General features: G+C 36.4%; 1 long non-coding RNA gene across 1 annotated transcript; it reads left to right on the top strand.

Annotated features, from left to right (window-relative positions):
• Positions 1-42,949: 42,949 nt before the first annotated feature.
• LOC146994386 (uncharacterized) lies at positions 42,950-55,070 on the top strand. The gene is made up of 2 exons (XR_015043869.1): positions 42,950-43,089; positions 54,574-55,070. It is a non-coding gene; the product is annotated as an uncharacterized LOC146994386 (long non-coding RNA).
• The last annotated feature ends 17,019 nt before the right edge of the window (positions 55,071-72,089 follow it).

Raw genomic sequence — 72,089 nt, 5'->3', positions numbered from 1 at the left:
TTTACACTGCGGGGTATGTCTTAGTGAGAACTAAATCCACTTTAGTTAAAGTGGAAAGTTTCTGGTGAAAACATCGTCGCATGGGTGTCGCCATCTATTGGAACATCAGGAAGTAACAAGAAGTAAAATTTTGAACTTAGTTTTCCTCTTCTGCGAAATCAAGAGCAATCTTCACTGCTGAGAAAGCGATAGAAAGTTTTTCTGTACTGGATTTAGCGGATTTAATATTAACTGCAACAACATTCATATCTTGAATGAATTTGGAACTTTAGGATTGATTTGAAAAAACTTGGGATATTGGATTATCATTATCTGCTGGGATCTTCTGCTGTTTAAAGATGGCGCTGAATGGGATGTGTCTTTGAATTTCTTTAATTTCAGTTTCTGATTTAGATGCGAGTGCTGGGAAATCTTTAAGATTTGGAATCTCTTGGGTTTTCCCTGCAGGTTTAGGAGTTTGAAAACGCTTTTTATAAATCGGGCAACCACGGTAGGACGATACATGCTCCCCATGGCAAAAATAGCAGATGGGTTTTTCTTCACGTTTTAAAGAGCAAGTATTAGATCTGTGATTCTGGGAACATTTACAACATATTTCTTTTTTATAGCAATTCGCCTGTGAATGTCCATAGCTCTGACACTTGAAGCATTGAATTGGTCTTTTAGTTTTAGGTGCATATTTCTCAATAATGATATTGAAGTTAAAAATATTATTTAAGTTGTAAATTGCTTCTCCTAATTTATTCCTTTCAAGTTCAATGAAGTATATGGGTAATTTTATGATATCACTTTCTATTCTCTTTGTGAACTGTTTAACTTTTAGTACTGGGAATTTTCTACGTTTTAGGTCTTCAAATATTGCTGTTTCTGAGATGCTTCTGGGCATATTTTTTAGAATGACTTTAATGTTAGTTTTGGAATAATGTTGATATGTATGGAATTCTATGCCTGATTTCTTTAGAAATTCGATGGCGCTGTTGTAATCCTCTTCAGTGGAAGTATTTAAATAAACTTTTTTGGCATCTGGGTTTCATATTCGTTTTTTAGGATTTTAGTACTTAAGATTTTCTGTAGATCAATCCAATCTAATTCGACTTCCGTGAGGACTATTGGTGGGATTTTTATTTCAGATTTATGTTATATTTATTTTAACTTCAGTAGTTTCATTATTTTCTTCATCATTTAAAGGTTCGAATCTGTTGTTTTGTTCTATTTCTTCTTTTTCGCTAGGTTTTAGATTAGGTTTGCATGTTTTTGAGGGAATTGACCAATTTTGTTCTGAATTATTACCTGCTTCTGGAACTGTTAAATTGTTATAAACTTCTTTGATGGAGTCCACTAATTCTTCGTGTTCTTTCACATTTTCTGCATAATCTTTCTCGTCCATCGATCCGGTGTCCATTAAGTTCGATTGTTCAATCATGCGCTCTTGGGATTTATTTAAGATTTCAGTTAGGGCTCCGTTTCTGAGTATTTGATATCTGGGATCTTTATCTAATTCAGTTCCGAGTCCTTGAAATAAGTTAGGGAAAATATATTTATACTTTTCCATGGTGTCGCGAAAATCTTGGGTTTTTGGAGTCGCAGTGCTGGGGAAGCTACTTTTCTTTATTCTTTTAGGCTGCTGCAATTTAGTTTTTAAGCTGGAGGGTTTTAGAAAATCTTTAAATTTTAATTTTCCGCTATTCTTAGAAGAGTTGGAATAATCTGAGCCGTGATCCATGTCGCTGTCGCTTTCATGCCTATTCCAAAAACGATCTGGTGGTTTTTTGGCTGCCATCAGGAGAGAAAGCAAAAATACTTACAGAGCAAATCAGGATGAATCAAATTTCTGAGTTGTGCCTCTCTTTTACATAGTATATCTGGTCTGCTATTTCATTTTTCATAATTTGCACTAAAAATAGTGGCCTTGGCGTATTTCTTTTCCTAAGTTGAACGACTTTACAGATGCTAAATCCTTTCGCAGTTAATGTATTGGTGATATTCTGTATATCAGTGGTGGAGGATAGTCCTCGAAAAACCACCTTGATGGGTCGGGATTGATTTGTGTTAATTTCATAATGTTCAGTTTTTAATTCTTGAAAAAGTGCACTCAGTTGCCGATGGTCATCTTCTCTGTGGGGTGAAATTTTTATTAGCTCTGCGCTAACATCAATATAATCATCTTCCGTCGTAGAGAAATCTTAAGTATAAGCAGTCACGTTGGTAGAAGCAGAAGCAACACCACACTCCATATCAGTTTCATCAGAATCGTTCGGTAGCGGCAGAAAGCTATCCGCGGTAGGGATGTGTGCACAATTCGGCTCACACGACATCATCACAGACGCTAAGTATCGTCCGACATTTTGCTCAAGTATTTGTACAGAAAATCTGTCTCCAACGCTTCTTTAGTTTTAACCACGTGAATATCTCGAAGTACGTCCCTTGCTTCGTGCATTTTCACTATGCCTAATGAACATCGTTCAGTCCTTGTGGACCAGTCGTATGCTGTTTTAAAGAAATTTGGTCATGCTTTGGATGATCCTGTAAATAAAGAGATATACGAAGCTCTTAACAATATTGATGTTTTACAAGAACAATTACGAAACGGCAGGCCTATGAAGTCAGCGCTTAGGAAAGCAGAGAAGATTTTCCTTGCCCTTATGGAGAAGGAAAGCTATTCATTAGATCAATTCTGTGATAAAGATTTCATGAAAGACTTTCCCAAAAAGAATCCGATTGTGATTGAATTTCACCAAAGGCAAGCTGAAAGGAAGAGAAAGCAGTTTCTCATATCAGATAAATCTACAGATGATGAATGGCAAACACCTACGAAGACTGCTAAGATTTTAGATGCCCCTGTTAAGGAACCGTTGAAACCCCCTACGAAGAAGACTTCCGCTGCTACTGAGGTTTCCAAAGTAGTAACGTTGAATAGTTTTGAAGCTCTCGCTACAGTTCCTGATCTAGTGGCTATGGACTGTGCTGACAATTCCGAAAAAGCTGATAAAGATCTTATGTTCGTTTCTAACGCTAAGACTGATCATAAAAGTGAACGACTTCCTCCGATTTTCTGCCCAAGACTGGACGTGAAATGGAGCGAATTGCGAGGACAATTTAACAAATTTGGTGTCAAGGATTACGTTGGTGTTTTGACTAACGATAAAATCACTCTGATTTTTAATACAACTGATCAAAGAGATAGAGCACTAGCTGTGCTAATGAAAGATGAAGGGCAATTTAGCACCTTTCGCCCAAAGAAAGATACACCGCTTAAAGTGGTTATTCGTGGACTGCCTGACGACTCGTCTGTGGAGGAAATCAAGGCTGAGTTGGTTAAAGATGGATTCCCTGTGTTAAACATAACGCAGTTTACCAAGAAAATTGATGGAAAAGAAATGAAGCTACCTGTTTTCTTTGCATCATTCAAGAGGAATGATGTGAGCAGAATTATCTACAGAAAGAAAACGCTGCTGGACCTTAGTGTCAAGTTTAGAAGATACAGATGTAATCTAAGCAACATGATTTCCTTTAGCTGTCAGCGTTACGGACACGGACAACTCGCCAAGATGTCTCAAGTATGGGCAGGGGCACCTGTCCTACACCTACAAGTTAACCAAAGAAGTGAAGCCTACTTGCGCGAACTGTAAAAAGTTCAGTAGTGATTGCTACTTCGAAGTTATGCAAATTTCGACCAAAAGTTCGCGTTGCCTCTGACAAGAAGAAAAGGAATTCAGCGCGGAAACCGCAGTCTGAGAATTTGTCTCCGCTGTCTGAAAAACCAATCCAGAAAGAAAGTAGTATGTCATCAGAATCCCACCCCGCTAAATTGGATTTCGCGATGGATAAAAACGTACAGATGATTGCACTCAAGTTCCTAGAACATGTGGAAAAATGTAAGAAAATAGAATTGTCACAGGATAATGTTTTACTTGCCGTGGGAACGGTTGAGCAGATGATAAAAATGAACTTGTAATTTTCTCCTACTTTTGCTGCATGATGAACTTGATATTAACTTAGCTTAATTTCTTGTATGCTCGGGCCTCAGGAGATAGCACCGCCCTCCGAACTCTGCCTTCCTGCTCTGGTTGGTAGTCACGCCTACTTCTCATGACTGACCTCTCTCTACGCCTGCCATGCATTAGGCTCCTCCCTCTGTAGTTCAGGATTCTTTCCTCTGGAAGTTAATCCTCCGGCATTATAACGTCATGTGCAGTCAGTCAGTCAGTCATACCGGACGTGTCCTGCTCAATGATGGAATTAGCCGTATGGGCACATGATGGTAAAAATAGGACAGGCCAAGGAGGCATCGGAGGTAGGTGAGAGGAGGTGACCATGCGTCACAAGGTGAGAAATACCAATGAGAGGCTGGTGTCGCGCAATTTGACAAGTGTCTGTTCGTGACATATACATGTATAAAACAATACACAGAAAATAAAAATAAAATAAAATTATTTACAGGGTACATAAATACACAAATAAGGTACAAAATAAAATACAAATACAATTAAAATAAATATTTACATATGTACAAAGTGTTCGTGAACAATCATAATTAAGTAGGGAAATTTGCATTCCTCCTGATATGTGCAGCGTACGGTCTTATTTTGTAGTCCTCTTGCAGAGGTATATAATCAAACGTGTTGAATTGAGCAAGGTACGGGCAATTGACAGCTCTATCAAAGAAACTGCTGTTGGTGCGGTCAAGAAATTTGTCAACAATCTCAATTTTTAGGTCTTTGTGAAGCGTGTCATTAGAGACAAAGTAGTGTGCGTTTGTCATTAAACGCAGGGCTTTGTTTTGAAGAATTTGCAATTTATTTCTATCTCTATGTGTGGCCGCCGCCCACGCCAGGGACACGTACGAGAAAATGGGACGGATAACTGCCGTATATAAATGTCTCTTTTTAGAGAGGTTTAACTTATCTCATCACATTCCGGTCTGAGCAGTCGCACGTGAATGTTCTCTTAGCACGGCTCTCGGTTTTACCAAGTCGATTTGATTTTTTCTGCCACTATCAGTCATTAGCAATTAAAGTTTGCTTACAGGTCTTAAGTGACCAAAGAGTGGTAAAAAGGCCTTAGTGCGATATTACTGATTCTCTTTTTTCAGACGCAGTTACGTAGGCCGTCTGATCGTTACGCTGAAATTATTTGTGCATTTATTTATCTTGGTAAATTATCCTCATTGTGATACCTACTTGTAAGATGGCTACCTTCATCCAGCAACTGGTCACTGAGTACGGCAGATTATCTGATCTCGTAAAAAGAAACGAGACTTACCCCTGCCGATGAATTTGCCTACCGTATCCTAATCAAAATGATGAATTTCATCTCCACGGAAACATCCACCCTGAACCCAAGAGATTTTTCTCCACTTACGGAGGAAACATCAAAAACTGAGGCGATGGATTCTACTGACTTCACCCAAACGAGATTTAAGAGACCATGCAGTCCCAACAATGAAAATCTGGAACCTACTGAAAACCTGCATCATAACAAATTCTCCGCATTAGAGGATGATGTGGAAGACTCCCACTGCCCCACGACAACCGACCTCTCTGCCAAACAGGGTAAAAAGAAAAACAACAAATCCAAGCCTAAAGCACCAAAATTATCTGAAAGTGCTACTAAAGTTCTTTCCATCGGAGCCATGCAACCACCTAAATCTCAGGAAACCATCTCTGGAACGTCTAAACCACAGGAAGCCATCCACACACCAAACCCCCAGGCAGCAGCCAATGAAACTGCTACCCCAACCAACAGCGTACTTCCGACCAATGAGGAATCACAGGAAGAAGTGCTCAGCGGTTCCGCAGACACGGAGGGTTTCCAATATCCCAGGAGAAACACGAAAATTCCTCCGATTATGGTTCAGGACACTAACATCACCTGGAAAAAGCTGAATGATCTCCTTGAAAAGGAAAAAATGGACTTTAAAGCAAAAATGAAAAGTGACTATGACTTTGAAATCAAAGTTTTCAGTAGTGATATGCATAGGCAGATCACCGCCTTACTGGATAAAAAAGAAATTCCGTATTACACACATATGCTGCCGGATGAGAAAATGCTAAAGCTTGTTATCCGTAGCGTTCCTTCATATACTCCTCCGACAGAGGTTGGTGAAGCCCTTGTGAACCTAGGGTACACAATTAATAAGGTTGTTCAACTTACGAGAAAGCGTGGCACAGAAATTCAAAAGATGCCTCTATATCTCGTCATCCTGCCTAAAAGCGACAAAGCCAGAACCATTCATGAACTAATACCTGATGAGACTTCGTGTCACAGTCGAGACCTATAGGGGCAGACGAGGCCCCACTCAATGTTACCGCTGCCAAAACTTTCACCATGCTCAAGCGCAGTGTCACCTCCCTCCGCGGTGTGTAAAGTGCGGACAGGGGCACGAATCCAAAACTTGCACCAAACCATCAGATGAGCCAGCCACCTGCGCGAACTGTGGTTTAAATCACACTGCATCATTTCGTGGATGTAGCTACTTCCCCAAGCCCCGGCAATATTCACAAGGGAAAATGTTGTACTCGGACAGAGTCGTCATGAATAGTGCTCAGCCACCCCAAAACAGGCAAGCACCTGAAATTGCCGAGCTCTCAGCAAAGCTTGAAGAGGCCAAATCATTGATAGCAACCCTTACGGCTGCTATCTCTATCCTGAAGGACACAACTACACAGCTCAACGCTGCTGCAGCGCAAAACTCAGTCATGCCTCCCCAGAAAAGTCATGACTAATTCTCATCAAAGTTTTTCTCCGATTACGATTACTCTGTGGAATGCGCAGGACATCACACAAAAAATACCTGAATTCCAGGATTTTTAATTCGACATGAAGTGGATATCTGCCTTGTCACTGAAACGCATGCAAACTCGAAGCACAACATCAATATTGCAAATTACAACACCTATCGATGCGACAGAATTAGACACCGTGGTGGAGGTGTCGCCATCTATGTGAAAAGAACTCTTTGCTCAGGTTTATTATCTGCGGATAATACAAAAGCATTTGAAATCGTCAGTGTTAATGTGGTACTACCCAAAATAGGACATACTAAAATTTGTGCACTCTATAACCCACCGGATAACAGAATCTCAGCGCATGATTTACATTTTTACCTACAAGACTCAGCTTCCACAATCATTGGAGGAGACTTTAATTCAAAACATGTGGACTGGGGCTGCAATCATAGCAACGCAAATGGTCATACCATCAGAGACTATGTAGAAAATTATCCCATCTTCCTATACACACCCGAAGAGTCTACGTACCGCCCAAATACTCCTCGCAAAAGACCTGATATTCTCGATTTTTATCTCACAAATTTTAACATACCCCAAGAGCAGTCCAAGAGCTGTCCTCAGATCATGTCCCCGTAATGGCAAGATTGGGATACAACCCAATACTAAGAAGAAGATACTAAGAAAAAGAAAATTGTGGATTGGAAATTAATTCACAACCTCGCAATTACATCTTCCATAAAATGGCAAGATTGGGATTGGTTGGGTAATCAGCTGTAATCCGATGTTGGATGGTTGTTTATGTGCTCCCGCTTAAAGTTGCTATTTTCCTGTGTAAAAGTTGATTGTGGATTGTGAAAGTGTATAATTATTTTTAATTAAGTGTTCCGCTTTCGAAAAAGGTGTTGTGCAAGTTCTGAAATTGGTTTTCTTTCAAGATATGAGGAATTTAAATTTCGTCTACACCGGAACGCCCATCTCGCATGGACGAGTATGTTTTACATTGATTATATGATGAATTATTTATGCAATTTTAATTTGTCGGCTGTTTTAGACTCTTACATGTTCTATCTACGAGTAGTTGTATATTTAAAAGCACAGTTCTATCTTTCATGGTTTTGAATATATTTGAATTTGAAATTGTAGAGTGAGCTAGGCCTAACGAGGCTGACATTTGTTTATATTAGAAGATTTATGTTATGGGAAAGGAATGATCATGTGGTGCACCATATAATCAAGTCTTTTTGCCCGGTGGAGGAACAGCTCTGACATATTTTGGTGTACCATATTCGACGTCTTTGAGCCCGTTGGTCGATTTGCTTAGTTTTTATGCTAGAACTCTCGTTTTTATTGTAAAAATTATTTCACGCATTGCAGATACTGATTTTAGCATTTTATGGATACTTTATTGAATTTTAGAACTTTTATGAATTTTTAAAGAGAACTTGCTGTATTGGAAATTGATTTCTATCTTTTTTAAGAAGTTTTAACACTATAGATGTATTAATTTGAACTTTTAGGGTTTTTAGAGTTTTATTATATTAGGATTTATTTATATGCATTGATTTTTATGAGGTAATTTGAATTGTTTGTCCCCAAGCCGACATAATATAATTTCTGATCCAAAGATGAGTCAAAACGAGCTTTCGGTTACTGATACCATCTTAGATTTTGCAAGTAATGAATATGTTATTCTGACGATTATGTGTAATATGAATAAGATCGTTGACACATTGAGGGAAAAGAGAGTCCCGAAGATTCTTATTGCGAATTTAAGTAATGGTCTAAATTTTATAACTGACTGGATTGCTAAAAGAGAGACAAATAATGCAAATGATAATGAAAGATTGATAGTGAGTAAATTGGATGCGATTGAAAAAGAGGTCTATGAAATTAAGGAGAAGATGACCAATGAAACTACTCGAGAAGAACCATGGATTGAAATTAGATCAAAAAGAAATGGGAGGAAGAGAGAAGATAATTTAAGAGAAAATGAGGTCATCTTACCGCCCGATGAAGGATGGAGTTGATGTTTATGAAAACGTTAAATCCAATGTAGACCCACAAAAGATAGGAATTGGAATAGTTAGTTCCTTTTGCCGTAAGAACGGTGATATGGTGGTAAAACTTGAATATCGGAATGAATGCAAGAGATTAGAGGAAGTAATTAAGAATAATGAGAAAATATGTTCTTTAGTAAGACGAAGAAGAAGGAAATTTATTAGACCAAAGATTGTTATTTATAACGTTTCAGAAGAAGTGTCAGACGATAAGATTACGCAAGCACTGAAAAGAAATTGCTGTTGGGAGGGGAATTGTGTCAAGCCGTTATTTAGAATGAGGGCCTCAGAGCAGTTCGTGTCACATCGTGTGTATCAGGTTACTAGAGAATGCCAGGGTAACACTATTGAAGATCAACGATTAAGGATTGATTGGAAGGCCTATAGTACTAAGATCTTTTTAAGACCTAAACGTTGTACTAACATTCAAAAAGATTTTGTGAGAATGTCAAAATATGTGCCGCCTGCTCTAAGGAGGAGCATGGAAAGGAAGATTGTCAAAGTGAAGAGTTTATTTGCATTAACTGTGTGGAATTCAATAAGAAATTTCACACAGATTTTGATGTACACCATCATGCTTTTTCTAAGGATTGTTCCGTATACTTAGAGGAAAGGAAATTTATAAAGGATCAATTGGACATCTAGATTTTATTGAGAGACAGGTGTCGGCGGGGACTTTTTGTTTGTTTATTTTTTAATTCAATACTAAAAAGGAGTGTGATATTGTTTTTTTATTTTACTTTTTTCTGTTATTATTGATTGGCCTTTGGGTAAGTATTTTATTTTGGAAGCCAGTAAAGAAGAAGAAGATTTTGCCATCACCCCTGGTAAGTTGCTCTGGTTTTAATAAAGACTTTGAACCTTCTGGTGTTGATTTTATTTATTTATGTCAATTGAACTTTTGCCAAGACTTTTACTGGATTTTAATTGATTGATTTTAATACTGTTTTTATTTGTACATATTGATTTTAAAATATTGCTTTTAATGTGGATTGGTTTTATTTTGTTATACATGAATATTTTAAATATTAATTTAAATCATTGTGTGGCCGCTTCTTGCCAGCTGTCTGCAATTAATGATATCATTAAAGAGCCTTTGAATGTGATTACGCTGCAAGAGCCCTATACTATTAAGGGTAAGATTGCCTTGCCCATCTACTTGGAAATTGGAGAGTTGTAGGAATTGATAATGGCACGACTGGTATTATTGTTGCGAATAGCAATTTAGAGTTTACAGTAGATGTACTTCAGGATTGTATTGTCGCAATCACTGTTTTCCTGGATCAAGTTAAATTAGCTCTTGTTTCAGTTTATTTTTCACCAGCAGAGGATTTGGAGATGCATTTATTTCAACTTGAAAATGTTTTTACACTCTATACTTATGATTTTATAGTTGTTGGTGATTTTAATTCCACGAATTTTAATTGGGGAGCTAGGGAAATGGATCAAAGAGGAGTTTTATTTTATGATTTTATTTTACAATATAATTTGAAGCTTTTAAATATTCAAGATTTTACTCCAACCTTTTCTTCCTCTGTGGGGAGTGGCTGTACTGTTCTTGCACTTTGTTCATCTGGTATGGATATCAGTAATGTTAAATATGAAGTTCTAGATTTGGATACCCTTAGCGACCACAGATATATTTTGATTAATTTGAATGATATTAAAGTCAATAGTGACATTAGAAAGAAGTACTCTAGAAACATTAAAAGAATTGAAATAATGGTGAAGAAGAGTCGCAGGGATATTTTTGATATTGAAGACAAAGTTAGTTGTTCCTCCAACGCTTTACAGTTGAATAATTGTATTAGTGAAATGGAGAGACTGTTGATTAGTAATATGAATAGATATCTATTGATTAAGAAGACTTTGCAACATAAGAACTATACCGTATGGTGGACTAATGAATTGGACAGTCTTAAAAGGAAATTAAGAGCCTCTAGGGAAAGCTACCAAGTTAAAAACATTCCTGATGAGTTGCGTATTAAAAGGTAAGTGGATTATAAAAGAAACGTTGCATTTTATAAGAAAAAGATTAAGTTTACTAAAAGACAACATAGAGAAGAAATATTTTTGAATAGTAAATATTATTATGATAAGTATTGCAGGATTGCTACAAATAAAAGAAGACAACATATTATTTTGGATAGGGAAGATAAGAATAATGATTCAGTCGAACAGTACTATGACTGTATTATCCGCAGTACTTTGAAATTGGATGAGGGCCATTCCGGTGGAGTGGAGGACTCTGTGATGAGAGACTCTTATGAAGAAGATATAGGACATGAAGAAAATAGTCAGGATTATAGAGAAGTTTATGATTCCCCTTTTACGTACGAAGAAATTTATTGTGTGATTTCAAGATTAAGAAAAAGATCTGCTCCTGGTTTGGATGAGATAGGTGCTACTATTATTAAAAAATTGTTTTGTGAATATCCTTTCTTTTTTTATAATTTTATATAATCGATGTTTAATTTTATCTGTTTTCCCTGACTGTTGGAAAATTGGAAAAATTGTTCTTGTTCCAAAGAGTGAAGGTCGTTATCGTCCAATCTGTCTTCTGAAAGTTTTTGGTAAGGTTTTAGATAAACCTTTCACAAATCGTCTTAATTTTATTCTATACAAGAAAGATTTTATTAGCCCTAGACAATATGGATTTAGAAGAGGGCGTTCTACTGAACTTGCACTTTATCACACTATACAGTTGATTAGGGAAAAGAAGAAGGACTTTCATGTTGCACTTGTCTCATTTGACATACATGGTGCCTTTGACTCTATTGCCTGGCCTTTACTCCTTTCTGCCCTTAGGAAATTAGGTGTTATTGGAAGATTATACTACTTAATTGAAGATTATCTAAGAAATAGACAAGTGTTCTTTCAAGGTAATAGTGATGGTGTTAACCTGAAATATGAGATCACGAAAGGATGCCCGCTGGGCTCTTGCAGCGCTCCTCTGTTCTGGAGCCTTATAATTAATGAAATACTTATCGATTTACCAAATATTGAAATTAACTGCTTTGCCGATGATATTCTGATTCTTCTGGTCTTTCTTCTTTGGAAAAGTTGGAACAGAGGTTTTCCCAGATAAATCATTTATTTAATAGATGGAGCCATAAACAATTTATTCGCTTTAATGTGGATAAAACAAATGCTATTTTCTTTCCAAAGGGTGGCTTCCATACTAGACCACCTAAGTTGAAATTTAACGGAAAAAATCTACGCTTTAAGGATGAGATAAAATATTTGGGTGTTATTTTAGACCAGAAATTGAATTTTATTTCCCATTTTAAAGATATACAACGAGAGATAGAGAAGGTTTTAACTTTTTATGTTTATAATTTTAATCCAAGTACTCTGGCTCGGAAAGGTGCCACCCTGAGAGAAATTTATATCAGCGTTATTCTTCCCAAGATCATATATGGCATTGGCGCATGGGGTGACCGGGCAGGGGAGCTTCTCCGTTTAAGAACTAAATTAGACTCTTTGCAGAGAGGCTGTCTCTTGGCTGTTACCAGAGCTTTTAGGACGGTCTCGACGGAGGTTCTGTGCATACTTGCCGGTGTGCCCCCTCTCTCGATTTTTTACCAGTTTTATTTTGAAAAATTTTTACTAAGTAATGGATTGAGAAACTTTTAATTATAATGATTTTAAAGTTTGTGCCAATTTTATTAAATATTTTAATCCAGAGAGTGTTTCTCCTATGAACTATTGTAGCATTAGTTTTGATAGCAATAAATTGGACCTACAGGAAATTGAAATTCATACGGATGGCTCTGGCTTCGAGGGGGGAGTCGGTTAAACCTTTGTTGTCTATTTTTATGGACTTGAGATACATGTAGAGAAATTTAAAATGTCTGAACATAATTCAGTTTATCAGGCTGAGATGGCTGCTTTGAGGGAAACTCTTAACTGGATATTAAGAAAACTTACTAAGAGACACTGTATACATATATACTCAGATGCCCTATCTGTGCTAACGGCTCTCTCCCGGCCAGAGCCTAAAACTGAAATTTTGGAAGACATTAAAGATCTGTTTAAAAGAGCATTAGGATATCATGTTATCCATGTTCCTTGGATTAAGGCACATATTGGACATCCTGGCAATGAGAGGGCGGACGCACTGGCAAAGGTGGCTGCCCTGGGGGATGGTATGGATTATTTTGATGTAAGACCGGCTAGAAAAAAGATGATCTCAATTATGAAGAATTTTTACTATGATAAATGGAAGCAGGTTTGGTCTACTTCTATTAAAAGAAATAGGTTCTTGAATTATATTGAAGTTTCAAACAGAATGAAATGTTATATGAATATTGATGCCAACCAGATTATAACCAATCATGGAAGATTTCCCTTCTATTTACATAGATTCCATCTCCAGGGCAACGATAAATGCCTCATTTGTGATAAGATCGGTGACGCAAATCACTTCGTCGAGTCGTGTATTCTTACCCGGGGTGTGAGGCTTAAGTATGGAGACAAGAAGATTGAAGAAATGATCGTAAATAGTAACAAATTTAAAGATTTTGCTCAAGAAATAATGAAAATTATTAATTGCAATAAAGAAAAGATCGGAATTGAGAGTTAAGATCTTCTGACCTATTCAATAATTTTGTGCTCATTCGAAGGCTGATCAAGATTTTACAAGACGTTCTTTTTATGTTTTGTATGAATGGTTCTGTGTTGTTTTGTCTTGGTTTCATGTTATTACTAACTTTGTGGATTTTATTATTTTCCTCAGTTTCATTTTTGTGTGAATGATGGATTTTTGTTTTAACTTAGGCTTGCAACCATTTGCTCTCGTAATTTTGTGTTTGTTATGTTTCCTTTTTTGACCTTTTTTGTTACTCGGGTCTCGGGCTTTGGTTTCTCGGTTGTTTAAATATTAAGTCTTTTCAGGTAAATTTTGAATTGTGGTTTTCCTTATGTAAATTTTGAGGACGGCAGGCTCGGTGGCTTCTCGTTTTTGTGTTGGACGGGCCTGTCCCATTTGGGCCATGTGGCCGATTTAAATCGGCTGGGGGGGCCGGGGCTGCGCCCATACAAAATACAAAATACATCTTCCATAATCCTGGGTCCTCTAAAAACCGCTACTGATATCGAGAAGGCTGCAAAAATCTTTACGAACTCTCTTCAGGATTTCCTTCCACTAGCAACTACAGAAAAGATGCATTCCTATCATTACGGGGCCCTCCCCATGCATATCCGTGAATTAATCAAGCAACGGAACAGAATCCGCAAACTTTACAATCATACCTGGGATCCTACCTTAAAACCACTAATTAATAGACTCACCAGAAAAATTAAATCTAGTATCCAGCAGCATCGAAATGAATCTTGGAATTTAAAAATAGAAAACTTAAATATTGAAGACGGCTCATTCTGGAAGCACATCCGTAAACGAAAAAAACCCAGCGATCAACACTCCTCCTATCAGAACTCAATCTGACATTGCCTACACCAATGAGGAAAAAGCAGCAGCTTTTGCTGACCACCTGACTCAGCAATTCACACCCAACGACTTCCCTACGGATCAAACCAGCATTGGCGTTATTACTGACCACGTCAAAAACTGGCTTAGCGCGCCTTTGGAACATACCGCTATTAAACTCACTACCCCAGGTGAAGTTAAAAATATTATCAAGAATTCAAGTAATAGAAAAGCTCCTGGACCTGATCAAATTTCAAATAAACTCCTAAAGCAGCTCCCGCACAGTGTCATCTGCAAATTAACATCCATCTACAACGCCTGCCTCACGAACTCTTATTTTCCGAATGTTTGGAAACACGCCTCGATCTTCCTAATTCCAAAACCCCCAAAACCACCTGATAAACTTACTAGCTACCGGCCTATAAGTCTCCTGTCTACGCTGGGAAAGATTTTTGAGCGAATTATTTACAACCGACTGCAAAATCACCTTGACTTCATCCCAAAAGAACAACATGGGTTCAGGAAAGGACTCTCTACCACCCATCAACTGGTTCGTATCTCAGAATTCATAGGATCGGCACTCAGAAATAAACAAAGTATTGCTTTCCTCATGCTAGACGTGGCCAAAGCTTTTGACCGCGTCTGGCATGAAGGCCTCATCTATAAGCTCATACAGCTGCATATCCCGAGAGAACTCGTCCTCATCCTGAAGTCATTCCTCTAAAATCGTACTTTCTCAGTTAGACAAGGTGATTATCTTACTAATCCATATCCTATCCTGGGAGGGGTCGCCCAGGGTAGTATCTTAGGACCCATTATCTACATTATTTATGTTTATGATTTTCCTACCTTCCCAGAAGATTACAACTTTCAACTAGCCTGTTGTGCGGATGACACCGCACTTATACAAAAGTCCACAAAGCCTAACAACGCTCTCGTCCAACTCCAAAATAAAATGAATCAGGTGGAGGAATGGTGCAAGAAATGGAGAGTGAACATTAATGCGGACAAATCCCAAATTCTACTCATCCGGCGCTACAAGATACTGGATAATATCTCCGCTACTGTAACTCTATTTGGAAAACCAATCCCTCTTGTAACCCAAGCTAAATATCTTGGAATCACCTTTAATCGAACTTTCACCTGGTCAACGCACATAAATATTACAAGGGGAAAAATCTTCGGAATCATGTGCAAGCTTTTTCACCTCCTAGCTGAATCTTCAGGTCTTAGCCTAAATAGGAAGAAAAGAATTCACACGGCGATCATACGACCCGACCCATTATAACTTACGCATCTCCAGTCTGGGCAAATGCCAAACCGAACGATTTTAAAAAGCTGCAAGTTATCCAAAACAAGTTTCTCAGGATCATCACAGGAGCTCCGTATTATATTAGAAATAAAAATCTGCACCGAGACTTAAAAATTGAATATGTGAAAACTTACATCAACAAGCTCAACGAAAATTTCTACAGAAAAGCAAATCAAAATAGCATAGCGGACTTTCTCATATTTTGAATTATGAAATCATAGAGGATGATTATTACAATAGGCCTTTCACTGCCCACACCATCAATATGTTGAATTTGCACACCTAACTTAAGCAGCATCGACTAGGGTCATTTTCCGAGAGGGTGACCACCCACGTGACCAGCCTGAACATCTCAAAGTGCCTTGCTTCTATCCACCAGCGCTGCCTCCTGATTCGCCAGCCCCTGATCCCGGCTTTCCACCTCCGGACATTGAATTTCTTTTAGCCCCCATCACCGCCACCAGAGGGCGACACACCTGACTGCTGTTTATTTTCTTCTTTTTCCTCCCGCTCACTGCTCCCTCCGTGGGATTTATTCTGGCATTTTTCATCACCATGCCCATTGTGGAATTACATCAGGTTTACAGGAAAGTACTGCGAATGCAGTAGACCCCCTGTATAAATACTTCTGTATCAAAGTATCAAAGTTTAACTTTGAGTTTTTGCCAATAATGGAAGAAATACTAGTAATTGTAGCCATGGCCTTACTTCTGGCTTTAGTCACATGGTCTTTCCAACTGAGTTTATTATTCATGACGGCACCAAGATAAACAGCCTTATTTACAATAGGCACATCTATGTCAAAAAGTTTTAAAGTCACATTTAAAGGGGTTCTAGGAGTCTTCTTACGGATAATGAGCAACTGCGATTTGTGCGCATTGATAGCAATACGCCATTTTGTGCACCAATGTTCCACTGTGGGGATGATGCTTTGTAATTTAGAAACCGCTATTTCGGCTCTGAGGGAAGTCGCAGCTAACGCAGTATCGTCCGCGTAGCATCCTAGGAAAGTGTTGTTGTCTATGTTATACTTTGGGAAATCTGCGACGTAAAACAAATAAAGGATAGGTTCCCAAAATTGACCCCTGAGCCACGCCGGCATTTAAACATTGACATTCAGATTTGTCACTACCAATATTGACATAGAATTTCCTGGCCTTAATAAAGGAATAGATTAAAAGTATGAGGTCCTATCCAAATCAGCAGATATGAGCTTAAAAATGAGCCCTTCGTGCCAGACGCGGTCGAAGGCCTTCGCCACGTCCAGCATGAGTAAGGCAACACTTTGATTCCTGTGCAGGGCGTCACCTGTGAATTCCATGAACCGAACAAGTTACGTCATGTGCCTTTATGCATGGACCTTATAAGAAATAGACTAACCCAGTGGGCGGTGCGCGCGTCACCGACATGTCGGCAACAAGAGACGATCTGGATTACTTTAACAATGAAACCTATGGCGTTTGTATCACATAACGCTTTTTAATTATTAAATGTGATATGTTGTATAATGATGAGATTATGAAAGCCACAGTTTCTTACAAATAGGATTTTATATATATCATTTAAAGCACTTTCTACTGCATTTCGCGCATTTTTTCACGCGTAAATCTTGCACAAACATCTTTACTTTGATAAAACGGTAAAAACTCTAAGCACAAAATTTATGAACTTAATTTTGTGTAAAAATGAAGTAAGATTAAATAAGATTCGTAGTAAGTGATGGTTTCAAATAAATAAGGAAAAATTAAACAAGATCTGATAATTTTTTTAAAAAAATTAATGAACATTTTCCGGCAGTGATTTTCAAAACTATAATAGCATAACAAAACGATCATTTATTTGATTATATCATCATTAAATTAAAGTGGATTAGTTATTTTAGTAATTTATAAAATGCGGAGCATAAAATTTTCTGAGTGTAATGAAGGAAAAAACAAAAAGTTAAAATAAAATCTAGCAACATCAAGATTTTATATTACGCTTAAAAGGAACCTTTTTTTAAAGTTTTCTGTGTTACCTATGTAGCGTTGCGCGCCTCCAACTTGCACGCAACCAAGAGGTGACTGTGAAAACTGGATAAAAGACAGAGTCTTGTTAAGGGTTTAAGTCCCTTTTTATTCAACGTAATAAATTACAAGTGCGTGCTCTTGACGCTCACAAACTGCGCCAACTCGGCGGTCAAATAAAAATAATAACCTGAAAAGAAACTAAAGACAAGACTCTAACTACGTGGCTCTCTAAAAGTAACTAACCTCACCGCGTTTTACAATACCACTGCTAATTCAGCAAACTTGAAGATCACGTTGAACGATTAACAATACTTCCAGGCAAGCACACAGGCCGAAACGCGGGGTTCTTCAATTTCTGGATAACTACCTCCGCGCTCGTGAAGACAGAACAACACACCTTGAACTCGTTTCCTTTCTTTTTAACTCAGAATACTTCCGCTGATAATTTGAATACTTGCGCGTTCTACTAAAATTTACATACTCTGGCATTGGCAGTTCCAGGGCAAAAGTAAGGCTTGACAGGAAAGGTAGTTTAAACTTAAAATAAATGTTAGTTAAAATAAATATAAACCCTACATTTGCCGCTGCCAGAATTTCGAAAACTTGGAAGCAGGCCCTACAAACGACCTGTTGTAAGTTTCTATAATTCTGAACTTACTCTCGAGAACCTCGTTTACACAAAAAAATCTTAAGTAACAAATTGTATACTAAAATTATGTGTATACTTATAACTCTCTCTTCCTACAGCAACTTTTCCTGGACTTCATCAATCAATCTTGGCCTTTTCCTTCCAGCATCTGGAAGGAATAAGTATCAGTATCTTTCTAAATACATTATAATTTACACTTTCTTGACACAATTTTTGTTTTTAAACGATTCGTTTTCCTTAGCCATTGCTTAATTCACATTCATTCAATTTTTCAAGCATTAATTTAACTTTACCCTGGCTCTCCACCATGTGTGGTGTCAAACGGGAATATTCGTGTTTTAGTCTTACAACACTTCCCCTAACCACCATGATCTGTTAGAATTCAACGACCAAATAGACACACCTTACTCGACATTCTACAACTCAATGAGCTACTTTAACATTCTTAAAAATTCAAGCGTAGGTGGAGAACCCTACAAAACACATTCATTCTAACTTCCCCCTCATTCATCTTTAACATGCAGGCTTTCGCTCTAAAGCATGACTTTATCTACAGTTTAATACTTAAATTTTGAATTCATTCCTTTTGAGCATTTTACTTTTATCATCTAAAATTTTATGCTTCTAGACTAAATTCTACTTTTACATAACATTCAAGTATTTACGTACATTTACAAAATTTTAATACATATGATTTTTACAATTTACCATAAAATGAATAAGAGAAATAAATTTTTACTTTACTCATTCTTCGCCAAGCTGGCGGCACTGAAACTAAAATTCTTATTAATACAAGAATACGAAGTTATTTTTATCATCGGCCAAATTTTGGCTTTAACATAACAGAATTAGTCTTTCGACCAACAGAAAATGCTTGTTCTTAGCTTTTATACTTAAAGAATATAATACTTTTGCCTTAGCTAAATAAAGTAAAACAAAACTAAGTCTCAACCGAGACATATTGACTTCCGTCAAAACATAGAACTTCGTACTTATGCATAACATTTCGGAACAAAAAAGAAAACATTTTATAGAAGATTTTAACTTATCTTTGAGTTTTCGATGCTTGAAACTCCGTCATTCTTTTGTGGCAATATTGTTTCCAAGTTATAGGTTTCATGGACGTCAATCTTCTCCTTACTGACCTCCGACTGTCATCCACATTAGTTTTTCTTTTGCGTCCTCTGCATGCTGACCTCTTGGCGGAGTAATCGTCGGGCTGTTGTCGTTTCCGTTTTTCCATGGGACGGCTGGTCTTGACGTCCTCCGGCCTGGAGTCCTTCTTGAATTTCTTCTATTCCTGGTATTTTTGTTCCTCCTGTTGCCGTTTCAGTTTCCGGAACGGCGGCCTTGCAGGCACCTGACTCTCTGGTCCTGGGCGCGTCCTCCTTGATGTATAATTTCTCCTGCGATCCGTTGTAGGTGGTGTTTTGCTCTTTACCACGGTTTCTTTCCGCGGTGCATCTGTATTCTTGTTTTTCTTAAATGCTGGAGTTTGAAAGTTTTTCTTTTTTCTTTTTGATACCGTCGTCCGGGTTGTAGAAGGGCTAGGTCTCTCTTCAGTTCTCTGCTTCTTGGGTGATGGAACAGTTGTTGTTATCTCTGGACCTTCTACTTCGTTTAGACTTGAGTCCTGCAAGAAACTTTTAAGGATTTCAAAATCATTTGGATTATAGTATTTTTTCACCTGGTCGGGACTTGCTTTACAGATCTCCCCTCTCTCGTTCTTAAGATATAATACGACACCTTTGATTTCCTGAATTACATAGGGGCCTTCAAATTTTGGAGCTAGCTTTGCCGTAAAATTGTCTGGGGCACTTGATAAAGAAAATTTCCGATTCAATGCTTTATCCCCAACTTTAAAATCTGCTTCACGGCGTTTTCTATCGTAATACACTTTTTGCTTATTTCTTGCCGTATCCGAGCTTTTAAGCGCCTGATCAATCAGTTTTTGCACATCTTTCTGTTTAAACTCTTGCTCTCTTTGTTGCACAAAGAATAATTTATCTAAAGGCGTAATTAACTTTCTGCCTAAAAATAATTCTGCTGGGGTTTTTCCCGTAGTATCGTGATTTGCCGTTCTTAAAGCATAAGCTAATTCATTTATGTAGCCATCCCAGCGCTTGTGATGTGTGCTCACGTAACTGCGAATTATTTTTACTATGTTTTTATTCACTCTTTCTGCTAGGTTTGCCTGTGGTCTATACGGAACCATTTTATATGATAATATTTATAACGATCATATTATTTATATGATTTATATTTATAACGGATATGGCGTATGCCAAGTCCATTGCATATGTTTTCAAATATTTGGCTAATGAATTGTTTTCCGTTATCGCTAATGACTTTTATCGGTGCACCGTATTTTAAAATGTATCTGTGTAAGAATGCATCTGCGACTGTTTTGGCTGACGCGCGTTTAAGTAGAACAATTTCTGTCCATTTTGAAAAATGATCTACTATTACTAAAAGAAAACGATTTTTATTTAACTCGTTCTGGGGGAAGGGACCAAGAAGATCTATGCGTAAAATTTCATTCGGAAATGTAGCGCGAATGCTATTTAAGTACCCGGCCGGGCTGTAATTAATATAATTTATTAACTGACATTGATTGCAGGACCTGACATACACCGTTACTATTTTGTATAATTGCGGGAAATATACCGCCTCGCGTACCCTTTTTAAAGTCTTTCTGACCCCTAAATGACCCGCTGTTTTCGCGTCGTGTAATTCCTTCAAAATGCTTAATCGAAGCGAGGCTGGGATGACTGGTTTGTACTCAAGATTTTCGTTTGTTGTTTTCGTATAAAATAATAAATTATCTATTATTTCATAGTTTTCTGCTCTATTTCTTATCGCATCGATATCTGTTTGCTCAAAGCTTTCGGGGTCTTTCAAATATGCATAGATATTTCCAAATTCAGGATCAGCTTTCAGTTCAGTAATAATCGTATCTCTAGAATCTAAAATTTTTGAAGTCAACACAGCGCATTTAAGTTCATTTCCTTCATCGTCCAGTTTTATACGAGAAAGTGCGTCAGCTACATTGTTTTCCTTACCCGGTTTATACTTTATTCTGATATTATATTCTTGGAGTTTTAAAGCCCATCTTATTAACCTGGACGTTAGGTTTTTCCCCGAGTAAAGTCTACCAACAGCCGCGTGATCCGAAAAGACTGTTACTGGCGCTTTGCCCAAAAAAAAATTCGAAATTTGTGTACAGCCATTAATACGGCAAATGTTTCTCTTTCTGTAGCTGTATAATTCCTTTGTGTCTGATTCAATGTTTTACTAAAAAATGCCAGAGGATGGCTATTTTGCATAACACCCACCGCATAGTCTGACGCATCTGCTGCAATTTCCAGGTTTTTGTCCCCCTCCGGGAATTTTAAAACAGGGGCACTGATGAGTGCTTCTTTTAATCTTTCAAAAGCTGTGTTTGCTTCCGCTGTCCACGTAAATTTACCTCGCTTTCTTTTGATTACTAAGAGTGGTTCAACAATATTAGCGAAATCTTTTATGAAAGACCGATAGTAAGAACATAACCCAAGGAAAGAAGAAAGTTTCTTGGCGGTGTTGGGCGGTGGGAAATTCTTGATGGCTTTTATTTTTGAATCTTGCATTTCCATACCCTTTTGCGAAATTTTATAACCGAGATATTTAAGTTCTTTAGTTGCGAACTTGTATTTTGAGGCGTTAATTGTAATACCGGCCTCTTTTAATAATTTAAAAACTTGTTCTAGATCATTAATGTCTTGTTCCAACGTACTACTCGTTATAATTATATCATCTAGATAAATTAAAGTTGATTTTCCTAGGACAGGCTTTAGAACAATGTCCATAGCTCTCTGGAATGTTGATGGGGCCCCACACAACCCAAAGGGCATGCGTAAAAATGCATAAGTGCCCGATTTTGTTATAAACGCGGTTTTATGTACGTCCCTGGGTCTCATAGCTATTTCATAGTAGCCAGACGTTAAGTCCAAAGTAGACATGTATCTTGTCGATTTGATCTGTCTAATGATTTCCTCTATAACCGGCAAAGGGTAAACTGGAAATTTAGTCATACTATTTAGTTTTCTGTAATCGATAGCAAACCTCCAAGCCCTTTTATCCGAAGGAGGAAACTCGTTCTTTTTCCTACATAGTACGACTGGACTCGCGTACTCACTATTTATGGGCGTTATTATTTTATTCTTTAACATCTCCTGGATATGTTCTTCGATGATTACGTCTTTTTGTTTGTCGTACCGGTAAGGTTTAGTCCTACAAGGTTTTTCGGCAGTTACTTGTATCTTATGCGTAACTATCTGACAATTTATCGGTTTTTCTGAAAACAAGTTAGCAAAATTACTCACCACTTGCTGGATGGCTTGGCTTTCATGGTCATTCAGATGGCTAAGGTCCACTTGCGGTGTCTCCACAGATTCCACCACCCTCTGGTCCATCTCCAGTACCACGGAACTGTCTTGAAAATTCAATTTGGCCCTCGCGGCCCTTAAAACTACATACCTAAAATAAGAGAATTTTGCAGATTTTTCACTACAAAAATTAATACTTTGAGGCTTTCCTCTTTTACCTGTATGTTTAATGATAATTTCCCGATGCAGTGACATGTTTTTCCTTGCGCCGCTATAATTTCCGTATTTTTGGGTTTAAATAATCGTACCCTATAAAAATTCTTTTTGAAGAAATTTTCGCTTATAAAATTCCCTTCTGCTCCTGTATCGATGAGGGCTTCTACTGGTACATCGCCAACCAGGACTTGTATAATTGGTAGATGTGAGTTTTTTACGATGACCGTATTTAAATGTCTTTTTGAGGGTTTTTTTAAACTTCCGGGGTCTGGACCCTCCCTTTCACAGGCCCCTCTACTCGTTTAAAGCTTTCCTTTCAAGTTGTGCCTTCTGGGTACGCGGATGTTTATCTTCGAATTTTCATTTTGGGCCTTGACCTTCGAGTTTCGATGAGTTAGCTTGATAGCTCTTTCTCCCATAAGAGCGATTTCCATTTCTGGTTTCCTCATTTGAAGATTTCCTTCGGGTACTTTGAGAATACGTTGCCCCTCTAGCTTTTTCCGCTATTCTGCGATTTTGAAACTTCACCGCCAATTCGAAGAGCTCCTGCAATGTGCTTGGGTTTCTAATTTCAAAGTAGTCTTGAACAGCGGGTAATAATCTTGGTAAGTTTATTTCAATAATCTCCGCATCGGGTTTCTTCCCATACAGCATATCCGTCAGCTTAATTTTTCGTAGAATAAAGTCCGTCAATTCTATATCCCGTTGATAGAAACTATATAGTTCGGCTTCTAGCTATGCTCGATCTTTCACTATGGGGAAGGCCTTTACTAACGATATTTTGAAATTTTCAAATGTATATGTCTGGCTTCCAAATTCCCCTAATAAAAATTTGCCTATATTTTGCCACCATAGCGCGGCCTGTCCTCTTAGTGCGGATGTGGCGATGGCAACTTTTTGTCTTTCAGGAACAGGGTAGAGCTGAAAGTGGTTTTCTAGACCTTCTAGAAATACCGCCACCGAATTTTTTCCGTCGAAATGGACGTTTGGCTTGATAGACGCTCTCAAAGTCTGGACCAGGTATCCAAATCCTTCCAATTGGCTTGTCATTTCTTGGTGTTGTCCAGCGGCTTCCATCCAATTTTCCGCCATTTCAGTTCGATAAGTGTTCGGGCGCCAATGTAGCGTTGCGCGCCTCCAACCAGTACACAACCAAGAGGTGACTGTGAAAACTGGATAAAAGACAGAGTCTTGTTAAGGGTTTAAGTCCCTTTTTATTCAACGTAATAAATTACAAGTGCGTGCTCGGCGGTCAAATAAAAATAACAACCTGAAAAGAAACTAAAGACAAGACTCTAACTACGAGGCTCTCTAAAAGTAACTAACCTCACCTCGTTTTACAATACCGCTGCTAATTCAGCAACCTTGAAGATCACGTTGAACGATTAACAAAACTTCCAGGCAAGCACACAGGCCGAAACGCGGGGTTCTTCAATTTCTGGATAACTACCTCCGCGCTCGTGAAGAAAGAACAGCACACATTGAACTCGTTTCCTTTCTATTTAACTCAGAATACTTCCGCTGATAATTTGAATCCTTGCGCGTTCTACTAAAATTTACATACTCTGGCATTGGCAGTTCCAGGGGAAAACTAAGGCTTGACAGGAAAGGTAGTTTAAACTTAAAATAAATGTTAGTTAAAATAAATATAAACCCTACACCTATATTTATTGAATAGCATGTCGTTCACCCGTAAACACAAACATTTGAAAACAGCATATCTTTAGAATTTCGGCACTGGAGATAAAACTGTTATTTACCGTCCATTGCACACTCTGAACTCGTTGAGTTTGTTAATCAAAAATTCGTTAAAATTTTAAAAAATATGAAATAGATTAAAAGAAATTCCAAATTCGGTCGTCCAGATGCTGATGTTCGTGTGGAGGATTGCATTATTAAAAATTTGATGGCTCTAGATACTGTCATTTTTGTCACAGTGCGAGAAACATACATGTAGTCATGCAGATTCTTCATTATTTAATTTCTTTACATATAATACAGGGCGATAATATTTGGTAACCACAATTTGCAAGGAAACACGGACATTTACAGTAAAACAGCGCAAAATGCTGTTTCGAAACTAACAGCCTTTCTAGGCAACCGCCCCTTTGGCCTTATAAATTAAATTAACAGCAAATAAAAAAAATCTGGTACAGAACTAAAAATAAATTTAAAAAATAATGACTATAAAATGCAAGGAAAATTAGTTATTATGGTTAAATACAATTTTTATATTAGAATTAAATGTATAAAAATTTTAAGGAATCAAAAGTCTTTGTCACTATGATGTATTATGAAATATAATTGAAATAAAATTCCTTTATAGAAATTGTGCTATAACACTCATTTATAATTTTAAAAAAGCAGCACAATTTAGAGTTTTAAACGAAACTTTCAAAAATTCGTTTTTAAATATTTTAGTATTTTTTTACTTATTTACACCAATAAAAAGCATAAAAATTGCAAGAGAAAAATTGCTCGTTTGAAATTTTCAATTAGTTTAGATTTAAAATATTATTTTTTAAAGGAAGTAGTTACAAATCTATTTACAGCATAGGAAAAGCTAAAATAAATCCAGTCCTGAAAGCATGCAAGAGCTTCATAATTATTTGGAACGTTTATTTATTATTGATAAATATGCTAAATTTTTAAAAATTAATCTCAATTTCAAAAATAAAAATGTGGAGAAATTCTAATATGTGAAATGAGGCGCTACAACCAGCTTTTTCTTGACAATTATACACGCTGCAATAGGCAACCAATGTTAAATTTCTGTAAGTCGTCCCTACATCTCCGGATGTGATCAAGTTGACAGCCGGCAACGCCTCAGACAAGGGAGAAAACCCGTTTGAGTTAGTGTATTTCTTATAAGGTCCATGTACTAGGCGAAGTGAGGTAAAACGCCAGCTCGTTTCAAGTGCAGTTGGTTTGAAAGTGTGTTTTCTGATTTTGTATGCGTCAAGGTCTTGGTATGCGTAGATCTGAAAGGCCTAAAAGGCAACGAATTGTTACAGCGAAATAATGTCTACATTTCCGATTTCATGTCCATGTAAAAGAATGTTTTAGAAAGTTATTAAAAAAGAAAATAATCGAAATGGCCTTCAAAAAAGAGTTTGAGTATTTTCTTTGTGTAAAGTACACACACACACACACACACACAAAAAAAAAAAAAAAAAAAAAAAGAGTTCTCAGATTTATCTTTTCATAATAATAATAAAAGTGATATTCTTAATTAACTTATATGTGATGGCAAAACGATAAGTAAACAAGGGGAGGGGGAGTGGCTAGGATGGTCCCCCTCCCCATGGAAATGTCCATGGAAAAGAAAACAATTTATTTTAATGTCTGATCATGATTACATTTGAGGTGTGCTACCTTTCATGTGTTTAACTACACTTTATTTTGTGCTTAAGTAAATATATAATAATTGAATTTGATTTTTAGTCACATTTGTTGTGTGAGTTTTAAAATAAAAACGTAAAATTTACATATTTCTATTATTGTTTATTCAAATAAAGTTTTTTCGAAACATAAGTAATATTTATAAGATGAAAAATTTGAGAATTTTATATACTTAGAATAAGTGAAGTATAATCAAATTATAGTTTGAGTACATAGTTACTGTTTTGTGTTCACAATACTTTTAATGCTATTATTCATTAATTACAGGATGCAATTACATAATGTAGAAGTTATTGCAATTACATAATGTAGAAATAAAATGAAATGGCGAGAAAGGTAAAGGAAAGAGAGCGTGAAGAATCTGCTATCCTTTAAGACTACCAAATTGGGTGTGGGGAGCACTGGTTGGTCTAAATTGCCCCATTATCAGTAGTAGATGAAGATATCATTTCTTGATTTGTTTGTTTAATTTCCTTGACCTCCTGAAAAATCTGAAAACCAGCATTTTTGATAACGGAAACGAGTTCCGCTAAATCAGTGAAGACCTGCTCGGCTTCACTCAGAATATCAGAATAAAGGCTTGAGGATAAAGCCTGTGAATAAGACTTATTCTCAATAACCATAATAGAATAATTGTCACATATGTATGATTTTCTTTTCGGAAATTTCTCATACTCCCTAAAACTGGAAGTGTGAGAACCCTTCCAGTTCACACAGAATAGGGGCTTATCGTTGTTATTTCGGTCAGGGCAGTCTTTAACAAAGTGCTCTTTACCACATCTGACGCATTTGGGGGCATAATTGCCCCCGCTTGAGTGTTATTGAACCCCTGACAACGGAAACATTGTAGGGGTCCTTGTCTGCCTAGATATTCCTTGAATTTGATTTTTATGTAGCATAGGTAGCGTTCATTGTAAATTTCCTTTGACTTTTCATTTTTTTGGAAGGGAGATTAAAAGCAACAGACGTTTAGTAACTTCACCGCTGAGTCGTCTGGTCATCTGTTTTATGTCTTTAATCTGGTAGTTAAGCTGTTCTAATTCGGATTTAATATCCTCGATCAGGGTAATTTCAGTAAGTAACCGAAGGGCAACTTTTAAATATCTATTCTCGGGGAAAATATAAGAGTGATGTTCTACTTGTTTTTCTTTAAGAATTTGAACTATAGTTCTGTAATCGTCTGGGGATTGAGTTATGACTTTAATACTCGTGAGTATTCTTTCTCTGTGAAATTTAATTTTATTCTGGAGGAAAATTGTGCTAATTTCTTTCCAACTCAGTTTGTTTTCTTTGAGAATAATAGGAGGAATCTTAGAATTGCTATTATTTTGTGTCTGTTTATTTGTATTTGTTTCATTTGAATTTTCATTATCAGGTGGAGCTACTGTCGTACCGTGTTCATTACAAGTGCTATCCTGATTTTGTGGCCTATGTGGCGTATTTTCAGATGGGATGCTGAGTTTAATTTCTTAAGATTTTTGTCTTTATGTACGTTTGCGTACCGTTGATCACCTTTGGTTTTAGGTAAGTCTTCATCAGAACTGGTAGGCTGATCTAGTGAAATTTCATGTACTTCATTTTCGTGCTTAAAGGTGTGCGAAAGGTGGATTTTTTTAAACTGGTACTGATTTAAGAAGGTAATGCTTGGTAAGTAAAGCTGTTAATTTATAGCACACTGAAATTTCAGGAAAATGTGGAAACAAAATCATAAAATCTTCAGTATCCGGTACTCAAATGTAGCAACTAATTTTGGACAGAGTGAGTATATGGTTCATTGTGATTAACCCTCTGGCTGCTTATCCCGCGATTTCCACGGGAAAATGTAGCAAAATCTGCTCATCCCGCGATTTCCGCGGGCATGTGTTTTTCTTCCTTTAGTGATGAGCGCATCCCGTTTTTTTTCCCATTTGACTACTGAAATAAATTATATACAGTATTAGACGTTTAATTTACGTTTTCGACAACAAATATCGTTAGTTGCCCTCTAAATTGGGGCGTTTGAAGGCACGTGGTATTACCGCTCAAACACGACATTTTGCCGCTTTTTTCTTACAGAATGGCCGCTCGAAAACATTCAGCGGTTATCTTGATTATTTAATTATTGATGATTGCGGCTTCCCCGCTCTCTCCAGATGAGTATGCGATGAGAATCGCTACTCAGACTGAATCTGCTCTCATCTGTAAAGAGCACTCGTCCCCATTGATTGTCTGTCCAATTCCGGTGTTCCCGGCACCACAGAGAACGCCTTCTCCGATGGGCAGGCGTTAGAGGTACACACCGTACAGGGCGTCGTGCAAACAGACCACCACCGTGCAGTGTTCTGGCTACGGTAAAACGCGATATCGGGTGTTCAGTCGCCTGTGTCGTGTGTCTAGCGATTTCTCCCGCTGCCTGCCGCCTGTTTCTCCTGGCCTGTAAGGCAATATACCGGTCATCTGCGGGTGTGGTTCCTCGTGGACGAACACTACTAAAACCCCGGATAGCTGTTCCTGTAGTTTGAAATTGTCTCTAAAGTAGTGAAACGATGCTGTGAGCAATTCCGAACTCTGCAGCCAAACTTGTCACACTGCGGCCTTTCTCCAACTTCCCAATGATTCGACCTCGGATAAAAGCATCGAGATGTCCTCGAACAGACTGATTATTCGCCGTTTCTCGCTGAGGCAGCAACTCGGTGTGATTTTAGCTGCTATACGGCGCGCAATCTCTTTGCCAGAAATACTGATCTTACACCGACAACATGCTTTATACTACTCAGACACTCCTCCATTACGTCTACCTGGATATCTGCGCATGTGCTACCGTACATCACTTTACTTAATCTCTTGATTGGTCTTTCTGTCCGCTCTGCATCTTCTTTCAGCTTAGGATGGACGGCAAGAGTGACGGTCGCTCGTGTGACGAGCTCCCGCCAACTCAGCTTAATTCGGGTAATTTTAATGTCGATAACGATATTAGTGATATGAATATGTGTGATATTAGGGATCAGGCTCCCCCTGTGCAATCTGCGTCACCAGATGACGAACGAATGCAACTCATCATCCAATTCTACGATCTAAAGAATCAGTTCGAGGCAATCCAGCGCCAGAAGAACTTCATGAAAAGAACGCCTTCACCCCTGGACTCAGCTGGATTTGAGCAACTGGACCAAGCGGGTAAGACCCTTTTTCATAAGATCAACGACATTGCCAATATCTTAGATGTCCCAATTTTCCACCTTCCCTCGACCAGAGAAGAATTTCTTAATATTCTGGAGAGCGAGCGCTTAGCCAAGATGGCAGCCGCTCAATTCACATAAGATCCTAGAAAGCAAGAGGCATCTATTCCCACGCACGAGGTGCGGGGGAAACCGGTCCAGTCGACGTCATCGCGGAAGCGAAAGACGCAGACTATCAACTCTGACGGGTTTATCACCCCCGCGGCTCGAAAGCAAGGGAAGGCGCCTATTGTGGATCTCACAATAGATGATTTGGCACAAAACGCTAAAGAAACAAATGCTACTATTCCAAATTCTAAATTGCTAACCAGTTCAAAAAATGCTACTCCTAAAAAGGAGAGGAGTACTAATAAGTACGAAAAAATCAAAAATTCTTTAATCAGCGATCAAACCAATGACGCAGAAATGGCTACTGAAAGTACTACTGAGGGAGTTAATTCCGAGCAGGCACGGAACGTATCCCCCCCATCGCAGTCTGAGATTCCGGCAATACATCTCAAAAGCCGCAAGAATTGGAAGACACAAGTGTCTTTCATGAGAGAAATTGCCCCTAATTTACGGAGCATCCTGACTGGACCCTATCTAAAAATTTTTGTTCAAACAGAGCTGGAGTTCAGGGAGGTCACCCGCTGGATGAAGCAAGCCGGCATCCAGTTCAAAACTTTTGATCTCAAGCAGAACCGGCCAGTCAAAATTGTCATCAGAGGCCTCCCTGTTGAAACAGACGTCGGGGACATCAAAGAGGAAGTTGAGGCGATGGGATTTAAAGTGTATCGCATCGTTCGGCTTACTCAGCCTGGCTCCAGGCACCCAATGCCACTTGTTTATTTGCAAGTCATCCCACACCCCTTCCTCGATCATCTGTTTGCCGTCACTGACATGTGGGGCACAGAGATCAGCATTGAGCGTTACCGCGGCCGCAAGGGCCCTACTCAGTGCTTTCGGTGCCAGGGCTTTTTCCATTCTTCGGAATTCTGCACCCTTCCAATCCGTTGTGTCAGATGCTCTGGACCCCATTGGGCACGTGAGTGTACCAAAGGATTAGATGTACCTGCCACTTGCTGCAACTGCGGTGGAGACCATCCTGCTTCTTATAAATCTTGTCCCCGCTACCCAGGTAACAAACGGGCTCGTGGTAAAAATTCCGCGCCTAAGACTAGGACAGCTGCTCAGACAGCCCCCCGCAGGGTTCTTCTAAGCGAACAGCAACTGCTGAGACAAGACTTCCCATGCCTGCTCCCCCAAGCAACGTCAGTTCACCATCTTATGCACAGATGGTGAAGAACACCACCGAGCACGGATTCAAATCCACGAATCCAAGGCTGCCGGTTGCAGAAGCCCCTGCAGCCCCAGCAGTGTCAGCCACAGCAGAGTGTAGCAATGATTCCGACGATGTCTTTTCATCTACACTAAAATGCTTAATTGAAATCTCTCGCGACCCAGCGGTAGACAAGCATATTCTGCTCCTTGCCTTCAAAAAAGCAATGCCTAAACTCATGCAAGCAGATGCTTTAATGAGGGCATTTTATATTTATGAAAGCTATGTTGAGCTTTCAACCTAATTAGGCTTTTTTAGACCCATGTCTTCTGTTTTTCAGTGATGAACCTCTAATAACGGCTTAAAATTCAATTGTATGAATAACAGTTCAAATACCACCAGTGAACTGACCATTTGCACGTGGAATGCCAATGGATTAACATCGAAAATTCACGAAGTTCGTGATTTTGTAGTAGAGCACGATATTGACGTGTTTTTAGTCCAAGAGGCTCACCTTACCCCAGGGAATACTCCCAAAATTGGGAATTATGACATTTATTGTACTGACAGGGTGTCACAGGGCAGAAATCCCTGTGGTGGCACTTGTATCTATGTGAAGCGTTCGTTAAAGCACCACATGATACCGTCCCCTGATTTAAATTTTTTGGAAGCGACAATCATCAAAATTTTCCTTCAAAATTCCTCCCCGCTGACAATAGTCTCAGCTTACCTACCTCCACTGTCTACAGCACGTGGAAGGCCAGCTTTTCCTGTCAGTGATTTTGATAAACTTTTGAATATTTCAAATCACCTAATAATTGCTGGTGATCTAAATTCACGCCATACCGCATGGTTTTGTTCTAATAGGAACAGGTATGGTATTAGTCTAAATTCATGGTGCCAGAGTAACCATGTACAGATCATAGCTCCTACCCTCCCGAATTTTACCCTGTTAGAGGGTCCCCTGCAGTTCTTGTTCTGGCTGCCTTTTATAATATATTTTTTCGGCATGAGATAAAAGTGATTCAGGAATTGGACTCTGATCACTACCCTGTTTTGATAACCCTAGATATTCAAAATCGATACTCAAAATTAGAGGAGCAAGTCTCAACAAATTGGGACGACTTTAGATTTATTTTGGAAAAAACTTCACTCCCTCCCATCAAAATTTCCAGCAATTCGGACTTTGACAGGCATATCAAAAGTCTGGAGTCTCTACTGAAAGAAGCGAGAGCTGCGGCTTCAAAACCACGTAAACACCCAGGTGCTAGGCTCCCACCTGAGACTAAATTCAAAATTAAGCAGCGAAATTACTTGCGAAGAATTTGGCAAAGGTCACGAGATCCCAATATCCGTGCCCAATTTCGCAAGATACAGAACGAGATAAGGACCGAAACCCGCTTATTAAAACAAGCGGAGTGGAAAACATACATTGAGTCCCTAACGACTGAAGACAAATCGATTTGGCGCGCAGCCGTCCGATTACGCAAACATAAAACATACATTCCGCCCCTTCAAACGGCCGATAGCGCACAGATGGCCTACACTGACTCAGAAAAGGCGAATGTCATAGCTGACAGCCTTGCAACTCAATTCACAACAAACCACGACTCCTACTGTAACCGCCCGGTTACACAGGGGCGCATACAAGCACGGGTTACAGATTTTTTAACACAACCTATCACAACTGAACTCAGGCCAACGGACCCTACTGAAGTCATGGTTTTCATAGATAAATTGAAACCTGACAAGGCACCTGGCATAGATTCTATTTCGAATCGCATGATCAAAAACTTCCCCCTATGTTTATCGTATGGATCACGGTACTCATAAATTTAATGCTCAGGAGAAGCTATTTCCCCGACTGCTGGAAAATTGCAGCAGTCGTCCCCATTACAAAACCGGGACAAAATTTAAACTTACCCTTCAATTACAGACCCATCAGTCTGTTATCTTCTCTCTCTAAGATCTATGAATTTGTCTTACTTAATCGCCAGAATGAATTCTGTCGGGATCAAAATTTACTAATCCCGGAACAATTCGGCTTCCGACCTAAACACTCCACGGTACACCAGTTACTCCGTGTAGTGGAATTCATTCATGAAGGCTTTCGTAAGCGAGAGAAAACTGGAATTCTCTATCTGGACGTTGCCAAAGCCTTTGACAGGACTTGGCATGACGGGATTATTTACAATTTCATGCGGCTTGGTTTTTCGGCCCATCTCATTAAAATTATTAACTCGTACTTGACCGGACGCAGTTTCCGCGTGCGAGTTAACCACGAATTCTCCTCTCCCCGCCCAATCTATGCTGGGGTGGCTCAAGGTAGCCTCCTCGCCCCTGCAATCTTTAACCTTTATGTAAATGATATTCCTAAGGCCCTAAATATCGATCTTGCGTTATACGCAGACGATACAGCCATCATTTCACAACACTCCAACACCCTCCAGGTAATCTCACAATTGCAGAGTTACCTTTCGACCTTAGAACTCTGGCTCGGTCTGTAAAAAATCAAAATTAATGTCGCAAAATGTGCTGCCACTTTGTTCATCCGAAGAAACATCCCAAGTTTACCTAATTTAATGCTTTTCGGTGAACCCATTCCCTGGGTCTCTTTATACAAATATCTAGGTGTTTTACTAGACTCAAAATTAACTTGGCAGCCTCACATCCGCAAAATCATAGCGGGTGCGACAGCCGTCAAAACCGCCCTACGCCCTCTTTTAGCTAGTCATAGCGACCTGTCAACTGATAACAAAATCTTGCTCTACAAATCAATGATTAGGCCGGTTCTTACGAATGCGTGTCCCGTATGGGGCCCATGTGCACTGACTAACAGAAAACATGTCCAAATTTTTCAATCTAAAATGCTTCGGCAAATTCTAAAAGCTCCGTGGTTTGTACGGAACGAAAAGATTCATAACGACCTCAAAATTATGCCCATTAATCGCTATATACAGCGACTTTCGGAAACATTTTTCAAAAATATTCAACGTGTTGCAAATCCTGTGCTTCATATGCTACCCGTATACGATCCTGCTGTTGCTTCTTCCCGAAAAAGACCCAGAGCGGTTCTTAACAGGGAATATTCAGCTCTGCCATTTAAACGGGCTAGATATGAGCACACTGATAGCCACGTGAATAACTACCTGGAATCTTTAACCTTTATGTAAATGATATTCCTAAGGCCCCAAATATCGATCTTGCGTTATACGTAACTCTCGTTCCTTAACCCCCCCGCCTCTAAAGTTCTTTAATGTACACGGCATTAACTCGAGGAACCTCCTTTAACGTTTCTTTAATAAGAAACATCACAGTCAAATAGGACTGATTTAAAATACTTTAACCTATCAAATGAAATAAAACTGAAAAAGATTGTTAAATTATAGCTTCACTCTTCCTTTAAAAAGGAACTTACTTAGGCGCTTAACAACGTACTTTTTGGCCTTTAAAAACCGCATTGAATAGCGGTCAAAAATGAAACTTCTCCCACCCAGCTGATCACTGGCAGAACTACTTTTTCGACCGTTAAACAGGTTCCCCCCTCCCTCCCACCTCGAAGAACGCGCATCGGAATTCCCCTGCGTATTCTTCATCTGATGTATGCAAAGAAAATGATTATCAAGGTTCAAGGAAACATCACCTTTTATTTTTCTAGTCAAAATTTTTATGGCTGCCCCTGTCTAAATTATTCTGGCCCTTTTTCAGCGCAAAATTAAGACCTTCTGAGTTTTTTGCCTTTTTTTGACTCAGTGTGAAGGCACTTACTCCAAGTCATTCGGCTTATCAAAATTTTACCCTATTTGACAATCCCCTCTTTCGGATGATGTAATTTCCTTTGAAGATGTGGAGGTAAAGGCGTAATTGCCTATGAACTCCGTAAATTGCACTTCCTTGTTCCTTGTTCGTTCAGCTGATATGCTAATTTTTCGACTTCGTCCTTACTTTTTGCCCACCAGTGTATGTTGCCGGTGATATTGAAATACTTGGTATTGTTTTGACTATCTGTGGTGTTGTGTTTGCGTTTACTCTTCAGAGCTCTAAATCTGTATTATTTAAAATTGTATTTTTTAATATTTCCTAAAAAAGAATTTCATATTAACTTAAATAAAAAAGAAAAATATCTTCCGTACCTAAAACCAAATCTCTTTTAGAAATACTTTTTTTCTTATGTATTGAATAATTTTAGATCATTTGTTAATTTCTTAATTACACATTTAATAGTGGCTTCAAATTATTTTATTGCACAGGACAACTGATATTAATATGATGAAAATTTTGCGCTGAAATAGTTTATGTTCTGGGGATACGTCATTCTATATAAATAATTTAAAAGTGAAACATGTGCTCTAAATTACCCTTAAATTAAAAGAGATAACTCTAATAAGTAAAATTAAAAATAGCGTATATCTAGATGCAAGCAGGAATTACAATTAGAATCAAGTAGCTGACGGTTATACCTGTGTATGAAAAAAGAAAAATGGGATAACTTGAAATTTCATGCTCTCTTTCTAAATAAAAATATTTTTATTAAAAAGAAATGCATAATTTTTAAATACGACAGATTAATCGTTTTTAAATTTTGAATATAACAAGACAATTATTTGTCTCGGGTACCATTCTGCTCAAGGAGGTTAGAACTCATGGAGATGCCCTCCACGCAGTCAAAGTGAAGCCAAAAAAAGGGGAAAGCATGCCCTTAGTAGTTGTGGCTTAGACAGATTGGCGTGCTCTAACCGCACACAATTTTGATCCTGGTAGTAGTAAAAGATCGCAGATACTTCACGCCCTCTTTCCTTTCCTTTTCTCGCCATTTCATTTTATTTCTACATTATGTAATTGCTATAATTTCTACATTATGTAATTCCATCCTGTAATTAATGCATAATAGTATGAAAAGTATTGTGAACACAAAACAGTAACTGTATACTCCAAACTATAATTTGATTATACTTTACTTATTCTACTATTATGATTCTAAAATTTTGCATGTTATAAATATTACTTATGTTTCGAAAAAACTTAATTCGAATAAACAATGATAGAAATATGTAAGTTTTATGTTGATATTTTAAAACTCGCAACAAATGTGACTAAAAATCAAATCCAGTTATTATATATTTACTTAAGCACAAAATAAAGTGCAGTTAAACACATGAAAGTTAACATACCTCAAATGTAATTATGATCAGACATTAAAGTAAATTGTTTTCTTTTCCATGGACTTTTCCATGGGGAGGAGGACCATCCTACCACTCCCCCTCCCCTTGTTTAATATCCTTTTGCCATCAAATATAAGTTAATTAAGAATATCACTTTTATTATTATTATGAAAAGATTATGAAAAGATAAATCTGAGAACTCTTTTTTTTTTTTTTTTTTTTTTTTTGTGTGTGTGTGTGTACTTTACACAAAGAAAATACTCAAACTCTTTTTTGAAGGCCATTCAAACACACGTTTCGATTATTTTCCTTTTTTAATCACTTTCTAAAACATTCTTTTACATGGACATGAAATCGGAAATGTAGACATTATTTCACTGTAACAATTCGTTGCCTTTTAGGCCTTTCAGATCTACGCATATAAAATCAAAAAACACACTTTCAAACCAGCTGCACTTGAAACGAGCTGGCGTTTTACCTCACTTCGCCTAGTACATGGACCTTATAAGAAATAGACTAACCCAAACGGGTTTTCTCCCTTGTCTGAGGTGTTGCCGGCTGTCAACTTGATCACATCCGGAGATGTAGGGACGGCTTGCAGAAATTTAACATTGGTTGCCTATTGCAGCGTGTATAATTGTCAAGAAAAAGCTGGTTGTAGCGCCTCATTTCACATATTAGAATTTCTCCACATTTTTATTTTTGAAATTGAGATTAATTTTTAAAAATTTAGCATATTTATCAATAATAAATAAACGTTCCAAATAATTATGAAGCTCTTGCATGCTTTCAGGACTGGATTTATTTTAGCTTTTCCTATGCTGTAAATAGATTTGTAACTACTTCCTTTAAAAAATAATATTTTAAATCTAAACTTATTGAAAATTTCAAACGAGCAATTTTTCTCTTGCAATTTTTATGCTTTTTATTGGTGTAAATAAGTAAAAAATACTAAGATATTTAAAAACGCATTTTTGAAAGTTTCGTTTAAAACTCTAAATTGTACTGCTCTTTTAAAATTATAGATGAATATTGTAGCACAATTTCTATAAAGGAATTTTTTTCAATTATATTTCATAATACATCATAGTGACAAAGACTTTTGATTCCTTAAAAATTTTTATACATTTAATTCTAATATTAAAATTGTATTTAACCATAATAATTAATTTTCCTTGTATTTTATAGTCATTATTTTTTAAATTTATTTTTAGTTCTGTGTTAGATTTTTTTTTTATTTACTGTTAATTTAATTTATTAGCCCAAAGGAGCGGTAGCCTAGAAAGGCTGTTAGTTTCGAAGCGACATTTTGCGCTGTTTTACTGTAAATGTCCGTGTTTCCTTGCAAATTGTGGTTACCAAATATCATTGCCCTGTATTATATGTAAAGAAATTAAATAATGAAGAATCTGCATGAATACATGTACGTTTCTCGCAATGTGACAAAAACGACAGTATCTAGAGCCATCAAATTTTTAATAATGTAAACCTCCACCCGAACATCGGCATCTGGACGGCCGAATTTCGAATTTCTTTTAATCTATTTCATATTTTGTAAAACGTTAACGAATTTTTGATTAACAAACTCAACGAGTTCAGAGCGAGCACTGTACGGAAAATAACAGTTTTATCTCCAGTGTGGTAATTCTGAAGATATGCTGTTTTCAAATGTATGTGGTTTACGGGCGAACGACATGCTATTCAATAAATATAGGTAACACAGAAAACTTTAAAAAAAGGTTCCTTTTGAGCGTAATATAAAATCTTGATGCTGCTAGATTTTATTTTATCTTTTTGTTTTTTCCTTCATTACACTCAGAAAATTTTATGCTCCGCATTTTATAAATTACTAAAATAACTAATCCACTTTAATGTTAATAATTTAATGATGATATAATCAAATAAATGATCGTTTTGTAATGCTATTATAGTTTTGAAAATCAGTGCCGGAAAATGTTCATTAATTTTTTTAAAAAAAATATCAGATCTTGTTTAATTTTTCCTTATTTATTTGAAACCATCACTTACTACGAATCTTATTTAATCTTACTTTATTTTAAACACAAAGTTAAGTTCAAAAATTTTGTGCTTAGAGTTTTTACCGTTTTATCAAAGTAAAGATGTTTGTACAAGAATTACGCGTGAAAAAAATGCGCGAAATGCAGTAAAAAGTGCTTTAATGATATATATAAAATCCTATTTGGAAGAAGCTGTGGCTTTCATAATCTCATCATTATACAACGTATCGCATTTAATAATTAAAAAGCGTTATGTGATACAAACGCCATAGGTTTCATTGTTAAAGTAATCCAGATCGTCTCTTCTTGCTGACATGTCGGTGACGCGCGCCCCGCCCACTGCGTTAGTCTATAATGTCCATGACTTTAACACTGAAACACATGGCGTTTGTATCCATGGGCCTTATAAGAGATAGACAACTTAGTGGGCGGTGCGCGCGTCACCGACACGTCGGCAGGAATGAGTAGGGACGATCTGGATTACTTTAACAATGAAACCTATGGCGTTTGTATCACAGAACGCTTTTTAATTATTAAATGCGATACGTTGTATAATGATGAGATTATGAAAGCCCCAGTTTCTTCCAAATAGGATTTTATATATATCATTAAAGCACTTTTTACTGCATTTCGCGCATTTTTTTCACGCGTAATTCTTGTACAAACATCTTTACTTTGGTAAAACGGTAAAAACTCTAAGCACAAAATTTATGAACTTAATTTTGTGTAAAAATAAAGTAAAATTAAATAAGATTGGTAGTACGTGATGGTTTCAAATACACTCATGTCCATAAATTAAGGATAATTCGGAGTCACGCGGAAATCGAACTCTAAAATAAATATATCACCTGTAAAATCACTACACACACCTTCAAGAATCATATGCAAATTTCAGGAAGTAACCAGATGACACCGATAGTACATCACAATGACGAGAGTGTAAGAGAGTGATATATAAGGAATACAGGCAAAGAAGTAAAATTGATTGTAGGCGCTTAATAAGCATTTCAGTGCGCTACCCACATAGTTATAACACAAACGACGCATTTGGATGATTTTTACGTGGTAGAATTATCGGCCGTCTGGAGTGTGGGCGTACCCAACTGGAAGTATCAGACGAACTTGGAATTGCCCAGAGGGTCATCTCCAGGTTTTAGCAACGATTCCAAGATGATGGTAATGTGAGTAGACGTTACAGCACAGGTAGCCCCAGAGTTACAACGCCGAATGAGGGCCGGTATTTGGCAGTTACTGCCAAAAGAAACAGGCGGAGCACAGCCTCAGACCTGTCTCGTCAGCTCTCTTCAGCCACTGGTACGACAATTTCAAGGCAGACGGTGTACAGACGTTTAGGGCTGATTGGTCTATATGCTCGTAGACCTGTCAGATACGTTCCACTTATTGCAACTCACTGTCGCCTTCGGTTAGCCTGGAGTAGTGGTGTTGTGTGGTGTATTTAATTATGGCAAAGCACACTAGGGCTATCTGCCTAAGGGGAGGGATGCCTTTCGTGGAGGACTTTCTAAGGGAAACTGGCTAGTATATACGTTACACATGGGGAAAACCACGAAAACACCCATGCAGACAGCCCTTTCGCGGGATTCGAACCTCGGACCGAACTACCAGTGTTCAGCGACTTTACCGCTCGGCCGCTCGTGGGCGCTAGCCTGGAGTAGAGAGCATGCATTGTGGACACCGCAACAGTGGGCTTCTGTGATGTTTTCCGAAGAGTCCAGGTTTAGCTTGCAGTCTGATTCTCGCCGGACGTTCATATGGAGAGCTCCAGGTACCCGTTACCACCAAGAAAATATCATTGAACGACACCGTTACGATGGTGCAGGAGTGCTCGTTTGGAGTGGAATTATTCTGGGTTCCAGATCTGACCTGCATGTTCAAATTTGAACCATGACAAGCCAAATCTATCAGGATGTCATTCTGGTTTCTCAAACTTTCTCGCAGGGTGGATTAGCATTGCTCTCCTACTGTCATCGCAGATATTTTGATAAGATTTCTAGAACTAAATATTGATATGGCTCTGGTTAATTTCTGTTATAACTTACGCAGAGTTGACTAAAGATTATTGCTGTTTATTATTATTTCAGCTTGAATTATGATGTAATTTATTTTTTTATCTTTGAGTTCTGAAAATAATGTAGGCGCATTATTTTTAGTACATTATTATATTTATTTTGGTTTTACTCTTGTTAACATTAAAGTGCATATCTGAAAGTTATAATAAATCGCTTTATTTTTACAGTAGTTTCAAAATATTCATTAAAACATTGGCACATTGATATATTAATAAAGCTACTTACTTTATCCAAAGTTTTAGCCGTTTATAAGCTCCTAAAAACGCCATTGATAATACATTACGGAGAAATCTGTCCTTGATACTCGTTTGGGAACTAGCATCTGCTAATTAATAATCAGGATTTTCCAGTTATCTCCATTTATTCCTTTAATAGGCCTGACTAGATCAAGGGTCATTTAGTTGTTTCTGTGGGCGAATTATAAAGTATTAAATCTGTCTAAAAAATAAATTACACTTAGAAAAGTGAGGGGAAAAAGTTGAGGAATAATCTTTGCCTTATGTCTTCGCATATTTAGTAGGAAATACGAGATTAAGAAATTAGTGCAACTAGTCAAACTATCTACGTTACAAACGCAGAGCTTGCAACGAACGTTGGAAATGCAAACTCCTAGAAAGTATTACTCAGAGGGCGACCTAATTAACTAAAAATAAAAATAATGCAAATCAAAATAATTTACTGATACAAATAAAAAAGATGACATGTACAAAATATTCAATTTATAAAGTTTGAAACAAGTTTAGAAACCATGTACAGTAACATATGCAAAATGCTACAACATAGGAACAAAATATGTATAAATTACGTTTAAGAATTATACAATGTCCACAGTAGCTGAAGTGACAAAATTATAATCGCGATGAAAATGGCACAAAGAATTTATTCTTGTGTATGATTATAGATTTGAGGGCATTGGAGGAATTATTTCATGAGCATTATTGGCCTTAAGTGAAAAATATGTCGTTTCAACGAAGAAGGGCATATATAATCATCTGGTGCTTGAAACCTTAGTAGCTTTGTAGCTATTTTTAACAAGGAATTAGATGGGCTATGAACGGTTGAGAGGTAAATGCAGGCGAACGATCCAGTTGCATGTGTGGTTCCTTTGTTTTTCCCATATTTAATATGGATATGATCCAGTTTTCCTTAGAAAATCCTCCACAAAGGGCCCTCTTCCTTTAGGAAAATAACCCTAGCGTGCTGTGACATAATCAAATAAATCAAACTAAACCCAAGTAAGGGGGTACCTGTCGCAATTCCCAGTTATACTTTTTATTTTGCACAATTTGCAGTCTCTACAAGTCTGAATCTAGCTCCAGCCCAAGCCAATCCGAAAATTCAGTAATACGTTGATGCGTTAATGGAAATCCTTATATGGTCTAATGTGGGGTCAAATACACTTTAATATGTTGATATATTAATGGAGACGCTTTATAAGGCTCACTGGCGGCCGTAACAAGCTAAGCATATGTGTTGCCACTAAGACCACTTAACCTTAACAGACATTAGAAAGTTGAAAAGTAGTATAGAGCTGACATGATGAGCAATGCAAAGAGACAAGATCGTTTTCTTATGGCGCAAGGCAGCCCATTATGAGGAAGAAGAAAATATAAGAGATAACAGAAGACTGGAGTCATGCATATCGAGGATGTGGTGACACACATAGCAGACACTCATCTGATTAAAATGCGAAATGCAAAGTGTAAAATTAAAATAACCTTGTGTAAAGGTTAGCTGATTATAGGACTATGAAAAAGCTCATAAGGTGCTCTTCAGCAAAATTGGGGACGAAGCTGAGCGAAGTCGTACTGTCACACTGTATGGTGCTCAACGCTCCTGCTAACGACAGACGCAATCTTGCACTGTTTGCCACGATGAATTTCGTGGACTTGTTCTGATGTTGCTGTCAGACAAGTGAGATAAGTCAAAGCCCAAAACGTAACATATTTTATGAAACAGTAATAAATTTATTTACATTTCTTAAAAAGTCCAAAGAAGTTAAGCTATCTAAGAGTTCGAATGGCAGTCCGAATTAGATATATATTGTTTCTGCTGTTTCTAACGTGAACCCAGAAATCAGAGCAATAGTTTGACACACATCCGTCGTTGTAGAATTTTGTATGCACCGCGTTTATCAGGATTCTTGATGAAGCAAGTCTTACTTAAATTACTGCAACTAAAAATGTCTATTTATTATCAGAAACTAGGACAAAGTAAAAAGATGTACAAACCTTGTTCCGATATTGCAAAAGAAATTCTTGTAATTGAGGATTATGGAAAAGTTAGGAAATTAAGTGGCGAACAAGGAAAACGTTGCAGAGCTGTGTATGAACCCAGTTTAGCTGTAGATCAATTAAAATACTATGTTGTTTCTTACAGTTATTCCTTGAGGTCATACCTTAAAAAGCTATTGGACGTGCATAAGAAAGAAAATTTTGAAATGTCCCACAACAGATCTGCAAACCAGAAGGCGCTGAACAACCCGTTTTTCATAAGCATACATAAACTTTGGTGTTCTAAAAAGTATCTGATGAAAACAATCATTCCATAAATAGTAATATAAATTTAATTTAGGTCATGTATAACCAACCTGTATACATCTCAAAAACCTTTTACGTTATTCAACACTGTATTTCAGTTGGGTATTTTGTTCTTAATCCAGACGGTATTTTGTTCTTAATCCAGACTTTTTGCGTAAACAGAACAGTAAACGAAATGGTAAGCTAGCAAATAACAAAATATCCCAATTTTTATGTAAGTCTTAACTATCGATATCTAAACTAGAATTTTAAGATGTCTCCATTTATACTCGTTTACTAATGCAGAAAATAACTGATACATAAATACCTTATTTAGCAAATAATACAGAAATAATGAATACGGGAATCAATCAGCATGCGACATGAAAAATATATTCAATACGTAAACTAATCTTCGGAAATTCTGATTTAAAAATATTACAATAAAAGGTGGTTTTAAGATAAAAACATACCGTGATATTTTTTTAATTATTTCAAGCTCATTTGCGGACGTCCTCTGTGATTTCTAAGCTTCATTTGTGACGTCATTGCTTCGAGCTTTCCTTCTTGTGAAATACCAACACCTGTGAATTGCTAGTTTGTCTACCAACTCTGTAGTAGGATTTAAGAAACCTGCTCACTGTGCAGACGTACCAGAGGTTAAGTACTTGTTTTTATTCTTTTAATGTTTCTGTAATTATTTCGTTTTGTATGTTTTACATGTGAAATTCACCAATTTATTCTCATAAATTGCCATTTTTGGAAACCTGGGATATTATTACGTTAAAGTCTCTAAGTTAGCTGTTTTCTTGCAGAGAAGAGTTTGTCGGTCTTAAACCCAGACTGGCCATATGAACGGCTTAAATCTAATTTGATTATAATATATTGTATTAGAATTATTACTTAGTATGTAACTGAGTAATAGTAATGCTAGTATTAATGTTAACCAGCTAGTATTAATCCAGCTAGTTGTCCTCCTACGTTATTAATTAACGTTAACTACCACAACTTCGGATAGATTTTAAGAAACAAGATAATAAATCTCGTTATCTGTGAAACATATTACTGCTTAAAATAATTAATTAGAATTTTAATTCCCTTATTCAAATTAGTCTGTTGGTTATTTTAGTCTTTCATTTTAGTAAAGCCTAAATATTTTGTTTACCTATTTCTAAGCATTTCTGTTAATATTTTGAAATTCTTCGTTAATTTTCAATTTGGGAATATTTTGGCAAATTTCGCCCTTTTATTTCTGTAATTTTATAGCATCTAAATATTAACACTTACTTGCTCGCACTTAATCCCAGAGAAGTAAGACACTCAACACTTCTTTCGGTTTTTGTAAGCGAATTTGTTTCGTTTCTCGAAGCATTGAAGTAAAATGCATAAAGGTTCCTTGTTTCTATTGTATAATTAGTGAAGTTTTGGTACTACACAAAATGCGGTATTTATCTCTCGGATCATTATGCCAGCATAATAGGTATGGCTTAGAGGGGCAAAGGAAGCGCTGTTAAGAAGCAACACATGTTCTGCATATTATATGCTAAGGGAAAATGGTTAATATGGAAATTTACATAATGTGCAAGGTATTGCATGAGAAAAATATTTAATTACTTGGCATTTATAAAACGAAATAGCACATGAAGGCATCCTTCTTGTTAGGTAGTCCTCGTATACTTTCTCAGTTTTCAAAACATCAAAATTTTCATTGCAAAACATCAAAACATTTCTGATTTTAAATGAAATAAAACTACGATAAGACTCTTACGATTACTTTAAGAATATTTACTCTCGTTGAGCAAATTATATTTGTATGTTAAATGCCTAATTTGATAGCGAAATTAAAATTATTTTTATTTAAAATTATTACCCTCCATTGGTCAGCATAGTTGGTTTTCATCATGTGTAACGGGACTAGAAACTATTTTGCCTTGGCGTTTCCACGAAGGCCCTCGTTTTCTTTCAAAAAACGTATCTTCAAAATTAACTTTAAGGTTACTAATGTTTATTTTGTTATAACACAGTACAATTTTAAAGATTTAGTCCTTGCACTAAGAGAAATCGATGGATTTATACCTGTAGCACGTGCTATATTACACTACTTGATGTGGTCATTTCTACTTTGATAAATGTTTATTTAAGTAAATTTTAGTGTAACTGAGGAATATAAAATTTCCTATCGCTCCCCATTTCATTTAACTTATTTCATACCAAGATGTTATTAGTGATAATTAAGTATGCTCAACCGATAGCCTTCATCTGTAATTAAGAATCATCGTTTTACAATGAATCATACAATGTTTTATTTTCTATAAATCTCGCATAACTCGTAAATTATTTCACTCTGATGTTAATTGCAGCGAAAAACTAAATTCGTGAATTTCCGAGCAAATTTCCTTTTCATTATGTGTCTTCAGTCTCCATTTCTATTAAAACACGGTATTCATAATTTTCTTAAAGCCCTCAGTAACCAATAAATATGGTAAATTTCACCAACTTGGAATTAATGGTCATCATAAAATGTATACTAAAAGGACAATTGTATTTAAAAGTATAACGCAGCTTAAACTGTATATTATTCTGTAAAATATGCGCACACGTTTATAGTCACTATATTATAAAGTATAGTGAAGGAAAGTATATTTAAAATAAACTGTTCACCAAGGAAGGAATTGGCATAAACATAATTTTTCATGTTAGGCGACGGATTACCTTAACCAACGTATGTAACATTCTGGTATAAAAGATTAAGTTTCATATGTAAATTTAAAATACTCCTTGTATATAATTTTTCTGCATAAAACCTTACGCTTAGAGAAGAGACTAAGGCGGTGTCCAGGGGAAAAAAACGAAAAAGAAGTGTTTTTCCAGAGCTTTGGGACGTAAATTTTAAGACATGTTCATAGATTTTCAGGTTAGATACAAACGGCCCAATGAACACTTAGAAATTAGTAACCTGCAATTTGTTTAAAGAGATACAAAGAGCATACGATAAAGAAGTAATTTACCGATAGTCTGTTCAAGAAATCCTGCGCAGTTATTGAAAACTAGGTCGCCGAATGTCTCTGAAAAGTAACTTTTTATAGTCCTACTTAAGTGTTTCTTTTTAGAACTTGCGATCTAAAAGGTAAGATTCCTTGAGATTATACTGAAAGGGAAATGAAAATAGGAGCTTAGCATGATGGACTACTGCTGTTGATTTTCAGTGAAACTGTTCTGCACTAAGAAATAATAAAAATGCTAACAGTATTTCAAATTCTTGGAATTTTCCTGTATTATCCGCAGGTTTTAGTTTATGATTTCTACATGGAAAGGTAAACTATTGAGATTTTAATGCAGATCATTTTGCCCTCTATCAGTTTATTAAAAGCAGCTTTGATAAGCTGAACGTTTGAACATGGCAATGGCGAACTTAGCAACGAGGATTTTTTATTACTAGCACAAGCTTCTTAGGCATTTTTTGAACAATAGCAGTACCATATGACGTATTTTCGATGCCACTGGAGTATTTTACCCTGTTTCATTCCACAAGCTTTTGGTTCAAACTTGGACGAACCTGAAAAGTTGGGAACAGTGCCGGGGAAGTGTTCCCTAATTTTACAACAATCCTCGTAAAACTCGTGGTGATCGACACTTAGTTTTTTCTTTTACCGAATAAGCATTCAATAATTTCCACAATTTCGCAACGTTTATGTATTTTAATGTTAGGACGAGATAACAAGGTATGGCACATACTTTACCATTGAGTTTGAATTCATATGAAGCAAGCTTTAGTTTGCAGAAGCGTATAGACTCTAACTCCTGTAACACATGTAAATGAGTCGTAGTAAAGAGAGGAATGCGATTTAAAATTGCATTTGTATTCGGATATCTGCTTCTTGTCGTTATGAAAAAGATAGCTGTACAGGTATTTTGGCTTCGTAACTACACAATTTCACTATGTAGGGGTTAGAACAGAATCTTTCTTTGTGAAGAATCTCTTGAAAAACAGAATTTCATCTTTTTTATCTCTTGACCAATTTCTAGTCATTAAAGACATTGAATTAAAACAAAACTCATAATATAAAAAAATGATTACAAGAGCAATAATTAGGCAATTATAGCCCTGAAAGAAGAAAACCAAAGTGGCGACACCAAATACTCCAGAATAAAAGAAAAAGAATCGCCAAGTGCTGTTTATGGCAGCGGTGCCCAACCTTGTGCTTACGAAAACAAGTGTGCTCGTCGATCGTTTTGTATGCGTTAGCCATCACGATTAAGTACTGTGAACAAAAAAGTATTTTGAAAATAACCATTCCTTTATATTTCTTAATTGTTAAAATATGGTAAGCATTTATAGTCATAAGAGATATCTTGCAAGACGTTATAAAATAGATTGCTGGCTAATGAACTTGATAACAAACATGGAATGTTATTGCTTCATTCCGATGTTAGATGACTCAGCAGGGGAAAAGTACAACGATTTGTAGAACTTCTTTCGCCAATAAAGCAGTTTTTGGAATCCAGAAACGAAAGTTATAAAGAATTGGACGATAATAATTGGTTATCCGATCTGTATTTTCTCACGTACATAACAGCTAAACTGAACGAAGATCTTCAGGGAAAATAAAACCTTTTTCAATTGACTGGGACTGTAACTGCTTTTCAGATAAAGATAAATTTGTGGATAAATCAGATGAAAGAGGAAACTTTCACCCATTTTCAGAATTTATCAAGCCATATTAATAACCACAAGGCAATTTAAACATAGAAATACTCGGAAAACCTAAATGTACTGAAAAATAATTTTGAACTCCGCTTCTCTGATTTCCATAAAGTTCAATCAATATTATTCATCTTAAACCCATTTGCCGAAATTAATATTTCAGACGTATCGCATACGATTGCAAATATGTTTAACAAAAGTGTTGATGTTTTGGAAATGTGCTCGAGATAGGCCAAAGGTTGGGCACCATTGGTCTATGACATCTCCGTAAAGTACCAATTATTGCATTCTGTTAAAGAAAAATAGTCTGATAAATTTTCATAAGTACATTAGAGAAGTATCTAGAAACATCTTGTTAAAATTAGATTGCTTTGGTCCTTTTTTCAGAATTTTCATAAGTACATTAGAGAAGTATCTAGAAACATCTTGTTAAAATTAGATTGCTTTGGTCCTTTTTTCAGAATTTTCATAAGTACATTAGAGAAGTATCTAGAAACATCTTGTTAAAATTAGATTGCTTTGGTCCTTTTTTCAGAATCCACCGTTTCAAACATTTTACTATCATTTTCAGGAAGCTCAATTTAGACAAGTCATGCTTTTATTAATGTGACGGAATAAACTCTTAAATTTGTCATGTGTAATTAAACATCAGGAATTTACGTGCTCGCGTTTTAGTACAGTCACTTAAAGTAAACAGTCGTAAAGTCGTAAAGTTTAGTACAGTCGTAAAGTAATACGTTTTTACATAAGAAAAGGAAGATAATTGCTAATTTTTTTCATAAGAAAAAGAATGACTCGCAATTGCGATTAGTTTATTACTTGTACATTTTACCTTTTAATTATGTATTTATTCTGAAAACCAATTTTTAATAGTCGTACATTAAAATATTTCACCTTTCGCTTTCAGTTATAACCTATCACAAGGATTTGTGTCACTTAATCTCAAAAAAAGATTCTATTCCGAATGTTTCTTCAGACTGAGATTTCGCCAAAATCTAGCTAGCTCTGTCGCCACGTAATCATTCATATATTAGCACAGTGTTGCATTTTTGCTCTCGCCGCACGTTCTTAAATTTATTTCTGATGAGATTTTCGAATTCATGTCGTTTATTTAAAAGCATATGTGTTACTTTTTTGTGAATATGACGTCAACGAGCTTTAATTTATCAAGTATAACATGGATGCATGTCATGATTTCAAAAAAATCTTTTTCCTGAAAAATGAGTATGCGAAAATGGCCACACCATGAAACTTTCCCATAGATGAAACCATTTAGAGATGCAATGTGTTAAAAATTGCACAAAAAGGGCCTCTGTATTCTAATTTAGTTCAGCGGTTCCAGCATATGGTTCGTTGCTGGTATTAGAATTATGTATTCTTGGCAAAAAAAAGTCGACGTCCATGAAATTATGTAACCAGCTTAACATGTGTGAAAGTGCTGCAGTTGATTGGAAAAATTGCATGCGATGACATAATAATAAAAATTGTTAAAAATATTCTTAGGAAAGACATACGAGTATTACTGCTGTTATTATAGTTTATTTTTACATTCGCACTTCACGAACTTGGCGAAATTACAGCTGAGATCTTGGCCCAAATCTAAAATCGCTAAATATGTTTTGGGCGCGCTACAACCATGTACCCCAAATTCAATTTTCGAAGCAGCTTGCTACACACTCGGAGATAGTATTTCACTCTCCCAATGTTAATTTAAGTCCTCTTGTTCTGAATATAAAGCATATAATTTACTAAAAGGATTCTCATTCATATCATTGTATCTAATCAGTTTCATCCCTCCCCTTAGGCAGATAGACGAGTGTTTGGCCTTAACTAAATTAAACCAAACCAAATCTTGATAGGGGCAATTATCCTTGGGATGTCTTCGATAACACTGACACTTGTATGCTTTTTTTCGTAAAATTAATTGGCCATTTTAGACGTTTGCATCAAGAAAATAAATTATATTACCCAAACAGTAATCGAAGTCATTAACAGATTCTTCCTAAAATTCGCATAGCGCTAGACAATTATCGATATTGAGCAATACACGAATAGCAAAACTGCTTATAATATTGAAATCGGTGGACTTTAATTTTTGCGGTATGTGCAGAGTAGAACTTGGGTTTTACTCGAGCTTTCACTAATTTTAAATTTTCATTGAAGACTAACGGAATATTTTCTATATAGGTAAGGTATTACAAATTAATGTTCAATTTTCTCCGAAATCTAATTGAGTTTGAAATATTCAATATTCAATAAATTGATGTGGTACTTTTCCGTTTCGCCGGCGCAAATCTCGCCAAGCAGACTTTATTGGCGACAACATACAGTATACACATAAAAAATATTTAAAAAAATGTTAGTTCTAAGATTTTTTTATTTTGAAGGCATAAACATTTTAATATCGCTTAAAATTTTATAAAAAGCCAATAAATAAAGACAATAAATTTGTAAAAAGACATTAATTTAAGAATTTACTATGCTTTCATGGTTCAACATCCTGATTCGCCGGTTCCTATCACGTGACCCCAAGCGATCTCATCTCATGTAAACTACAAAAATCTAATGTTCTCAGTAATTATCTACATTAATTTCAAGTTAAATCTTAATTTGGAACACAAGTTTAAATGCAACAAATATTTCAATTCGTACGAGTAGCTTACTCAGAAATTATGTAAAACTGCAGTGCTTTACTTCGCTAATGCATTCTCATTAGAATGGATGAATTTAAGCCTTGACTTTACCTTTTCTATATACATGGACCCTGAGGAAATTATGATGGATCTTAAAGAACATGGACTCGACGTCGTGTGGGTCAACCAACTCACTATCAGGCGTAACGGAGAAGTTATTAAGCTTCCCCTGTTTCTCGTTACTCTCACCCGCAAGGAGAAAAACAAGGAGATACACCAGTTAAAATTTGTGCTGGGAATGAAGATTAGTGTTGAGAGATACCGTGGCCGTAAGGGACCCCTGCAGTGTTATCGCTGTCAAGGGTTCCATCACGCCCAATCGCACTGCAAACACGAACCACGTTGTGTTCGTTGCGGTGAACCTCATGAATCATTTAACTGTGACAAGGATAAGGCAACTCCGTCTAAATGTGCCAATTGTCATGAGATAGGTCATACAGCTAACTACAGATTATGTGTGCGTTTTCCAAAACCAAAAACCACTCCGGCTGTGAAAACGTTCTCTGATCGGGTAGTGCATAATAAAACTTATGCACAAGCTTTAAACACCGGCTTCGCTCCTGAATTTCTAACTGAAGCAAAACAAGTTGCAGCTGAGCTACGTATGCTTGTCTCTGTTCTAAAAGAAACTGGATTTACTCTGATGGCAAAATCAAACGTATCTCAAGATCATACTCCTGCAGCCCCTGTTAATGGCTAATTACATGAAAAAGTGTACTCCCGTACAAATAATGATATGGAATGCCTGCGGGCTACCCACCAAAATTACTGAACTGCACCATTTTTTAAGTGAGCATGATATTGACATTGCAATCATATCAGAGACTCATGCAAAACCATGCCAACGCCTGAGAATTGCAAATTATAATTCATACCGCTGTGATAGACTTTCACACAGAGGGGGTGGTGTGGCAATATATGTGAAACGTAATTATGCATCTTGTCTTATATCTGATTCAAGAAATTTTAATTGTGAGCAAACTACTGTGTGTGTCACTCTTCCTGTGTTTAATAACATCAATTTTTGTGCTGTGTATAACCCTCCTACGAATAGATTATGTGATAATTTTCTAAATAGCATTCTACCGGATGACATACCTACCCTTGCTGCCGGGGACTTTAATGCTAAGCATATAGACTGGAACTGTCGTCGAACAAACCTAAATGGTAAAATTCTCCATGAATATATTTTACAGCATCCGGTGGCGCTACATGCCCCACCAGAATACACGCGGCTCCATAACAGAATTGAATTTTCTGATATACTAGACATTGCAGTCACTACAACGACTATCCCCGTTGCAATGGAAGTATTTCATGAATTGTCCTCTGACCACCTCCCCGTAATCGCAACATTAGGAGTGACAAAAACTTCTGAGTTCTCTACTAAGCGAATTACGAATTGGAATCTCTTCAGCAATATCATGAAAAACTCACCTCCTCGACTGCAAAATCTCAATACCAAACAAGGCATAAACACCGTAATTAATGCCTTAAGTGAAAGCATTCAAAGTGCAATTATGGAAGCCAGTACTGAAATTACTAATCGTGATAAGGCTTTCAGACTGCCCCTTAATATACGACAGCTTATGAGAGAGCGAAATAGACTCAGGAAATGTTATCATTTAACGTGGGACCCGGCACTTAAACGTGAAATAAATCGTAAAAATAAGCAAATTCAGAAGGCCATTAAAACCTTCAAAGAAGAACTATGGGATGATAAAATGTTAAATCTGGATTCTAGAGAAGGTACATTCTGGTCTTTAATAAAAAATTTTAAAACTTCCTTCACAAGTAATCGACCCCTCTATGACAGAGGTAATATTGCCATCTCCAATCAGGAAAAGGCAGAAATCTTCGCAGCACACCTCCAAGAACAGTTCTCGCCAAATGATTGGCCAAATGACTCTGATTTCGAATTAAAGACCCTCCTACGAGTGAGGGATTGGCTCAACGCCCCTTCAGTCAGACTTCCAATTAAATATGCCACTCCTACTGAAACGACTAATATTATCAAACACCTGAGACAAAAGAAATCTCCAGGAATTGATGAAATCAGCAATACAGCAATTAAAAATTTGCCGCCTAACATCATCTGCAGCCTGACAAGTATTTTTAATGCTTGTCTTGCTCTTTCTTACTTTCCAACACCTTGGAAAATTGCTAAAATTATTTTACTACCTAAACCGGCTAAAGATCACACCCGACCAGACGGATATCGTCCTATTAGTCTACTGCCGGGCTTAAGCAAAATTTTTGAGAGAATTATCCTGAATAGACTGAAACCATATTTTCAGAATCTTCCGCCGGAACAATTTGGGTTCCGTGCTCACCTCTCAACAACGAAGCAACTGGTCCGAGTAACCGAATTCGCTGGTGCAGCTCTGCACTGCAAACTTAATGTTGCTATACTCATGCTAGACGTGGCGAAAGCATTCGACCGCGTCTGGCATGAGGGCTTAATTGCTAAATTAATTGACCTTCAACTGGACAGAGAACTCATTCTGCTAATCCATTCTTTTATCAGGGATCGGACATTCAGAGTCTCGGTAAAAAATGAATTATCCAGCACTAAAATAATGACTAGCGGTGTTCCACAGGGTTCTGTGACTGGCCCTATACTCTATCTATTCTACGTTTCAGACTTTCCGAGATTGCATTTAATTCATAATTCTATGCTAGCCTGTTATGCAGACGACACTGCCCTGGCAGTGAAGTCTGCTAACATCAATCATGCTATTCGGAAACTCCAAGACACTATTCCCTCCATAGAACAATGGTGTGGATATTGGAAGATACGAATTAACGCTCAAAAATCGCAGCTCCTACTCATAAGGAAAAGGAAGAAAAATGTTCCGATCAGGCAAAGTGTTTATCTTTTTAACGAGGCTGTGCCTATCGTGAAACAAGCCAAATATCTGGGCATCACCATCAACGACAAGCTCACATGGCAGCATCACATCCAACAAATCAGGGATAAAGCGATTAAAGTCATGAAATGTTTATATCCTATGATAGGGAAATATTCAAAACTTTCGTTAGACAAGAAACGACTTATTTATCTAGCCACAATCCGACCCATCATGACGTACGCTTCGCCAGCATGGACTACCGCTACGAAGGGTGAAATCCAAAAATTACAAGTTGTGCAAAACCAATTTTTAAGAATTATCACAAATGCACACCCGTATGTGAAGAACAAACATCTCCATGAAGATTTAAAAATGGATACAATAGTGGAATATTTAAGAAGAAATAAAAAGGCATTTTATGACGCCGCTAAGGAGTGCCAACATATGGACATTTTCAACCTATTTCACTATGAAATTTTACACGAGGACAGGCACCTCCGTCCATATGCCGCTTTTCTACTCAGTGGAAACCAGGATTTTCCAACATAATTTGTGTTTTTAAGTATGTAGTGAAAAACTTATTTGACTTGTAAATAATGATGTTTAGAAATCTTAGCCGGATGATCATGTGACACACACAGCCACGCCCACAAGATATTACTTATATTTTTCCTGTATATACTATTATACTTTTTGGAATCGTATTTTATTTTCTGCATTTATGACTGCAACACACACCTTTTATGAACTGATTTAGTACTATTTTATGTATAACTACTGTAAAACTTCAGATTTACAGCGCTACGATGCCTGGATACCTCATCGCCAACCAGATGTCTTATCGCTCATCACGTGACATTGGTCACATCCCCTGCATCTGCTATCCTGTCTCCACGAGAACTACGTTCGGGATTTCCTTACCTGCAGCGCTCCTAGAAGCACCAAAGTTCGATAGCCGGAACACAACCTGCGATTTCGCAGGTTAATCGCGGCAAATAAAGCAAGTTGGAGACCTTTTCTATATTTTCGGCTTCGGGTAAGCGCTGTGATTGCATCCTAATTGACTTAATTACCGAAAATGGCCTTAGACATAAAACTGTACTATCTGATAAAAATCCTATGTAATTATATGCCAGTATTGAAAGAAACAATAAATCTGATAAGAAAAAGCTGCGACTTGTTTCTAAAATGAGGCGTAAAAGGTTACCAGCGAGAATATTCCGTTTGGAATCGGTTGTACCATTATTGGCGACTTTATCGCTTGCGCCGGCATGACGGAAAAGTACCATTGATTTTTTCTCGAATCACTTTAAAATTATTTTCATTCCCTTTCTTGATAAATCGAAATCGGGTAATATCCCCATGTAGTTTCATGTTAGGATATTAGGGCAAGTCGTGCCCTAAATTTCTTTGGCACATTTTGAATTATGAAATAATTCGCTCTCCCCTGACATTCAGAGTGATCTAAGAAAAATTATGTACTTTCTTTTGATAATTCAAAAATGTACATAGAAAAATAATTTATTTTAAAAATAAATACAAGCTACACATTTTCCACTGCGATCAGCTAAGAATGAACTGTTTCTCATATTGCATTTTTATTCTGGTTTCAACTTAATACACACATTGCAAACCTTTTCTCTAGATCGCTTTGTTGGGGTCATAACAGTCCGGAAGCGTATTCCAGTGATTTAGTTTTAAATACACTTTAAATATATTTCATAAAATATGTTTAAACAGGATTTTGGATATTAATAAGTATGATAGCATACAACTGCGTATCTTAAAAAGGTTTTCCGTTAATCAAACATAATGTAGGGTAATCAAACAAACCAAAGGGGGGGAATCATAATGCAACTTTATCTTACTCACACTTCATTTTATGTGTTACAGATTACTCGGTGTCATGGATGAACGTACGAAATGGATTTGTGTTGGACTCAACATCGTCACTACCTGGTTCCTTATCATCGGTTCTTTGATATACTTTACAGAGAAATCGTCTTCTAAATCTAGCTACGTCATAGTTTTTTGTATCTTTGTCTTCCTCCTTCTCTTCACGCTGATCATGGATATCTACTATGTCCTCAAGAAACGACGTATCAACATACTAAGCGCAGCTCTACCAATTATTTACAACGTCAATGGAGGATTCCACATGGAAAGTCCTTAGAAACGCATCGGGTCTCATCTTTTGAAACAGACAACATTTTAAATGTGACCAACTATAAATTTTGTAGTTTTAAGATTTTAATATTTGGAAATGAGATTCCTTTTTATTGCTTTGTATTCTAAAGAATGAAATATAAAACGCTCTCCGTAAGTGAATCGTAATTAGCGTTATTTTGAAATGTATTGTTTTTAGAATATCTCATTAAATTCCCATAAAACATATCTTGTAGTTTTAACTTGGGTCATGTACGAGTCTTTTTTTTATTCCATAGAGAAGAAACAGCGAGTTCAGCATAGACTTCCATTAATAATTAATAACGCAGAGTATAATTTCTTTCAAGGTATTGTTGGAATAAATAATATTTGATATGAATCTAATATAATATGAATAAATCATCTTTTAATATGAATAAATAATTTTGGTACTATTCGGTTTCGAGGACCCTAAAAAAATTGCAGCGAAAATGTACGCGCAAAAGCGCCAAATCTAGCAAACGCGCCCATTTAACAGTGCGCCAAATGTAGCTACACGCTGGTTTCAGATTGCACAAGTTTGTATAGTTCTATATTTCTTAAGACTCCATTGAAATATGTACTAGTTTAATTTTTAAATCCTTTTTGATTTTAAATCCTTTTTTGATATCCTATGGATTTAACAATTTGGGAATTGTCCATGACGAAAACTCGGCAATAGAATTTTGTTTGGGTAAAGTGCAGAATCACCCACTGCTTGACGCTTTTTTAAGAATCTCACATACTCTGTATTTATGTGCCCATCCACCTATTTTCACTTAAAAAAAAATCCTAGAATTGCACAAAAATGGCACTGCGCACACCCTTGACTTTATGTACACATCGACCTATTTTCACTTAAATAGTAAATGAATATTGACAAAAATCCAATTGTTTTTACCCTTGTAAAAAGCGGCAAACAAATAAGTGAGCGATTCTGCACTTTACCGAGAACATTTTCAAAGAAAAGGCCCCATTCATTATAGAAAATTACGTTTGAACAACCAACGAGATGAAATTATGCTTTAGCGATGAGTCGGTAGCGAAATAGCGATGCAGGCATCCATTCAGTTACGTTTAGCAATTTTTATATAAATTATAATAATCTGAAATAGTTATTTACTCTTATGCTTACATTCAGTCATGTTTAGCCTTTTCCATATAAATTATAATAATAAAGTATTATATGAAATTAACCTTTCACCTAAATTAAAACATCAATCTTAAATAGTTATTTACTATTCTACTTCCTTTCTTGCCGCAATTATTTTTGGCAGCATTGGCATCAACAATATTTTGGCGATTTTTTAAGGCCCTCGAAACCGAATAGTACCATAATTTTTGTTTCGATGCATTTATAGCGCACGAACGATAGAGCGGTAAAATAGCCGGTAATTCCGCTCGAGATTCGAATCCCGCAAACGGGCTGGCTGCATTGACGTTTTCTTGGTTTTCTCTATGTGTAACAAAGTATATAAGAGTCAATTTTCCCCTGAAAGCACAGCACGAAGGCATCCTTTCATTAAGCTGATAACCCTCAATTGCTTTGCTATAATCAAATTCACCAACACCATCAATGCATTGTATTTTCTATTAGAACTCAAAACATTCCAAACCTCTCTTTGAAGAAAGAGAACCATTCCTAGGAACTGGTAAGAAATGGAAGTACTTGGCAAGGAGATGGCTAAATGACCTACTTGTTCAATAATTCTCGAGCAAGTGTCAGGTCAATAATAAAAATCTAAAAATATTCAAATAAAGCTAAATTGTCATATTAATGTAGAGAATGTACTAGCATTTTAAAAATGTAGGTCTAAACTAAAATGTACCCAGATGCTTCGAATTACGTGCCACGCTTATGTTAATGTTTAAAAATTCTCAAACTTTATCCAACTCGGACCACTTTTATAAATCAATGTTCTGCAGACCAACTTACTCTTGTTCTCTTCGAAATTAACTATTTTTTAGCATATCTTGCTACCAACACTTGTTCAAATACAATTCATTTAATTTTGTATTGGTAGTATGTTAGTAGAGCATTTACACCAATTTAAGGCTATTTAAATAGAATTTATCTTACATTAACTTAAATAAATTAATGTCAATACGTTTCTTGCCAAAACGTCTGCACCAATGTATTATATTAACTCAAATAAATTAATGCCAATAGTTAACACGAACTGCTATGTAAGAATCGTGAGGTTTCCTTCCTTCCTGACGATTCTTACTTAGCAGTTCTATGTCTGGATAAGTCTGAAAATAGCACTTGCGTACGATTTCCGCACGTTTTTGATTTAGTAGTGAGAAATTCCTTTCTCGTACAAATTTTTAAAGCAAACTCTGTTATAATATTCAGCTTCACTACGGTGGAACTATGTTAATTTTCAGTCATTTATAAAAATCTAAGGGGACGCTGGATTTAGACCAAGCAACTTGAGAGTTATCTGTCTGAAATGCATGCCACATCAAATTCCATTCTCACTTAATGTGCTTCGCTTTTAAATGATTCATTGTGGAACAGGAATGTTGTAATGGAAAGAAAATCCGGAGACATTTGTTTTCCTACGAGGAAATTTGCTTTGGGAGGAATTAAAAAATTAACAAAATCGAGAATTGCGTAGCTGTGAAAATAACTCTTGAAATTGGGTTATTTTCTCCAATTATGCTAATGCATATTTAAAAAATATTTGCATTTTATGAAAATACCTAAAAATTAGATTTGAGGGTGTATTTAAATAAAATTGTGATCTTCATTGCAATGATAAAATCTATTAATTCCTCACATTCGTCTTCGTATCTGTCTGATAGTTCTGAATAAACGTGCAGAAGTCCTGTTTTATGGTAAAGCTCAATTCAAGCGAACTGAACACGAAACCGAAACAAAAAGGAATCGCAAAGTCGGATGATTTTTCACATGCACACATAAGATATTTTCAGGATATGTCTTCAAATAAAACATAAGAGCACAAATACTTTCAATGAAACGTGTTTCTCAGAACCAAAACAAGCTCACTGGTTACTTTCGTGAGAAGCTATGAAATTTTTCGACTCTTCGTATTCTGTTTTCTTCGCCAGTCAACGTTATTTACACAGGAATTCATAAAATATTCTTAAGGTAATAAATAGTACACTTCAAATCATAAATGTGAAAATGGTATTGTATATCCTGTAGAACTCACTAAATGAAACCTGAAATGTTTTAAAGATTAAATTTGAGAAATTTAAACAGGATTTAAAATTGTTTCTAGCGAAAAATTTAGACTTCTGACAAAACACTGCAACATGTAAAAACCAAGTTTTGTCTTAATTAAGAGCACACCTTTCATTCAATATGAAAGATTTAAGGACTTGTATTCTAACTGAAATCGCATAATAACCTTCAGCTCAGGTTCATATATATATATATATATATATATTAATTAAATTTTTAAAAATTTCTGAAATAAATACTTGCCCTATCAGGCTCACCCAACTTAAACTTCCACTATGCTAGAAGGAAGTGAGGGCAAGGAATTTTTTTACTGAGAATATTCTAAGCGAAACTAGCTCGTATTCACGCTTCATATGTTAAAGACAATGAAGATTCCCTTACATTGCAGCATACACCGTTTGAAGCATAATATTACATATAGTTTTAGCAGAAGAATTTTGTACAATTTCCGCCGATGTTTCGGTTTCCTTATTTTTTTTTTACACTGGAGAAGAGACAGCTGATGCGGGATTCACACAAACACTTTCATGATGTTTACTGCCACAATTTCTGAAGGAAAATTGTCTGTTATTACAATTGATTCTTAAATATTTACATTCAAAACACAGAAAACATCTTCCGGTACATTTCAAAATGCTGCGATTCTCTTCGGAGTTCACTTTAGTCCATTTGTATTTCGTATGGTCTTTATTACAAAAGACACAATTGTATCCAATCGTTGACAAAGCTGAAGCAGTCCAATTACACCTAGAAAGACATTCGGAACTTTCGGCTTATAATTTCAATAAACTTTCGGTTTATAATTTGAATAAACTTTCGTGCGTTGTTCATCTTGACGAATGTTTGGTTTCTGATTCGTTTTCGCAGAGTTAAACTTGCAGCTTCTCGACAGTTAATTTCCTTCTTTAAGAATTCGATAAGTTCCTTTATATCGAATCCTCCTTCAATTTTACGACTTTGATCAAATTACAAACTTAATTCCTCTGTAAATTTTTGCAAAATTACAGGACAGAGAATATTTCCATAACTTCCAGAAGTAACGTTTAACAATTCTAAATTTCGCATGTTGACTTCTCATTCATCGTACAGTTTACGCAATACATTAAGAGGGATTAATGCTTCTTTCTCGTGTGGATTTTTGATAACAGAACGTTTAGCAATAAAGAGTCAAATGTGTAAGAGTACCTACAGCCTGGTTACTATGGCAACAACGCTTTCTTTCCTCTGTACTGTCGTGGCCTTCGAGATTAGTTATGTTATCTCGAAGGCCACGGTACTGTTTTGGTGGGAAAGTGAGTAAGCCCTAAAACACTTAAACACATCCCCTCAGTTGAACAAAAGACCTGCTGTCATTTCTTCCGTCTGTGATTCAAAGACTGCAAGGTATATTTTGCCTAGGAACACAACTTTTCCACTTTTGTGTTCAATGAAAGATATCTGAGATATGTGCAGCAGTCGCAGTTCCTTTTAAAAAAATTTGTTCATCACGCTGGATCGTCTTTTTAATGCTGCCTAATGTTTTGTAATTTGCCATTATTATACGGAAAAACGGTTTTTAAAAATACCAGATTTTAAATATTTCGGTAATTTCATCGCTACATAAAAATTACATAAATGATTTTATAATTGATGAAATGTGTATACATGTATAACGTGCACAGAATATTATAAACATGTGCAGGTATAAAATACAGAGCTTTATATATATATTTTACTTTTATAATAAAATCTTAAAACACTCCTATCTATATTTTTTAATTGAAAAAGGGTCAAATCTCGATAGTACGCGGAGAAATAGTCTATGTATCCGTTCACATTAACGTAGTAAAAAATACTATTCTTGATAGAATATCTTCAGCAGCAGTATCAAGATGTAACGAAAATTAAAAATCAATTACTAACACTCATTTTATTGCAAAAACACTAGCAGGACGTATTTGCACAAAACACTTACTGTAAAAACAATTTGCGGCGCATTATCTGAGTTCCGCTTTGAATGAAAACTACATAAAGAGTAACTGTTATAATGAATGATCGGTTTCAAGATTTCACTTGATACTGAAATGCATAAAATCAAATTGTGTTTCTGTGTATCAGAAACGGTGTAAAAAATCTATCGTAGTACAGGTTTATAAAATACAGCTGATACTTTAAGGTGTATCGGGTTTTAAAGTACAGCTGATAATACATGATAAGGGGGTACAATTTCGGAAATTACAAAATTCAGTATTATATTTTAGCAAAGTAAAATTATATATATTAATCCAGAAAACACGATATACAATATATATATATGTTTCTTTATGTATTTGCATATATATACCGCCTTTTATCCGGTTGTAACACTGATTACATACTGAGCTGGTTTATTATCTTCCTGTAGAGATGCACTTGGATTTGCTGTGTATAAATCCATCTCATTGTAGAGGAACTAAATTTACTAAATATCATTCTAGAGGAAGAAATGGGAAACAGAGTATTGAAAATTGATTTTTTTTTAAGTATTGGCAATTTACATATATAAAATAGATTGACTGATAAGAATATATTCATGCATAACGTATAAATAAGCGTAGTGAATACTTTTTGACAATCACCTTTCTAGGATGGCCACTTTTCAAAATAACCAGTAACGTTGAGAGCATAAACAACGGTACGATCTATCTATCTACCTAAGGGTAGGGATGCCTTCGTGGAAGACTAAAGGACACTGGCTCCTATACACGTTACACATGGGAAAACCACGAAAACGCGCCCATGCAACCTGTCGCTTCGCGGGATTCAAACCTCTAACCGAACTGCTAGTGTTCGGTGACCTTTCCGCTTGGCCGTTCATTTCAGATCTATATATAAAACAGAACAAGGTGGCCTTACTGCATTCATCAGCTTGTCTTTTTCCTCGCCCTGCCATAAAAACAAAATAGCAAAATTATAACAGCGTTTCTGAAAAGATACTTTGCTGTATTCTCATAAAATCTTTATCATTCTGGGCTACTGGAATCGAACTGCAATGATTTCAAATTCAAAACTAGGCAAAATTTTATAACATTACTTTTTCAGAAAGTGTTCTGTATGATAATCTCAGGTCTTCTAAAAATAAAAACCCACATTTGTTTCTTTCCAAGCGCTTACTTTCTGTACGAAGTCATTTCAGTGTAATGTAGAATTTTGTCTAACTTTGAACGAAAAAACTTATATACCTACATAACACGCAAAGATATTACAGAATACAAATTTACTTAAGTATTTTGGATTAACAAAGGAGGAAAAAATACTCCAGTGAGATAATTCTCTGAGAATTCATAAACGCTAAATTGAGAATAAATTTTATAAAATGTGTACTAATAAATAGGTGTATTTGAATTAATAAGTTTACTTTTTTTTTTTTAATTTTTCCATTTTATCGGAGTGTCGCATTTGACTTCACGATTATGCTCCGAAATTTCCTTGCTGTAGATTGGATGATTAACAATATACTTATAATCCTACTAATAACCAGATTTAGATTAGGGATTTTTGCTGCTCATTACAATATCTGCGGCTCCCACTTCTACCACGCGCCACCAGTGGTTAAGACTACTCAATACTAAAAGCTCGAACTGGTTTCGTTTCGATCCCAGGCCAGCCAGCAGGCTGCATGGTTTGTTTTGTTGGTGTGTAACATGAATATGAGCCAATTTCCGTTAGCAGTTAGGCCCACTTGCGGCCGAGCGGTTAAATCTCTGAACACCGGTAGTTCCGACCTGGGTAAGAAACAAGACGAACAGCCTGAACTACATGAGCGTTTTCATAGTTTTCCACGTGTGTAACGTGTATGGAGAGTCAGTTTCTCTAGGAAAGTCCCCCATGAAAACATCCTAGTGTGCTTTGCCGTAATAAACTAAATTAAATCTTCAGAAACTTCCTCCGCGAATGCATCTGCCATCTTAATAAGCAGGTAGCCCTCGTGGCTTTGCTATATTTCAAAGAGCTTAACTGAATTCTAACACTCAGTTCTTCTCTAAATTTTAGCGGGCGAGCGTTTAAGTCGCCAAACACTGGTAATTCCCCTCGAGTTAAATCCTCGATGAACGAGTTGGCTGCATGAGCGATTTAGTGGTGTTCCAAATTCACACGCTTTGGCGTAATAAACCTCTCTACATTTAAAAAAAATTGTCGTCAAGTGTGGCTGCAACGGCTTTCGCACAGCGTTCCGAATGATAATAACAGATAGATGTGTGTCGGATACATTCAAATTATCTAAGTAAAAAATCTGATGTGTACACCACATGTCCTTGTAAGGAATATCAAATTATACGCATTTTTTCTTGAATTTAATTTAAACTTATTGGATTGAATTAAACCTACTTCGCAGACAGCTCATAAACCACAATAGAATAAAGGCATTCTTTAAAATTCACTCTATTTGTTTACCATAGCGACGACAATCTGGCGCTAAGGTTCACTTAACAGTATTATATTTCGTTCATATTATAACTCAGAATGCACAAAATTTATATTATTTAAAAAATTACCTAATCGTTGCCACATGCTCTATTCAAATACCATAATAAAGCTAGAACGATGTATAAAAGAGATTAAGCAACGAAAATAAAAAAAAGAAACAGTTTTTCACAGACGATTGAGTGTTTTTCAATCAATTAATTCAGTTCTCACTTCGCGACAAGGCAAAAATACATAAAAACTCAAAATATCTATATTAAACATTACGAAATAAATCTCAAACGCTTATTTCTTCGAAAAAATTCCAGAAAGAATTAAGCATGATTTAATTGGCAATAATAAATGAATGCGTTATCTTTGTTGTTGCGAAGCTAAGTTTCTCTGGATTGGCAACAAATCCACTAGTCTCCTGTTTCAAATGTAAACACCAATGGCCGCCATTAAAAACAGGCTTAGCGGCAATTAAACAACTTTAAAATTGCTGATAATTCTAAAAATATTGCACACAGATTTACTAAAGGCATAAAATCCTTAACCGGAAGATAAAAACAACATAATTCAATCATTTTTAAAGCACAAAATGTACAATTTACAAACGTATAAGAGTAAAGAAACTGAGATCACTGAGCCGGGTAACAGAAGGGATATATATATAAATATATTTATATACGTTTGGTGCGGCCGATTGCAACCAAAATACGAGGTGCACATCTACATGTTATGGCAGTCCTATATACAAAATTTCAACGTTCTGAGGCTACTCGTTTTCGACTTATGCGAGATACGTTCGTACAGACGCCACGAAAAATTCTCTTCAGAATTCATTTTAAAGCAGTTTTATAATTTTTTGGAGGAAAAGAGTATTTTATTCTGTCCTTACGTACAGATATCACGCAAAAACATTGTGGTTCATGCGCTCTCGGCGAAGTAGATTTAATTCAATCCAATAAGTTTAAATGAAATGCAAGAAAAATGCGTATAATTTAATATTCCGTACAAGGAAGTCATGTGGTGTAAACATCAGATTTTTGTAATGATAGGGCAGCAGAGGAGATGATAGCTTTAAATATCGATTAGAGAATTGTAGCAGATTATATCAGATGTATCTATTAATGGATGCTGAGATTTTTTGAACAAATTGTTTGGAGAAATGGGGTAATATTCTAATAGAAATTGTGATGGTGTGCTAGCTTGTTACTAATTACAAATCAAAAATAATTTTCGGTTTCCTGATTGTTTTTTTCTTGATTTTTCTTGATGATTTTCGGCATATTTCTTGGTGTTCTTGGATCAACAAACTCAGGAAGAATACAATTTACGTAAACTTTTTCAAGTTTTGGAATTAAACTGTTCCAGAAAGTTTTATCCACAGGTATTCTTAATGTGATTGCATCTGCTCTGCACCACATATACAAATCAGACCAATTCCTCTCTGTTATGGCTAGCTGTCCTTGAATTTGATAATAATATATGTGGCGTTTAGGTAAATACAGATGATTATCAGCATTTATCCTGAGACGAACAGAGTTAGACATGCTCAAAAATTTGACAAGTATGTTGCGAATCTGGCCATTTAAGGACATTTTATTTCCAACATTCCATGTTCATCTATCAATCCTTCTAGTAAAGTACAAAGAAAGGGATATTTAGGATCAATAAAAAGGCGACACCGTCTTATGTTTTTTCCTACGTGCGTGTTCTTTGTACTGATTTAAGGCTACTGCTTCATTAGCCAAACCATACTTTAAAGCTTTAGTTGAAATGTTATCATTATATATGATACATTTCACTAAAGCAGCACTGAGTATTTTTGCACGCCTATCAGCAACGTCTTTGAAAAAGGATGATGATATTCTTCTTGACCTTTCATGATGCCATCTTTCAGATGATGGCTGTCACGTTACGGCCTCAAATCTTTGTTTTGAACTTGAATCAATATAAAACAAATTTCACTCCAATTCATATGCTTCATCTGATAGGTCTTGTTTATCTGGAAAATCACCAAAAGAAGTATCTACAGCTTGCTGAATATGTCCTGATTTCCTCATATTTCTCTTTTTCTTGTCCCAGTTAAAAAGCCTACGTCCCTCGACGTTTTACATGGCGTTTTCTTCTGGAAACCATCAATTTCTTCTTAAAAACCAGAAGTTGGAATCCTGGAACTACTTCCTGTTACAGCTTTATGTGGAATTTATTGGCACTGTTGTGCTGGATTTTGATGAGCCATGACAGCAACACTTGCACGCCTGTTTATGTCACCAGCTTTGGAAAAATCAACTCTTTTCTCGCCAGATGTTTTGTAGAGCTTACTGATGAAGCTTTCAGCAGGATTATTTATGGGATTCCAAATAAGAGTATTGCTATGTGATATCAGTACTCTTGTCATTTCCGCTTCAATTGCTTGCAACATACATGAGGAAAATATTCCATTGCATGTGCTGTTCAACTCTGCACCTTTCTTTGCACAAAAAGCACTGCAAGCAACATGCTTGATATTGCCCATTTCTCAGATCAGATACTAATGCATCAATAGCTTCTTGAGTATGCTGATGATTGGCATGAGCTTTTATAACTACTCTAGCACCCTTGACTAACAGTAACATTTTAATTTTCAGCAATTTAAAAGCTGCAATTCCTTTAGCCCCACGGAATCTTGCAGTATTTTGTTGAAGTTTCTCGAGAACTCTGCGATATCGGCGAACGGCACATTCTACTTTTATCACTCATCCTCCGTATGAAACGCTTTCTTTCATTTTAGCCATTCTGTTAGCATCTCCATCTCCAACAAGTCGAGTACAACGTATTTTATTGAAACATTGGAGATAATTCAGACTTTCCACAATAGCAATGCTTTCCTTACCTGGAGAAGGCCCATTCCAGTTTCGCCAACAAAGGTGCACTTTACTTGGCATCTAGCCATCTTCAGTAGCAGTGCATATAAGGCACACTTTGTTGCGAATTCCAACAAACAAAAATTTCTGAGTGACCATGCCTATTATAACAGGTATGTCCCTTGAAGCATTGTAGCCATGCCCATAGCATGCCATGCCTTCTTTTACACCAACCTCCATCAACAATGACAGTTATATCGTGATAACCATCATTAGCTTTACCATTGCGAAGTTATACCTGTCTTTTCTCCTCTTCTATAGCAGCAGACATAGTTTCCTGTGCACATCCCTGCATTATTTTGCCAGTAGTTCGCTCATAAGAAGCAAAGGTAAAATTGCTCATATACGTAATTTCCATGATGCTCAATTTTTTCGCCCTCTTGCGAAAATCCAGTACCAGTAGATAAGGCACCTAATACTGCAGGTTGCTTTAGGCTACTTTACTCCACATCAGAACAAATTGTTGCAAGTTTCTCGCATAAAATTTTATCACATACACAGTTATATGTAGGGACAAGACCACGTCGAATGTTTTTTTCAAAAACAATTATCCTCCAAATTTACAATTTAGAGAATGCTGCTCTAACTTTCTAGCCTGCATTATCACAGAACACATATTGCAAATTCTGCTGCCAGATGGTAAGGCATTTGCCTTTGGTCAATCTTCCCTTTCAATGATTAAAGGCAAATCAGGATACACAAATATATCATCACTGTTCTCCTGAAGAGGCTGACTCCAAGCTAATTATATATATATATAATTAATATATATAAACATTACAAATTAGGTTTAGGCAACAAATTAGAGTTAGGTTTGGTTTATTTGATGAGAGCAAAGCACTCTAGAGCTACCTGCCTAAGAGAAGGGATGCCTTCATGGAGGAATTTTTAAGAGAAATGGCTGGCTCGTATACACGTTATACATGGGGAAACCACGAAAATGCCCATGCAGCCAGCCCATTCGCAATTAGGTTTAGGAAAATTTTGTCAACAAACAGCAAATAAATTAACAATAATACTGTTGCGTAATGGATTGAATGCACAAATCCGATGAAAAGTGAATAAAATTTATTCTTTTCACAACAAATAAAACAAAATGCTGAAATTTTCTCAGGGATATTCGTACAGTATCGCAATATCTCACAGTAGTTATATTTTAAACTACTAAAAGTTTAACAGAACTCAATTTAAAACGGAGAAAGCTAATCTGATCTCACCGGGAATTCGCTGCAATAAACCACAAGAACTAAGTAAACAACTGAATTCAGATTTTTCCTCCAGCTTTTATAAGCTTTTTAATCAGCACTTTAACATTCTGGTATTTTCTCTAATTTTCTGGACAACAAAAAAGTACAATTACGAGATATCGTTTTATTAAAATATTAAATGCATGTGCTTCTGTATTTTAATTTTTCCGGCTAAGCTTTCTCTTTAAATAAGTCTCGTGCTGCATTGCACGGGAAATATAAAACAATTTTAATTATAAATTTTACTAAAAAATAGCTAAATAAATACAAAAACCGTAACAATTCACTGACTTATCAGTATCTTTCTACAGATACTGATAAGTCAGTCTACTTTTTTACTACAGAAAGATGAGTCATCTTCACAACTGTTGCTTCCATGGTTGACGTGTCATTTGCTAAGGCAATATAAGTCAGTAATGTGTGGCGGAGGTTTCACATGAAGAGTATACCTGAGTATAAAATGTTCGTGTTCCAGTAAACGTTGAATTCAGAGGAGCAAGAAAAACCCTTTCATGGTGGATACCTCAGTCACCAAATGGCTCTCTAAGGCTCTGTACAAGAAGATATATAAATGTCAACTAACGACGCTTCGTCACAAAACTTGTGGCATAAAGTTCGACTTCGTGTCGACTTGTTATGAGAGTCGACCAATCAGAGGGTATGCATGAAACTTATTGAGAGAGAAAGCTTTAGATACATCCGCGCATGCACAAATTTAGTTTCTCTAATTGTCTACGGCTTACACACTCTATCGCCGATGTGAATGGAACTCCCACATTCTTAAAAATTCTGTAGAACAATAAAATTTTTGGATTTCCTCAAATAAATATATATGGAAAAAATAGCGACAGAATCACAGATTTGATTTACCGTAATTTCCGGAAGAAACGCCGCGGCGTTTACGTGTTTAAAACTTAAATTTTCAGCGGGTGCGGCGTTTCTACCCATGCGGCGTTTAGGTGCACTAAAAATAAAATATTTCCTATGATGGTCATTGTACATAGTTTGGATGGCCTTGTCATTGTGCATAGACTGGTGCTGTTCCCACACAAAAGACCACTCAGTTGCTTTTTGCGAACGTTATTTTGTTTACATTCTTTCCCTTGAACGGACCTACATGCCTTATTCACCCTAAACGAGATCTCAGAACAATAACATTCTTCCCCCTTTCAAATCAACATTCTCATCAGTTTGAATAGTCTCTCTCCTCTGCCATTCGATGAATCTTCCAGGACCCATCCTCTCCCCACCCCTGCCTTTTCTGCAATTTTTTTCAAAGGCGGACACGACTCCACCTGCCTCGAAATAACGAACTCTGACGTATTTCCCCTTCAGCATGAATGGATTTTTCTTGGCATTCTGCCAAATACAGATCCCATCAGTTTGGGTACAAGTACTTGTTGGATAGTTTTTAATTAGGGAGCGGAAAATTTTTGAAAATGTCTCTAAACGGCACAGAAGCTATACATTTCTTACCTTTAATTTATTTTTGAGTTATGGTTTCATTTCATGCATGTTTCTTAACTGGTATGTCATATATCAGGACTTAGGTTGAGTTTTTGCATCTATACGACCCACGACGATGTCACGCGCAATTTAATCTATTGCGGCGTTTACGCTGATGCGGCGTTTCTGTGTAATTTTAATTTTTTTTCCCGCCATTTTTCTCGAGTGCGGCGTTTACGCTGATGCGGCCTTTCTTCCGAAAATTACGGTAGTTATATTTTATTAACAAAACTGAAATTATTAAAAATCTCTTTAACGAAGGGAGTATAATAAAAACAATGAAAAGGAAGCAGTATTTAAAAAAGAATATTGGGCGTCTTGATTATTCCCATCAAAATAATCAAACCCCAAAATATTTTCATTTGTTTCAGTATCATTTCTGAAAATTTCACTAATTTTAAAAAACTATAAAGAACTTTCTAAGAGGATTATATGAAAAACTGTTTGCTTCTTTTACAATGTGCTTTATAACATCACTATTAAAAAAAAAAGTAAAAAGAAAAATCAGTTCATTAGATAGCCCTTCCAATATTAATATTTGGTTCTCTTACAAAATTGGAAGGTTTTCAAATCTTACAGTATGTTAGTTCGAAATGTATTCACTAAGATGTACAAGACATGCAATATGTGATTTCTGTATCTGAAAATATGTCCCGGTAAGAATCGCTATCACCATCACTTTCCAATTCTATACAAATATCATCCCTATCATTAGTGTCAGAAAATTACTCATTCATCATATATGTAAACTCTTTTTCTGTTAAATAATGTTTTCGTTTTGCCATTTGGAAATAATAAGTATAAAGTATTTGGAGTATAAAAACTATTTCTCTAAAACAAAAAAATATTTGTCGGAATGACAGCCAAACTCTAAGAGGAACGAACGTCCGAAACCATTGAACCATCATATCACCAAGAATAAAAGTTTTGGAATGAATGATATTTTGCATTCTGTACTGTTGAGCAACAAGATGTAGTAGTACAAAATAAGGAAAAAAAATACAATATAAGGAATATGTAATTTGTATTTAAGTTCAGAACCATTGTGAGAAGATACTTAAGTTATTCAACTTTATCTACGTCATCGCCTATTACTGTCTACCATTGTAACGAAAGTTCTAGATCAAAGTCGAATCACTCATAATCCAAAAGACGAGATGCATGGCCTGGAGGGTTTTCCATAAATTTTAATTAAGCTTAATATTTACATATATACAATGTAGGCTAAAATGCCTGAATCGAATATTTAAGGCTCAAAAGGCAAGAACTGAATAGTTCCAGCTAAAATGTCAATCGAATTCTATTGCGTAGTGCATCGGAATTCTACCTTCAAGAAGAAGAATATTTTTTCAAGTCACGTGTTCAGAAGGGGAAAGGTTAAGTAAGCCAATAGATGGACTCCTAACGCCATCTCTTGGCGATATCAAAGAATATTCCTTAACACACTCCCCACCTGAACTCTGACAAGAGTTCATCTAACTCAGTTATACATACAATCAAGTACATAAATCACTATTCTATAAAAATATTAAAAAATACTAATTAGTCAAACACTTCAATTCCAATACAGGTATCAAATAATAAATGTTATAACTAATAAATGAACTAAATTTTAAAATATTTTCCACTTAACTGAACAAACTTATATAGATGTTGAACAGTACGTTTTAAAATCCCATTACCAGTTTTTAATTCGAATGATCGGACTTTACCATCACGTCCAGGAATAATTTTTATGATTCTACCAAGTATCCATAACAGTTTGTTTTTATTATCTCCTTCAACTAAAACAACATCTCCTACTTTTAGCTCTGGTTGAAGTTGCGGATTCTTCAAGAAATGGGCAGTTCTAAGATCTAATAAATATTGTTGCTTCCATTTCCATCACAACTGTTTTAACAGCAATTCTTGATAACGCTTTCTTTTTAACAGCGTTTTTCTTGTCGTTTCGCTACCGATGATTCTAGCAAAGGTCAAAGGATACTTCAAATCAGTTTGTCCAATGCTTAAGAAGTGCATTGGAGTCAACGGTTGCGGCTCGTCATTGTCGTTGTAAACGTAACTTAGAGGTCGTGAATTAAGAACTGACTCCACTTCGACAAGTAGTGTAGACATTTCTTCGAAAGTCAACAATGCTTTTCCTACGATTTTTCTTAAACATTCTTTAACAGATCTAACAAGTCTCTCATAAAACCTTCCCCACCATGGGGCTCGTTCGATTATAAATTTCCAATGGATTCTTTCTTTGGCAATGAAATTCTTGAATTTCTCATCTTTTAAAACTTTTGAAAAATTCTCAAGTTCTTTCTTTGTCCTCTTAAAGGTCTTGGCGTTGTCAGAGTAGATGATTACGCAGTTTCCTCTTCTGCTCAAAAATCTACGAAATGCAAGTAAAAAGGATTTTGTTGACATATCTGATACAAGTTCTAAGTGTACAGCTCGGGTTACTGCACAAACGAACAAAACAATATAGGATTTTCGAATGTCTTTAGAATTCTTTACGTAAAATGGTCCGGCGAAATCAATTCCACAGATTGCAAATGGAGGCGATTCTTGGATTCTATCCTTTGGTAAGGGTGCTGTCATCTGGTCTGCTGGTTTAGCTAAATATTTTTGGCAAATTATACAACCTTTTAATGCTTTTTTGACTAACCGTCGTCCTTTAGGAACCAGAAGCGTGATCTGACTTTAGCTAAAGTCGCAGCAATTCCTCTATGCATTATCTTCTCATGTTCTTTGCATACAATCAGAATCGTTAGTCGAGAATTTTTAGGTAAGATTATTAGATGTTTATTATCTAGTGAGAAGTCAGAAAATTCCAGTCTTCCTCTCAACCTCATGATTTCCTTTTCATCAATGTAAGGAAGAAAATTGTACAAAGGAGAATTTTTTCCAACTGAATTACCTTCTTTGAGGGATTTATATTCTTCGGCAAAAAACTTCTTTTGCTCTGATATTATCCAGAAATTTTCTGCTTCTTGTAACTCTTCAGCTGTGAGAGTTCCTTGAATGTCGCTAGCTTTTCTTAATTTTCTAATGAAACGTGTTGTTCAAGCAGTGACTCTTAACACCTTCTCTAATTTGCTATATTTTGATATGTCGAAATGATCATCTGCACTTTTTTCGATTGTACATTCAAGTTGATGTATATCACCGGATCCCTTTCGGTATTCCAGCTTATTATCATCTATTGTTTCTTTAATATCTAATCTTGGCCAAAGTTCGTGAGGGAGTTGAAGCCATTGGGGACCTTGCGTCCAAATGGTCTCATTTATTAACTTGGAAATCTTCGTTCCCCGAGATACGAGATCTGCAGGGTTGTCGACACCTGGGCAATAATGCCAATCTTGAGGTGAACTCAATTTTTGTATTTCTTCGACACGATTCCTGACAAAGGGTTTGAAGGCTTCAGGTTGTTTCTGGATCCAAAAATAAGTAATTGTTGAGTCTGTCCAAAAATAGCACGGAATTTTCAATTTCAGTGCTTTCAGAATATTGCTGACTAACTTAACTGATAACAATGCCCCCATTAATTCTAGCCTCGGTAAAGTAAGGGATTTTAGTGGGGCTACCCTATTTTTAGAAGAGACAAAGGCTGTTTTGATTTCTTTATTTTCTGTCGTGAAACGTAAATATGCGACTGTACCATAGGCTTTGACACTTGCATCTGAAAAGCAATGTAGTTCGAGATTTTCGACATTAATGTTCGAGTGCATGAAAAGGTAACGAGAGATGGAGAATTCAGCTATTTGAGGTAGCTCTTCACACCACTTTCTCCATTCAGAGGACAAATCTTCAGGTAACGGTTCATCCCAATCTATTTGTGACAACCAAATCTTCTGTATTAAGCACTTTATTCTAACAGTGAAAGGTCCTAAAATTCCAATCGGATCGAATATCCGACCCAACACTTGTAGAAGAAATCGT

This window comes from Stegodyphus dumicola, chromosome 11 (genome assembly GCF_044657685.1).
Source record: "Stegodyphus dumicola isolate Sdum_Otavi_A_Nest chromosome 11, ASM4465768v1".
NCBI lineage: Eukaryota > Metazoa > Arthropoda > Arachnida > Araneae > Eresidae > Stegodyphus > Stegodyphus dumicola.
The sequence above is the reverse complement of the archived record's forward strand: the minus strand, read 5'-3'. Positions and strand labels throughout refer to the sequence as shown.